We start from the raw sequence: 65,659 nt of genomic DNA on the forward strand, positions 1-65,659 counted from the left end.
TATGGTTGTAGAGTAGTGACCACGGCTCTGTTCTTTGTGGGTTAACATGGGGTATTTGACAAAGAGTTTAGATCGTCATTATTATGGTACCTAGAGAACCAAGCAGTCATTGTTGTGATATCTTATAGCTTAAAAGAGTGATTTGTGGGAACTTTCATGGTAGTGAAAATAGCGATGAATCATTATAGAGCACTTGTGAGAATTACATTGTAATCTTCATAATATTTATTATAGTAAAACCTACGGGGTAGTAGTTTCAAGTTTGGGGTGAATTTAGCACAAATCTCCAATGATTATTATCCTTATGTTTATGTTGAATTCTTCTAAGGATCGAAGGTCGGCCACATCTTCACTCAGACGAGCTAAGAAGGAGCGAGCAGACCTGTAAAAAATGAACAAACACTCTAAAGCTCAAGTCAGTTCAAGATCAAGCTGAGTAAGTTAATCTCAGACAGAATTGCGTAGTTGGGTGAGAGGAGTGGGTTCTCTTTTATAGACGACTAGAGGGTGACAACTTTGTTATAGCCGTCCCGACAAGTAGTTAGGCAGTTACGTAGCGTCGGCAATACCACAGCTCAAAAATGTATCTTTTGAAGATTTTCTATGTTCCTCCTAAACTTCATAGGTTGACCTATATTGCAAATCAGAATGTGTGTCTTGTTTAGATGAGTTGAGATAAATCTACTAATCTATCATTGTTGGTCATGTGCCAGGTTAGAGATTTTGTCCTCCAACATCTTATATTGCCTCTCTTTTTTTCGTTTAGTTTTAACTATGATAGGCTCTCGTGGAATGAGAATTTATTTAGATCCTTATTGTAAAACGCTATAAAAAAATTCTCAACAAAATTGAACATAAAATAAAAATTCCAACATTTGCCAAAGTCTGAGGTCAATTTGATGAAATTGAAAGTTTAAGATGAAAATTGGTATACCTTTCTTAGTTCATGAGTAAAAAAAAGATGTTCACATCTCCCATACAACTTAATAGTTTGAAATTTTTTTATTTTTACCTGAAAATTTGATAAGATGAATCAATTTTTACTCTAATTAAACTTTCAAGTTCATTGAATTGAACTTTTAAACTTAGATAAGCATTACAAATTTTACCTTAAATTTGAACAAATTTTGCAATTTATACTGCCTAATAGGTTTTCATTTGAATCGTCATTAAAAATTAGTCCTATGGTGAATCAAAAAACAAAGGCTTCGGGGGCTTTAGAGAAGAGACAAATTAAGATCTTTTTTCCTTTTAATTGTGAATTCTATGAGATTTCAAGGGTCGATCTTGTCCATGATTTGAATTTTGAGAGATTTTTATGTTATTTTTACTTCTAAAAAACAATGTTTGAAATTGAAGTAAAAATTACAACTTATTCGGTAATCATTTGATTAACTTTATCAAAATTAGGAGTAAAATTGAAATTTTCCTTCGTAGTTTTACTATAGAATTACTATGAATTTGATTAACTTTATCAAATACTAAAAGTTAGGGGTAAAATTGAAATTTTCATCCTTCATACTTTACTAAAGTAATACTATTTTGTTCGTGCTTTTTTCAGTACAACAACATCTGACGTAGATTCGAACTCACAACTATTTAGTTTCTAGAATATAAGCCTTAATTCACCATTTCTTTTCCTTTGAAATTAAAATTTTAAATTCTTTAAAAAATTTCTTAAAATATGTGATTTTTATTTTAAGTATTTATTTTCACGAGTCTTGCAAAGTCTTCAATCTTGCACGAAAAAAAAAGTTCATCGAGGTGGAATCCAAACTTAAATCTTAAAAGAATAGATATTATATCCGCTCGGCCATAATTAAATTGATTCCTGATGATAAATTAATCAATTGATTATCATAAAATAATCTCTTACTTTCATTTTTTTTAATTTCAATTGAATAACTCATTGAAATTCATGTATTAGCTCCAATCTCAATAATAAAAACATCTCCTTTTTCTCTTTCTCTAATTTTGTGGTATAAAAAACCCACATATTCACACCTCAATTTCATTTTTTAAAAGTGGAATATTTGTGAGAATACATTTAACAGAAACAACTTGAACTTATAAAAAATAAAAATAAAAATAAAAATAAAAACTTAAACTTTTAAGAATCATTTATAGACAATAGTAAGTAACACGTGAAATTTATCATTTTATTAAGTATTAGCTAGTAATTTTGCTATTTAAATACAAATTTTCCTTAGTCTCCACCCCTCTAAATTTCTTTAGTTGTCTCTCCCTTTTTATATCCTCACCCATCAAATATATAAAATGAAAGACTTAGGTTTTGTATAGGTTACAAAATAATTATTAAGAGCGAGCTTAGCTCAACACTTGCCTTTTACTAAGAGATCATGAGTTAAAATCTCCACCCCACTTATTATACTAAAAAAATAAAATAATTTTTAAAATGCATATTCTAATGTATATTACATTGGTTTGATCTCATCTATAAATAGATTTTCTTATTTAATCAACTAAATTTTTAATAAATAAAGGGATATTTTAAAAAATAATAAAATTAATGATAAGTGCTAATTAAATGTTTCAATCTTGGTAAGAGTGGATGATGAATCTTCAAAATACATATAATCTAAATAGATTTAAAATATATATATATTAGAGAGATCAATTTGGTGTTAAAATTAGAAAGATAGACCGTCGACTTGAATTAGTGACCCTAACGAGAGAGTAGAGCTTCTGAAGTCATATCTCCTTATCTCAATGCCAAATCGAACAGAAAATACTCCGACACAATCACGTGTTAATTTCATACATAACAATTATAATACAAACTACTGTCAGTGAAGGAGAAATTGACAATACACAGAAAACATCTTCAACAGAAAAGCATTATTAGAGAAAACCTGTAAAGTTAAGACTGAAAAATGTGAGGAAATAAAGTTCTATCGGAAATCACACCGTTTTATGGGATCAGGAAATACCATTCCCCACCTGGTTAAAATTGACTGAATCCCATGATGAGCAGACTTGTTCATAAAATCTATAACAAATCCTAAGTTCATTGATTAAAAAAAAGGCGTCCAATCTGCTCAAAGCCTCCATCTATGCTATGTATTATTGATATCCTAAATTTGAAATACAAATCTGATTATTTTTTCCTTCTTAATGATTCTCCAAACTTGATCTATATTTGCTTGAAATGGTGCCATAAATTCACATGTCAAGCAAAATTAAACTTTTAGAATGTTAAAGGAAGCTTCTAAATAGTATAGAAACTGGTCTTGTTAAGACTTTCTTACTGATGTCTAGGATAAATAAAAGTAAATTGTATAACTAAAAATTATACTTTCAAGAAAACTAATCTCTGACAATGAGTGAGGTAATGTTGGAAGTGAAATTCTAAAGGCAAACTCAAATCTTACCCGAATTGACATATTTCCAATAACCCGATAGTCAGATCTATCCTAACCTAACAACTCAGTTTTCAACAAATATTCTTTCCCTGATATACAATTCGATGATAATTACCTCTCCATTCACCGCCAACAAATCTCCTTTTGAAAACAAATAGGAAGTAGAAAGAAGGAAATTCAACAATGATTAATTCATTCAGTTTCTTCCTGGAATAAAAAAATGCTCGAATTTGAAGAGATCAACGCACAGAGAGCAAGAAGAATACCTCTCTATTCACCGCCAACAAATCTCCTTCTGAAAACAAATAGGAAGTAGAAAGAAGGAAATTCAATAATGATTAATTCATTCAGTTTCTTCCTTGAATAAAAACATGTTCGAATTCGAAGAGATCAACGCATCTGAGAGCAAGAAGAATACCTCTCTATTCACCGCCAACAAATCTCATTCTGAAAACAAATAGGAAGTAGAAAGAAGTAAATTCAACAATGATTAATTCATTCAGTTTCTTCCAGGAATAAAAACATGCTCGAATTCGAAGAGATCAACGCAACTGAGAGCAAGAAGAATAATAGAAGCAGAAAGGAGAGATGCCGCTTTCGCCATGATAATCCTGCCTGTTTTCTCCTACGATCAGACCTGAAATTGAAGGGAGAGTGAAATATCTATAATAACGTAGGATCTGTTAATCATTGAAAGCAGAGGTTGAAAGCAGAAGATGGAGGAGGATTTATAGCATGACGTCGGCTACAAATTCAAGTAAAAATGCGGAGATGTTACAGTATGAAATCCAAATCTTCTCGGTGGGAAAAAAGATGGGAAAGATTAAATTGAAATTGAAGTTTTCAATTGAAATTCAATCAGGAAATCGAAAGGGCGTTTCCCACTCAAAGGGCGCTCGCCATGATGGCGACTCTTTGCACATGAGCTATTAATAACATTTTCTTTATTAATACATAAATGTTAAAAAGAAAAGGTTGAAGGGCAAATTTACCCCTTAAATAACAATGAAATGGTTAAGTTAGAAAGGGCAAAACGGGGAGATAAAAGTTTCTCCTCTATTGCCCCTTTTATATATACTATAGATATAGATTTTTCTTCCATTTTTTTTTTGTTAGAAAAGACATAAACCCGTTGGAACATTATTTTTTATCACACCAATTCATCTGTCCGGTTTGGATATAAAATTTTCAACTTTTTACCATTGAAAACTCACCAAATTTCTTATATTTTTTACTCTACATTAGACCCTAATCAATCAACTAAAACACACCAATTCATTGTCTCATAAATAGAAAACAGTCCTAAGTTCTTATAACGACGAGGATGATTTGTGAGATTTAATCAAACTTTATGTGCACTAAATTGGAACTATACTCTAACTATAGAGACCAAAATTGTAACTATTTAACCTAATTCTTATCCATGTAATTAAAACAATTTACATACTCTATATTATTTAATTTCTAGAGGTAGAATTAAAAGAAAGAATAGTTGAATAGAAAAAACGTAATCCCAGTAAATATTATGTTAAATCATCGATCAATTCAAAAGTTTAAGACATTACAGGAGTTGGAAAATAAACCTGTTGTTCTATATGTTAAAATGAATTTAAACTCAGATACCTTAACATGTTCCTCGTGTTTTAATCAATAAATATCGAAATTAACTTTTTAATTAGACGACCATTTAACAAATATGAAATGGCAATCATATTATAGGAACGTTTTTCAATTATAACTTAGATAAAGTGATGAAAGCAATACAGAAAGGGACATTTAAAAAGTGGGTTAAAAATTCACGAGAATATTGCGGATTGGACACAAAAAACTCTTGACCAATGTATATAAATGCTAGAAAAAAGAAAGAAAGCAACCACCATAAATCCTAAATTTTCAATTCCTTAAGTCAACAATCCCCAGCATATTGCAACATATCCATGATCAATTTTACATAGTTAAATTTCGAGAGATAAATTATAAAAATAATTCAAATCCATATCAATGATTGTTAAAAGGCATGAATTTGAATCTACATCCTCCGATGGTTATAATTAGGGAGCAAAAATAGTATGGCAACCTCATTTTGTAAAATCTTTCGATTGACGAGGTCAAATCAAACGTAGTTCAACTAGTTTGTATGACTAGCCAAACCTGGCACTAGATTTGTGGCCAGTATAGCAAATATATACTTAGTTATGGGTCGTTGTGCTCTATGTTTGATGCATATCTCAAATTCTTAACGTGATAACCTACATGTATGTGGCTCCACATTTTAAGTCAACTATGATCTAATCAATTATTCAATATATATCAATATGAGTTTAGTTCAACGGTTAAAGTACTGTGTTCATTTTCTTGAAATCGGAGATTCAATCACTCATCTCCATATTTGTTGTACTAAAAAATCAAGAAAAAAAATATATATTCTTACAACAACTATCATTGTGACCAATGGCCACCCAACCAAACTAAAATGTCATAACAAATATTAATGTTGATGCCCTCTATCAGGCAACATATACAACTGGTAGTGGTAGTTATAATTATTGAATTTCTTGATTTTTATATAGTTGAGGTTCAACCAAAATAATCGTATCGGTTAAAAAGTCAAATTTCTTTATCAATGATTCAAATTTTTAATCAGGATTTGGTTCATCCATGAAGTTTCTCCATGAACCTTTGCTCGCAAGCCTCCTTTATCCCTCGAGACCAACATTTGTTGAGCCATTTATAACCCCTTTATTTTTGCCTTTATAGATTTAGAAATTCTCTATCAAACTCGAAGGAGAAAGAAAAAACCTACGGCTTCAGGCCATCTCAATATCATAGGGTTTTTTTCCTTAGCAAACACTCCTGATTCATAAGACATGCTCGTTGCGTTATCATTGAAACTTTGTCAAACTCGAGACTAAATGACTTGAAGCATCATATTTAGTAGCTAGGCAAGTGTCTGTCACCTTCTATTTACAAACATATCCTCCAATTATCCTTCAAATCTCATAAACCATTGCATTTTTAATGTGGGAAAGAAAGTGGAATTTGAAGATATTTAGAAACAATTAAGTATATGAATTTAGTATTCCAAAATTAAATTTGCAACTGTTAAGCATTTGAATAGTTTTTTAATATTTATTTTCTACACCTGACAAATTTAATCACATATACATCGGGAATGTTATTTTAGGTTTGTTTAGAGCTCGTTTGATAATCGTTTCGTTTTTATTTTTGGTTTTTGGTTTTCAATTTAATAACCAATTCAATTTTTTGTTTTTTTTTTAAATCATTTGGATTCTATGTAAATTTCAAAACAAAAAAAATAGTTTTCTAAAATATATTTCTATTTTTCTAAATTTGATTTTTTTTTCTAATACTCAACTTTATTTTTTTCTTTCTCATATTTATCTCTAAAATTTTTTTTTTCACTCTAAAATTTTTTTCTTTCTAAATTTTCTCTACAAAATTTATTTTTCTCTCTAAAATTTTCATATTTTGAATATTTATTATAATTTGTCCCAAATTTTTCTGTATTTTTATTTTTTATTTTTTTCTAACAAATCTTGTTCATTTCTCTCTCTAAAAATTTAATCTTTTTCCTAATTTTTTTCTCTCAAAAATTTTGTCTTTTATAACTTTTCTTTCTTTTCATAATCTATTTTTTACTCTGAAAATTATATCTTATTTTCTCGTTCAATTTTCTTTCACGGTAACTTTTATTTATCTATGTATTTATTTATTTTCTCTAAAAATTATATTTTGAATATTGTTTTTATCTCTAAATTTGTTTCCACTATAATTTTTCTCTTTCTTTCTGATTTCTTTTTTTTTTACCATATATTTTCCTCTCGACTTTACTTTTTCTTCCTCTAAAATTTTTCTCTTTTTGCCTTTAACTTTTATTTCACTAATTTTTTTCTAAATCTTTTTATTTATCTCTCAAAAATTTATCTTTCAAAAGTTTATTTACGTCTCTATAAACTTGTATTTTATCTCTGCATTAGAGATGACAAAAATTTTCGCAGGGTCGGACCCCAAAATAGGAAATGGCATGTCCCGACCTGTCCCCGATTCCATTTTTTTAAATAATTAATATATATTTATTACACTTTTTATACTTAAATTATAAAAATAATTTAAAAAGAATTATAAAACCGGTAACTTTTTCTCGAGATCATCTCTTAGACCGAAGAACGAGGTAGAGACGGGGATTAAAAATTTTCATGAGCACGAGAATGAGGGAGAGCATCCTTACTCGCGCACCCACACCATTGTCATCTCTACTTTACATATGATTTTCTCCGTCTAATATATATTTTCAATTTTCTAACTTTTTAAAAACAGAAAACTAAAAATGATTACCAAACATGTTTGGTTTTCTATTTTTTAAAACAAAAAACAAAAATGGTTATCAAACATATATGTTGTTTTTGTTTTTTAAAAACAAAAAAACCAAAAACTAAAAACAAGAAAAACCAAAAACAAAAATGGTTATCAAACGGGCCCTTATTAATTCTTTATTTATTTGTTTAGTGGTTTTTGTTCTTTATTTTGTTAAAGTTTGTTAGAGTATATATTAGTATATTTTATATTCATGTATTAATATTAATTTGTCATTTACCTTCTCCTTATAGGATTAGGTCAACCTTGTATATTTGTCTATATATATAGACTTTAATAATGAGAATACATAACATTGAATTCTCTCCAACCTTAGAGTTCTAGGTTTCTTCTAAATTTTTTTTGTGCCCATTAGGGTTTTGTGCACATTAGGGTTTTGTCCCTTAGGGTTTTGTTTATTGCTATCCAACACAACTCACTACGACCGCCGTCGGCCACCACCGCCACCGCCGTCAGCCACCACCGCCGCCGCCGCCGGTCGCTGCCGACCACCACCACCGCCACCGTTTGCTGATTCGCCAACGCTGCTGTTTTCCAATTGCTATTCGTGGGTTTCGTCTCGCCGTTCTTTGCACCTTTGTCGCTGTGCGCTTCCATCACCGCCAATCGCCTTCGCCCCTCTGGTTGTCGTGAGGAAGCACTTAGGGTTTCTGGTTTCAGAAAACACCTGATCCGGTTCCTTAGTCTCTACAAAGTTGAAGCTATATTTTAATTGAGGAGTTTTTTTTCCCCTTAAAGTTGAAGTTAATTCTTTCATATTTGTACAACTATATATAGTTGTTATTTTCTTCGTTTGAGATATGCAAGCATACCACAAATTGCGTTTTCTCCTCCTCTCACAAGAATTTATCTCTTCTTGTTGTTCTTATTTAAGTTGAAAGCAAGTGTCTAAAAGTATTGTCAGATCTAAATGGTTCGAGGTTGTTATTTTACCCGAGTTAGTCATTGTATCTAGCTGAGATGATCACTTTAGTCTGTTAGCAAATTATATAGAGCGAATAATTGTCTTCATGTCAACACAATTAAAGCGGTATCTCAACTATATTTCATTAAATTTTTGGTATTCATAAACTTTTCAAGATCTGTCCTTTTTTGTAATTAGTTACGTCGTAATCTGTTTGCAATGTTATGCAATTTACAACATACACAACATATATTTACCCAACACAAACTAGATGTAGCATTACAGTACTGCCTCTAACCACAATATAATATATGCAGTAGATCACCAGTCCAGCTAAATATCTAACCAAAATTGTATCAAACAACATATCTACAATTTTTTATTCTTCGTTCTTTTTGTTTTCAAAATTTATATACAAACAATTGTTGTAAATAATTTAGTTCTTAAATATCATAAACATAAATATAATGTTACTAAACAATAATTATTTAAAATTCATTTGCTAACTTTTTTGTTCCAGCTATATTTGTTATAGGTTCGGATTCAGGGTCTACCATGTGTACGGATCTCAACTCAATTGATATCACGTCAAAGATGAATTGGGATAGGCATAATCACCTGTCGCCAACCGAAAGACATCACAATTTGACCTTGACCTGGGAATAGGTATCTGGGACAAAAATTTTGTTTACCAAATACAGGCGCCAGAGTGGCAAGATTACAGTTCCCAAAATTCCTCTGCAAAAGATGGAGCCTTGTTGGAAAATAAAGGATAAAATTAGAACTAGAAGCTAAATTCGTTGTGTCGTGACGGAACCACTGCCTTGAAAGAAAAAATGGCATGACATTGGTGCTAATCGTTTTACTGCCTGTATGCTCCCCAACGTTAACACAACCTCTAATTCAAACGTGCACTCATAAGAATGGGAGTGGAATCAATCTCGTGCTCAATTTAAGATAGTGAAAAGAAGTGGAAAAATGGAGAACATTAGAATGAAGTGGAGTTGGAGAATATAAGAGAATTGTTGAATGATTAGATGAATAAATTTGATAGTGAGGTGGCACTTATTTATACGAGAGTGGCCCAAAATAGGATTTGATTTTTTTAAAAATAAAAAATCTAGAAGTATTGTGGCTACCCATGTGTCCTTTGACTAGCCATTTCTTTCGTCTCTATAGTTGCCACCCATCTCCTGATTTCCTCAGCCAACTTTCATTCATCCACATATCCACCAGTTCTTCTGAGTTTGCCACGTGGTTTTGACTGAATTGAAAAACCGTAAAAAATAATTTGTAGAAGAAATTTGTCCCAAAAAGTAACCAATTCCCGAGCCCGAGCCGGAAGAAAGCGTGAGTGTGGGCCTTGGTCTTGGCTTACCTCATTCCAAGTTTATAAGCCCAATACACAGTCAAAGCTTATAAACCAACTTCCCAAATTTTATGCTTTTCATGTGGGACAAAACAAGTTTTAATATTTGTCATTCCCAACAATCTTCACGAAGGACATATCTTTTGATTTGCATTCATGCATAGTGAAGTAGAGCAACAACCTAAGTAATGTAAATGAGTTACCTCTTAAACTTCCAGTATTTATAATTAAGACCCCCACAACACGTTTGAATCCAAGCCTCTGTCGGATGATAATGTGTCACGTAAAAAGGCTCAAAGGGGCTCAAATATGTCTCATCTTCCTTTTTCTATAGCATCAGTTTTATTAACAATAATGAGAGGCAAAATATAAAACATACTACTACAAATCACAAGTTCATACCTTATCTTCCTGATGCGAGAGAAATGATTTCGGTCCAACTCGATGATTAAATGGGAGTTTACTTCTACTTGCTTTGTTTTTCGTTGATTTTGCCTACAGAAACAAGATATATCATTAATTCTATACATGAATAATAATAATATTCAATTATTAGTTACCTTCCATGCAATAGTCTCTCGTTTATTATATAGCATGTTTCAATCCTTCTGTTGAATTCTTCTATATGGTCGTCGTCGAGCCATTGTTGGATCTTCAAATCCACGATACTATCTATGTAAAATGCACTGATAGTCTTTGAAGCGTGTCCCTATCTCATACTTGATACAATCCACATGATGAAAAATAGTGACGTCGACCTCAAATTTATTCTACACATGTAAACAAATAAAATTAAGGAAATATCACATCTATGTTAAACAACTATACGATAAATAGAATAATGTTATTATTACTATCTTACCAATGTTGAATAATGTCATTAATAACATTGTCTGGGATGTCCTTTTTCTTCTGTATTTCTAAAAGAACATTCCAACATGTTAAACGACCAATTTCACTGTTGAATAGACTAGCTAGATATCCAACAGGTTTGCCTGCTTCTGCAGTCCACGAAATTGGTATCGGATTACCTCCATTCGCAGCTATCAACTTATCTAATACCACTTCTCGAGATTCTCTACGAACTCCTAGTTCTCTATCAGCGTCTCTATCTGAGGACATTGTTCCTGTCAAATTTAAAACAAAAATTATCACATTCATACTACTTTATCACAATTATATTGCATAACATTGCAACAATCTTTCATATACCAATCAATCGCTTTCTTCATCATCGTCTTCTTCTGATGATGTTTTATCATCTTCCCATTCTTCCTTGTCTTCATCTTCTTCCTCCTCAAATATGTCTTCGTCTATTTCCTCATCAAAATCTAATACTATCTTGAGACTATCATTATTGTCAGAAATTACAATTGGTTCTATATCGTCTCTATGAAATGTATGTGTTTCGAGATCCACTTCTTCAACTTCACACTAATTTATAACTTTTTCTTGTAAGTCAACTTCTTCTACCTCAGCCACATCTCATAAATGTCTATGTTAAACTTTTTGAACTACTTTCCATCCACTACCTAACTTAAGATCTTCAACATAAAATACTTGTTGTGCTTGGGAGACAAGTATGAATGTTTGTCCTCATACCACAAATAACGTGTGTCTATGCTCGTAAAATTATGGTTCAGACAAATACGATTCTTCTTAGAATTCATATCATACCAATCACACCTGAATAATAGAACTTGTTTTCTATTAATGTAGCTCAATTCGATAACTTCTTTAATGACACCATAAAAATCAGGTAACCAGTGTTATGTCCACCTATAACACAGACTCCACTATTTTATGTTGTGCATCGATCATCCCGATCTATTGAATTAAATCAAACTCCATTCATAATACACCCATTATACGAACGAATTCGAATACCAGGACCACATGCTAGTGTATTCAACTCATGCACAACAAGATCCGAGTTTGAAGAAGGTTGGGATCTCATCTACAGACATATTTTACAAGAACAAAAGTCAAAGAAATAGTGAACCGTACTAAATAGTTCCTATAAAAAATTTTCATATAGTAAAACTCACTTTACTTTTGAACCATTCTGGAAATAGTACTTCATGCAACCTAGCTAAATTACCATTGTGTTCTCGTTGTAACTCTAATTCGTGTTCTCTGTGATATGATATCAATAATTAATCATCTTTGAAATAGATTTATCCAACCTGAGTACAAGAAAGTTCATACCGTCTATATGGATCAACTGCATCACAATTGGATAGAACATACCAATGCGCCATTCGCAGCTCAGTAGGCGATAATTCCTTCAGTTGTAAACTACCGATTGGACGTGTATTTTGTGAGAATACAGGAAGATGTGCCTTTGAGTCTCTTAGGTCCACCATGTCATCATTTCAAACGAGCCTATTGAATTTGGTTTTGATTCCATCGAGGTACATTGAGCAAAATGTCAATGTTTCATTCGCAATGATATCTTTTGTTATAGAACCGTCAGGCCGAGCTTTACTTTTCACATATTGTTTCAATGTCCTCAAACTTCTATGAACATATGTGATATTAATTAGTTATATCACTAAATATCATTTGTAACTAAATATATAAATAAAGATGTATACCTCTCAATCGGATACATCCAACTATAACCGACAGGTCCTACTAGTTTGGCTTCTTTAGGCAAGTGAACAGCTAGATGAACCATAACATCGAAAAATGCCGGAGGGAATATTCTCTCAAATTTGCATAGAATCAATACAATTGCATCTTGCAACTTATTCAGCGTCTCAACTTTCAATATCTTTGCTGTCAATTCTTTGAAGAAATTCGACAATTCAGCGATAGCCCCATTAACATCATTGGGCAAAAATGGACGAACCCCAACTGGTAAAAGCCTCCGTAGTAACACATGTGAGACGTGACTTTTCAGACCATATATTTTTTTGTCTTTACCGCTGACACATCTCGATATGTTCGATGCAAAACTATTAGGGAATTTGACGGTTTTCAAAAAGCTACAAAACTTCTTTCTTTCATCTGTTATTAAAGTGTAGCTACCATGCAGTTTCAACAATTTGTTCCCGACTTGTCGGAGATGTAATTCTTTATGTATGTTCAACTTCATTAAATCCTTACGTGCTTTATCGGTGTCATTTGTTTTCCCTTCAATATTTAATAATGTGCACATGACATTATCACTAATATTCTTCTCAATGTGCATGATATCCAGTTTTTGTCGAATTTGAGACTTGACCAATATGGTAACTCAAACAATATGCTTCTTTTCACCTAATTAATTTCATTATGAAGTCATTTTCGTTTCCACTATAAAACGTTGATAGTTTCCCAAGTGTCGAAAAACTAATGGAATCTAATGGTGGACGACATCCAATCTAGAAAAATGTCGTTGTGCAACTCTATTTTCTGTTTTTCCATTTTATCGTTTGCTTTTTTGCCAAGGATGACTCTATGGTAAGAATCCACGATGTCCCATGTAGTATATCTTATTATGCAATTTGTTTGATGTAATGTCCAAATTACATACTAAGCATGCCTTATACCTTTCGTACTCTATCCTGATAGATTTCCATAAGTCGGAAAGTCGTGAATCGTCCATACCAAAGCTGCATGGAGTCGAAAGTTTGTACCACTACATGCATCATACGTATCAACACCAATAGACCATAATTCTTTCAATTCTTCTATCAGTGGTTGCAAATAAACGTCTATCTCTTTTCTTCGACCTGGTATGAATAATTACATAAAAAAAGATGATTATTTCATACATTTCCAAGGGGTAAGTTATATGGAATCAATATTACTGGCCACGTACTATATGACAAATTCATGTTTCCAAATGGATAGAATCCATCAGTAGCCAAACCTAATCTTACATTCCTTGATTCTTCTATGAATCAAGAATGTTGTCTATGAAAATCTTTTCATGCCTCAGCATCTGCTGGATGTCTTAAAACCTCTTTTATCTACCCTTCTTTCCTTATGTCATCTCATTTCTTTTGCCGTATATTTAGACAGAAATAATCTTTGCAATCGAGGCTTCAATGAGAAATGCCTTAAAATTTTGTGTGGAATCTTTTTTCCTTTACCCTTGTATGTCTTGTAACGGGATACGTTGCATTGTGGACAGACATCAGCTTGCTCATTTTCTGTCCAGAATAAGATACAATCATTCTTGCAAGCATGAATTTTTTCATATCCTAAACCCAAATCTCGTAACATCTTTTTTGCACCATAATAAGACTCTGGAATACTACAATCAATTGGAAGAGCTTCTTTAAGTAATTGCAACAACATATCAAATGACTTATTACTCATAGATTAAAGACTTTGATATGCATTAACTTAACCATAAATGTTAGCACTGAAAATTTCGTACATCAGGGTATAATTCTTGATCAAGTTCATCAAATATTGATTGAAATTTGGTATTTTCAGCTTGCCTATTGTCACTTGATTCGCCCCTAATTGACTGATCTTCCCCCCTAAATTCAGTGTATCTCTCATTTATTAAATCATTTAACATCTCACTCATTCTATATTTCTGCTGTGTGTTTTGATCAATACTTGTACGTATCCTCTTAAAAGGCAACTCTCGAGTTTCCCCATGGAAAGTCCATATCCTATAATAAGGACACATTCCATACGAGTACAAATGACCTTCCACATCGCATGGTCATTTCCATACTAAGCTTTGGCATTTCCTACATGGGCAACGTGCAAACCCTCTCTTATCGACATGCTTCTTCAATAATTGAACGAATGATCTAATTCCTTCCGTATATTCTTTACTTAACCTATCTGGATTTTTTATCCAACTTTTATCCATAACTTTTTCTAATCAAAAGTATAATACAATTAATCACTAACATAATTAAACAAATGAAAGTAGAAAAATATATCACAACAAAATCATAAATCTAACAATACTAAACTTTTTTACTCCAACCCTATACAAATTCTAATATATTTAAGGTCATCGATCATTTTCTACCAAACAAAAGCAAATATATTAGAAGTATAATTTAAAGCAAATTCTAAACAACAAAACTAATTCTAAACATATTTTGAAGAAAATTTCATTACTCCAATTAAAAAACCTACAAAGAATAATTTTAAAAAGAACTCTATAAACAAACATATTTCATTAAGAATTTAACTTAAAAATAACTTGATAAGAATATTCTTAAAATTAATTTAAAGCAAATTCTAAATAAAAATTAAACTAAATTTCAAACTTAATACATAAATAAATTCAAACAATAGGCATACTTTTTCAATGCACATGAACGATCTTAAACTTAATTCCAATCAAAGTCTAAACAAAATCAAAAGTAAATTTCAAACATATATATTTAAGACAAATTTAATTATTGGACCCTAAACAAAACATGCATAACACAATAAATCAATTGAAACAATAAACCTACTTTAAATAAAATGAAAAGAGCAAAGTTTGTACCGATATGCTAAATCCTCCAATGCAAAACAAGGATCGATGAAAGAATTACGACGAAAAGAAGTCTGAAACCGTGAGGGCCGATTCTAAACACAAAATATGGCATATAAGGTATAAATCAACAAAAATAAAACTCAAAAACCAAATATACTTACCTCGGTATTGAAACGAACCAACGACCGATTATTTTGTTGAAGAAACCGGCGGCAAGGACAACCTTTGAGGCGGGCGTCAGCGTTGGAACACGAAAAGGGGAGAGAAATGAAAGAGGCAGAAACGTAACAAATGAGGAGAAAGGGGAGGGTTGGGTTGTTTGAGGGGCTGCGCGACGAAAACAGTTTCGTCGTTCACCAAAAACGCGGCAAAGCAGGCACCAAAATTCGTTTTGGCGCCCGCTTCAACTTTGCGACGAAAGTATTTTCGTCGCTAGTTTGCAACAATACATTAATTGAAAGTAATTTTGTCACTAATTAATGTCGTTGAAAACTTTTTTTATTGTGGTGCATACACGCTGTTTTTGGCAATCCCTATGGCAGTTTGTGAGTCATACTGTATGGATACATGTACCGATTTCCCCCACAGTGGCACGTCTCCAAGAAGACTTCTCAGCCATTTAGCCTCTTGACCTGCCATATCAAGTGCTATGAACTCATATTCCATGGTAGAACGAGCAATGCAGGTCTGTTTTTTTGCTGATTTCCATGAGATAACTTCACCGCCAAAAGTAAACACATACCCGTTAGTAGCGCTCACTTGATCTTTATCCGTAACCCAGTTTGCATCAAAATATCCTTGTAACATAGCAGGAAACTTGTTAAAATGCAAACAATAGTCTATTATACCCCTAAGATACCTTATCAACCGATGTAGAGTAGTCCAATGATTTTTACCAGGGTTATAAGTGTATCTACTCAGTCTACTTACCGCATATGCAATATCAGGTCTAGTGTAATTCATTAAAAAAAAATGACACTACCTATGATCTTTGCATATTCGAATTGAGATACACTATTGCCCTGATTCTTTTAAGACCCATGCTAGCATCATAAGGTGTTCTTACAAGTGATTTTATCAAAGTGATAAAAAATTTTCAGCATTCTCTCAATGTAATGTGATTGACTTAAGGAATACCCATTATCAATTTTCCTTATTTTTACACCAATCATTACATCAGCGTCTCCTAAATCTTTCATTTCAAAATGTGAAGGAAGAAGTAACTTGGTCTCATTAATGACATCTAAGTTTGAACAAAAAATAAGCATGTTATCAACATATTATCACACAATCAGCTCCAAACAACTTTGAGTAGACACATGTATCAAAGCAATTTACTTTATAACCATTGTTTACCCAAGTGACATTAAATTTTTCATACCATTGTTTAGGAGTTTGTTTTAGGTCATAGAGAGATTTTTTTAAGCTTGCATACTTTATTTTCTTGACCAATAGCTATAAAACCTTCAAGTTGTGTCATATAGATCTCCTCTTCTAAATCACCATTAAAGAAAGTTGTTTTTACATCCATCTGATGTATTACTAAAGCTCGAATATCAGCCAAATCTATCAAAGATCTAATTGTAGCAATCTTGGTTACAAGAGAGTACATATTGAAGCAATCAATGTCCTTTTGTGTGTAACCTACAACCACTAGTCTAGCTTTGTATTTTTCTATCGTGCGATTTGGTCACATTTTTCTTTTAAAGATCCATTTACACCTAATAGGTTTATTTCCAATAGGTAAATCTACCAATTCTCAGGATCTTCGTCTAACAAATATATGCAAGTGAAGTGATCATCTATCTTGTCAAAGTTTTCTACCAGATAAGAAGTTAGAAAGTCAGGTCTGAAGCTTTTACTAACCTTTTGTCTTTTACTTCTTATAGGTTTAGAATCTATTGCATCATTGGATCTAGGTTCATGGAGTGCAACAACATGCATGCAGTTTCTAAAATATCATTAGATTCACCACCAATTCTAATAATAGGGAAGATATTTTCAAAAAATACAGCATCACTATATTCATATATTGATTTATCATTCAAACTCACAAACCTATATGCAAAACTATTTTGAGCATAACCAATGAAAACACAATCAAAAGTTTTAGATCCAACCGTAACCTTTTTTAATACTGGATATGCCACCTTTTGTACGCACCCCCACACCTACAAGTAACTCAGGTTTGGCGAATACCCTCTCCAGAGCTTGTATGGTGTCTTATACAGCTTTTTGTGAGGGACCCTGTTAATAATAAAACAAGCAAAAAGTGCAACTTCCCCCTATATATCATCAGATAAAACCAGAACTTAATAGCATGACATTTATCATATCTTTTAAAGTTATATTTTTCGTTTAGTTATTTTGTTCTGTTTAGGTGAATATGAAGCAGTAAACCCATGTATAATTCCACTTGATTAAGAAAATCTCTAAGTGAATTATCACTATATTCATCACCCTTATCTAATCTTATCATTTTTATCTTTCTGTCTAATTGGTTTTCTACTTCAACTTTTAATTTAAAAAACATACTACTAACTTCATCTTTAGATTTTAGGATATATATTTTCGTATATCTAGAAAAATCATCAACAAAAGAAATATAGCAATTTTCTCCACCTCTACTGGTGGTGTTTTTGAAATTAGCTAAATCAGAATGAATTAATTCTAGGAGTTCAGTACACATTGAAGTGACAGGTTTAATATGTTTTTCAGAAAACTTTTTTTCTACCCAGACAGGGCATTTTGCAGTTTTAGGCAAATCAAAAGCATTGATTAAATTTAAAGTTCTAAGTCTTTTAATCGATACAATTTTCACATGCCACACATCAAGAGACTCAACGATGTAAGCAGAACTAGAATTAATTTTATTTGAAGAAGTAGTGTTGAGAACAAAAAAATCATCTGCTAAATAGCATTTACCAACAAAGTCACTATTTTTTGTGATGATAACCTTGTCGCCTCAAACACAATCCTAAGTCTGGCACAATTCAGCAGACCTCCTGACACCAAATTCCTACGTATGGAAGAAACATACAACACATTACTTGATGATAAAGTTTTGTCAGATGTGAGTTTCAAGAGAACGTTCTCTTTCCCAACACTCCAGTTGTGGTAGAGTTCCTCATAAAAACGCATTCGCCATTAGCGGAGTCCTGAAAGTTGTGGAAGAGGTCACGATTCGAGTAGAAATGTTTAGACGCTCCTATATCAAGAATCCATTTGGATTTGTTCTCTACCAGATTTGTTTCCACAACCACAGCGGCAATGATATCATCCGTCTTGGCAAGGTTGGCTTGTGGAGTAGCCCTTTGATCTTTCCTATCTTTCCTCTGAATGCACTGATAGGATTTGTACCCGGGTTTTCCATAGACATAGGATACCGGTTTGGATTTCTCGACTCTTCCATCAGTATTTTTGGGATTGAAACTTTTGTTCTTTTGAGCTCTATCCTTTAAAATTTGCTTCCCTTTATTTTTTAACCTGTCTTGGAAGCACTAGAAGATTCAACTAAGTTAACTTTAACTGAATTTAGGAATTGAGAAGAAAGCTTATCCTTTAGCATGTTAGCTCCTTGTGCACCTGACTGATTAGTTCTTTTAGATTCAGGTCCTTCATCTTGTGTTTCAGGTGGTTGTGATAATTATTCCAGGAAGGAGGAAACATCTCGAGCAACACATTGACCTGAAGAATCTCACACATCTTCATGCCTTCAAACAGCAGACTTGCCAAACCTGATCCATCACTGGTTTGTGGCCGACATTTGAAATTGTAACCATTTACAAACGACGTACTTCCTCCTACCTACATCGCCCCATCATATCTAGACTCCAACATGTCCCAAATGACCTTTCATCATATCTTTGCACTACAAAGAGATCAAAGAGATAGTTGTTCATATGGTTGAGAACATGCCCATGGATCGTTTTGTTGTCTTTCTCGAATTTGTTAGTTTCGACGACAGCGACAGTAGACGTCCCAGGATAAGCAGCGACAACTAAAACGGTGGTCGTGGCAACAACATGTAGATCAGTGACGACTGCAACGATGGAAGTGGCAATAGCGGCAGCAGTAGTAGCGACAGTAGTAGCAACGACGACGGACTGAGCAGCAGCGAGAATGTATTCGATCTCTAACTGCTCAAAGAAAATCAGTAACTTCTATGACCATCAATGGTAGTTGGACTTGTTGAGCGATTCTAAAGGACAATAAGGGAAAAAATTGGAACTGAGAGCTAAATTCGTTATGTCGTGGGCGAAACCACTACCTTGAAAGCAAAAACTGCTCGACCTAAGTGCTAAATTGTTTTACTGTCGGTAACACAACTTCCAACTTAGACGCGCACTCGTCGGAATGGAAGCCAGGCTCGAGCCGTACGACAGTGGCGTGCATGTGCGCCTTGGTTTTAGTTTACACCAATTTTATAAGTTCAATACACAGTCAAAGCTTACAAACCAACTTCCCAAATGTTATGCTTCCCATGTAGGATAAAACAAGTTTTAATATTTGTCACAACAAGTCCCACATTCTCTAAAGGTCCGAAGTCTCTAAACAATCTTATCTAAACTCGGCTTGACACTAACTCGAACTAAGTACTAACTTAAGCTTCAAAATATACTTGACCAAGCACCACATTAGTTACAAGGTTCTCTTTGTAATCGACTCGTTCACCTATGTTCACCCATGTGGTAGGTTTCTATTGTTTCATCTATAATAGAATATCAACTGACATACGTATCCATCCCTAACAAATTTTTTAAACCCTGATCTATTGTTTGTATCAAGTCACCATTGCCTCCTCGGTATATTATTCTTCATCAATTTCTTAATAGCCTTGTTAACATGATTTTTATATGCACAATATAACATAAGAAGTGATTTTATAATAAAAAATTGTCAGAAAAAAGTAAAAGTTAAAATACTATTTTAGTCACTCTAATTTCAACTTCGAATCATTTTGATATTTGTATTTTCCAAAAGTTCATTTGATCACAGTAGTTTCAAATTTAATTTATTTTAGTTCATGTACTTTTTTAAAAAGTAACTATTTAATTTATTGACATATTTACAAAATTTTAACACAAATTCTACACATAACAGAAATGATTTCCCTTGTTCATAAGGGTAAAAAGAAGTTAAATGTGTGTTGTTTTTTAACGTTTTAAACTCGGAAACCGTATTTTAAGCTTATTATATTATCCAAAACCTTTCATTTTAAGTTATCTTAGGTTATACATGCACATAGTACGTTATTACGTCATTTAGAGTTGATTTCTAACGGAAATTACACTTTTGTGCAGAAAAATTCCGAGCTAGGCACCTGGCGCCTTCCCCAATCCCGAGATTGCCCTTAATGTAAAACACACTGATTTGAAGCCTTCCCAAGCTCTGCCACGTGTCTTTCATGCATTGAAGGTTGCCAATTCAACAACTAACCAACCAAAAGGTGTTTGAAATGGATGGCTCTCCACAAAGCTCTCAATTTCCTAACCACCTTGAAGTCCCTATAAATTCAGCAACTCATCCTCTTCATTGATGAATCCCGGAGCGATCATTTTAGCTTTAGACACCTTCTCGGCTTATTTACGTTTTCTCTTTTAGTCTTTGAGTTGTTATTGTTTTAAACTTTGCTTATTTCTAGTTCACTCTTTATTTCTAGCTTGTTAGTCTTGAATTGTAAGCTTTAATCTTGTTTAATTAAAATTCCAGCAAGTTCTTTGTTACACATCTCTCTCTTCCTCATTACGAAGTTGTAATCACTCAACCTTGAGGAATCAACCGAGTACTGCTCCCCAATCTTGAAAGAGAACAGATTAGGGTCATTCGGGTTACAACTCCACCATTTCCAGCTTGTTTTAATTCTACTCATCTTTTTACTTCCCTTAACGTTCAATTTTTTTTCCTTTATTAGCATGAGCTAAATTTATTTTTCCCAAGCCCGGTTATGGATAGTTAGTTAAAGTTTTTAAAATCGAACAAGGCAAAAGGCGTTTTTTCTCCCATTTTATCACTTAAAGTTGTTTCCATAATTTGAAACTTGATTTGGCCAATTAATGTTTTAACCAAGCATCAATACGGAAAGGGTTGATACTTTTTCACAACTTTACTGATTTAACTTTAGAGAGAAATAATTTAGACATAAAGATTTCGCTCGGGTAGCCTAGACATAGGGCCTCGACCTAAGGTTACGGTTGATTTTTATTAAATTAAGATCTTTTTTCTAAAAGACATATTAGAAATGAACTTATACCTTCAAAATAACTTAGACATAAGAAGATGACGAAATAAAACCGAAGAAAATTTATGAGAGGCATCTGGCGCCTAGTTGGAAAAGGTTTGTGTATTTTTAGCTAATTTGAAGTAACTGGGCTAAGTTTATTGCATTGAGTTTTTAAATATCAAAACCAACATTATCCTTATTATTTGTCACCCCAAATTCGATTACAAAGTCACCGATCATTAACATTTCCTATAAAAAGACTTCATTTATCCCTGAGGATCGATACTCGAAATACTCGTTCTGTTTTACTACTTGTGATGGGTGTACACTTGCGCTCTCATTTATTTTGAATCCAAAATCCCAAACAACCTTTTAATATAAAGTCATGGTTATATAATTTAAAGAAATATGGTGAGCATAGTGTCGTGTTGAAATTGTGATAGATAAAGTGAGATTAAAAAAAATTAAAGAGACCAAAAAGGTCATGTTTTAAAAGTACAGAGACCAAAACGAACATATTAAAAGTACAGAATTTAAATGGACCAAAATCAAAAATATATGAACCAAAATAAACCAACACAAATCAAAATAGTATTTTGACAAAAAACAAATAATAAAATATATGACTATAATAATAATCAATGGAGTTTTGTTTAAATTTATTAACAAAAATTTACTATTTCATTCATTGTTTTACCTTTTTTTTTAAGTATAAATTGTTTTTACTTTCAATATCAATGGGGGCTTAGGTTTTGAAGTTCTTGTTCGCGAATTTTTTTTCCCTAAAATACTTTGTTATAAATTATAATTTTGAATTTGATTGTCATTGTGTTGGACTTTATTTTTTAGGATTCGTTTTCGGTAATTTTGCTTTTTAAAATCTGAAGAAGGGGACATGATTCGTGAGCTCATTAAATATTACCGAAATTATTGCTTATTTAGCGGGGAAAATCACTATTTTTTTTCTTAGACTTTCTTCTTCTTAATTTTTGTTAACGGGTAGTATAAAATCTTCAATTTTAGGTAAAAGCGAGCCCAATTGATAGGTTGTTAGTTTGATCCCTACCCCGCATGTTGTAATTAAAAAAATAAAAACTTCAATTTTATGAATAATAGATCTTTGAGTCTAACGAGACTCAAGTGTGGAACTTTCCTCTATGGACTATGACATATGGAGAATGATACTTAGGATGCAAAATTAACTCAACCAAAAAAAACGAGGACCAACGATGGTGTAGAATACACGTTTCAAGAGTTTTATGATTAATTAAAAGTTCATCATCTATTTAGCTGTTCATACAACACAATCCCCAATAAAATGGACTGAGCAAAATTTGTTGAAGCACATCTGCAAAGAATGTAAAGTGTCTAATAGATCTTTAACGAAGAATCCTTAATCTCAAGTGGGTTTGGTAGCTTAAAAAAAACTTGTTTTGCAACTTCTTTTTACTAAATAATCATCTCTTAATTAAATAATTAAACTAAAAGAGTGTTCTTCATTTTAAAATATTTTTTGATAATCATCTTCGAGGTATTTCTTAAAAATTAGATTTTCTCACGAGCAACACAATTTTTAAAATATTTTTTTATTGTAAATGTAACGCCCTCGCCCGATCACGCCACTGTTCTAGTCGGCACGCTTAACTTTGGAGTTCTTAGATTGAGTTACTAAAAAGGAAGGTGCCTTTCTTGACTACTTCCTCTCTAGTCGAGGGTCACAGTAAAACACCGTAGATTTTTAAAAAATTACTTATGCTCTGTTTGACCTTTAGAATTGGATAGAAATGATTTCAAAATTTTAGGATTTCAATGGAAATGATTTCAAATTCTTAATTGAGTTTGAAATTAAATTAATTTGAAATCATTGAAATTAAATTTTTATTGTTTCAATGTCCACGAGAAGAAAAGAAGGTATAACATTTTACTGGTATACCCTTATAATTTTGCATGATATTGTATAAATAAATAATAATGATATAATGTTTTGATATGAAATAGTAATGTCAATTGCATATAAAAATGAAAATCATTTTATCGAATTAACTTAATCCATTAAAACTTGCCAAGGTACTCAAAAATAAAAAATATTTAAAACTTGTCAATGAAATTCGAAAAAAAAAAGGAAAAAAAAGTGTTGAATTTCTCGCTTGAACCATATATTTTGTGAATTATTTTAAATCTAAACCAAAATAATCAATACGTTTATTATAACTAAACAAACTTAAACTAATTGATTTTCTTTTTTATTTCAATGTTCCAGTTTTTTTTCTTTCAAAATAATACTTCAACTAATAAAAGTGCTAAAAGTCCAAAATAGTTAAAGAAAAAAAATCAAAGAGAGATTTTAAACTTATCAAATTACCAATCTCTTTGCAAATTTATTTGGAATTCATTTTTTTTTGTCGAAATTAGTGTTATAAAAATTGAAATAACAAGAAGCAAAATTTATCGAAAAAATACCAAGCAAAACATAAAATCAACATGTACTTCGATTGAAAGGTGATCCAAAAATATGTATGCAGACGGGGACAGAGAAAATGATATATAATATGTAATTTGCCTAAAAAAATAAAAGTGGAGTGATTAAATTAAAAAAAAAAAAAAATTAAAGATCTATTTTTTCTCCTATAAATTTGGATTTTGTTACTTTTAATTCCAACGAAAGTTTTTTTAAACAAAACCTGATTTCAAATTCTATTATAATTTTAAATTCCTTTTCTTTGCTAACCAATCAGAAAAAATGATTTTAAAATTATTGTGATTTACCGATCCTTACAAATTAGAGGTTACACACGCAGGATCGAGAAACTATACTAAACACACTCTAAATTAGTAATTTTTTGTATAAATATGATCTTACAAAAAGTTGTTTTATTTATTAAAAAAATATAATTTTTTAAAAGCCATCCCAAAAATTATAAGAGGTTGTTTGTTTCGTGGGAAATCAAAAATTTTTTTTTAACGGACATTTGGATTCTCAAGTTTGTTTTGCGGGAATTTAAGATACCTAGGCATCTCAAGATGTCCGGGTATCCTAAGATGCTCATATGGGAGGTATCCGACATGTTTTTAATACCCTTTTCAAATACGGATTTCCAAGATTTTTGTGTTGAGAACATTCACGCTTTACAGTTTTGCCATTCATTATTTTTCTCTTCATATATTTTTCAATCAATTTTCTTTATTTTTTCCTTAAAAAATTATTTATTTTATTTTTAAATTTATAGTTTAAATAAATTAATGTACTCATCCTCTAATAAACAGCTTTAGACAATTAAGTATATTTGTACATTACGTTTACATATAAAATAAATTGCAATTAAATTATATATTACTGCTAGGTATGCGCGCTTTGGCAGTTTTTTTAAGAAACCTTTTAAATATTATTTTGGTCTCTATATTTTAGGCTTGAGTTCATTTTGTTCCTCGTAGTTTAAAAGCAATCATTTTGATCAACGAACTTTCAACTTTTGTTCATTCTAATCATTGAACTATCAAAACATTTATTTTAGTCACTATACTTTAAAAAAACAAACATTTTATTCCTACTAGTAAGAAACACGTGTGGTGCATGTAGAATCTTGTAGTTCTAAATTAAAGTAAAACAAATAGTGTTTTTGAAGTTTATAATATTATCATTTTAAAGAAAGAAAGTGATTATATATAAATATAAATTCAGGGTATGATATTGTTGTAATAAAAGAAGATGATGAAATGTTAGCATGGAAATTAAGTACAAATTTGAAGTGTAAGAAAGATGAAAAAGCATCAATGTGCAAGTCTTTTTTTTTAATGAATGAACGTTCTTAATTTACCTCTAATTTTCTTGATTATAAATTATTATATTACATTTTATTTTTGTTAAATTGTGTGACGTTAAATCATTGAGTTTGTTCATTCTAGAATGAAAAAGAAATGTAAGAGTGAGAGAAAGAGTAAATCCTAAAAGGTCCAACTTGATGATATTGAGAGGGATAAAAATTGTTTGTTTGCCCTAACTTTGTAAAAATAATTACAACATTTCACATATATAAGTCAAAAGCATCAGTTTAAAAAATAAATAAATAAAAATCAAACTCATAAGCATTCTTATTATCCAAATTATGAGAATAATCGAATTTTGCTTTATCTCGATTCCATTAACCACCATATCGACACATCGTACTCTAGAATTTCTTTCAATCTGAACAATGATAAATTTGGGGAAAGCGAACCGATGTCATCAACTCAGCTTTAATTTGGTTTCTCTTCACTATCAATTCTCTTCTCGATCACTCATATGTGCATTGTTGTTGTCGTTGCTAAAGCAAGAGAGTAATCTTCATACCTTCACACCACTTGGAAAATTTTCCACTTTGTTCCATCCACCACCTCTTGATTTTTGGTTGGCATGAGAAAGAGATGACACATATTTATATATCGATTGGAAGGGGATTAGGAAGATGAAAGGATTGGGAGAAGGTATGTGATAATTGGAAGGGGGTTAGGAAGATGAAAGGATTGAGAGAGGGCATGTGGTAGATGAAAGGAGTTAAAAAAAATCAATGAGAAAGATAAAGTTAATGAAAGAATAATTAAGAGAGAGAAGATTAGTAAGAGAAAATATGGGAATTTTGAGGAATGGGATCGTGATAGAGAGAAAGTTTGTATTTAAATGACACAATTGTCTTCAAAAGAAAAGAAAAGTGTAATTAGTTATAATGAGAGGACAAAAATAGTATATAAAAGTTTCTCTTTATCCCACCTTTTTAATATACTATAGATTTGTAAAAAATTGACACAATATTTATACACAATAGAAATTATTAAATACAAAACGATTACTACATTTCAAAAATTTAACGAGTGAAGTATTATATTAAAATTTTGATTAAAAAATAAAATAGAATTACAAATGAATAAATCAAAATAATCACTTTTTTAAAAATATAAAAGATTATGGTAAACAGCGGTGAGAGGTGAGAGGGGCCACCGACACGTGGATATGAAAAGAGGTACACGAATGTGTGGGAAGATGTGACAATGACATTGATTGACGTAGGAATAATAAGAAGTTAGGCGCTACTTTTTTCTTTAGTTTTATGGGAGAGTTGTGTTTGTTTCGTACAAGTTTTCTTTTACAATTACTTTCCTTTCTTTTGTTTCTGACATTCTTGTCCTCTCTGTTCTTTTTCCTATTCAAACTTGAACCAAAACCAATCATCAACTTTCACTTTCAAACATTTTATATGAACAATTTAATGCCATCTCTCTCCCCTTCCAATAAATGATTGATTTTGACCACTCTATATTGACAAAAAACCCAAAAAAAAAAAAAGAATTGTAGGGTCCATTACCCATTTGGCCCTTTCTTGGATTCTTGCGCTCAACTTTCACATCCAAGTCTTTGACCTTTTGGGTGGATGTGGATGTGCTCACTCATCAATACGTCTATGATTAGTATATTGGCCCATATTTAGTTTAGGGGTTGGTTCCACCCATGTTCCAAAATTTAAGTTAGTTCCATCCTTTTTTGTCTCCTTAAATTAGAGTTTGGTTACTGTAGTTCAATGAATAAGATATTTATTAATATTTATGTCATGATAATAGAGTTAAAATACGGTTTCAGAACTAGTGGACCCAATAAATAAATGTTGTGACTTGTCCATACACAGATGATGGTGCTATGGACACACTATTATGGTATTTTAAGGACAATAGATCTCCACGTATCTCTGTAATAGAATGATAGTGTGTACTTCAGACATAACCTTCATGACTTTGCTTTTGGAGATAATTATATTACTCTCACCTTTATAACACGGATCGTCATTCCCTAGCTAATGCAGACTTTATGTTGCACTTCTTGCACCCTAGTATAGTTGGCGTTATGATGATAAAACTATATAAACTTTGTTTTGTTCTAGGTTTTTCAAAAGCATAAAGGAGGAAGTAGCAGCAGTGGTTTTCGAGAGAGAAAAGGAGAATGATGTAGAGCTTTGTTGGCACCACGTTCTCGTGAGATTAGCAAGGATACTTTCATGTGAATCTTAATTAACCATTGTTGTGGTAGCCTTGTGTGAGAGAGACTCATCGTAATCCTCACATCACAAGTAGAACCTACTATTGCAGAAGACTGAACATAGTCTTGAATTTTAGGTGAACCAATATATAAACTACAGTGTTGAAGTACTTGTTTTAACCCTATCTTATATTTCCTTTTGTTAGTTACGTTCTGATTGGATTGCCCTATTTAAGAAGAGTACTTTCAAACAACCACAAATGTTGACACTTGAGAGTCCAATATCCCACTCCTGAACTAAAAAAAAGAATGTTGTGGAAGTTTGAATTTAGTTCCTATAATTTGGGTTTAGTTTTTATTCTGTTTCAATCATTTGGTTAAATTTAAACCTAAAAAATAAAGCCCTAAACCTCAATATGGTCATCCAAATAGATAAATATTAGTACATTGTCATGTCAATAGAAGATGTGTCATATATACACTATGATAACAATTTATAATGGTAAGGATGACTTGTGAAGTTCAACCAAAACACAAACATCGAATTGAAACTTTCAAAATCATAAAGATCAAATTGAAATTGGACTCAAACCATAAAAATAATTTGATGGCCATGAGGATCAAATTCAAAATAACGAGTTGTTTTAACTCGACTAGGATAGAAACTATATAAATTAGAGAGATAAAAGGGGAGTATGGAGTTTGACATTCTTTCAACAATGTTCCTTGATTTTGACTAAAGGATTGTGGAATCATTGTCTTGGAATAAATAGAAAAAAAAATGATATTGGTGTGATCTTTTGACTCATTGTTAATTGAACCTAACAAATCTATCTATTCTTAGAATTCACTGGATTGAGATAGTAAAAGAAGATAGGGGAGGAGGGTATTTATGGGAAAAAATCTCTAGCTTCTAGACCCAGGGAGAAGTAGAAAATAACTTAGAAGTCAAAGAAAATAATTAGAAAACTCCAAGTTAGAGAAAAAACTACTGTCCAAAAAAAAAAAAAATTATGTGAAAATTATTACAATCTTACAAGATTTCTTCTCCGACTCAAATTACACAAAACATTCTCTTACTTAATCAGAGTTAGCATACATGGGCACTTGTACAACACCTTGGAGGAATTTGGATTCACGAGAGAGATACGAATTTCTAATAATAGTTGAAAAAATAAACAAATGGAGCTTTCCTTTACTCGTGTACTTCTTTTGTTTTTTCTTTTTTTTTTTTTTTGTTTTGTTTTGTTTTGACTCTTGATAAAACTACGAGACAATCAATTTTCAATTAACTTTGTTTACATCTCCCCAACTCTAAGGTTTGATTAGGTGGTCGAATGAAACAAATTGATATAAGTTTCAGAAGAATAAAGACAAATATTTTAGGGAAGAAAACAAGAACATTGGGAAGAAGTATTGGTTTAAATATTATTTGTTCAGTTTGTCCTGTCCATTCAAAACATCTCTATTTTGGTCTTTATACTTTTAACTTATATTTATCTGAGTGAATGTACTTTCAAAATGACTGTTTTGGTTAATGTAATTTTAAAAAGTAACCATTTTAATCATTCATTTGTAAAATTTTGCCACAAAATCTATCAAGGTTTTAAATGTCAATATTGATAGAAATGTTGAGGTTTCAATTTCATGAAAATATCAATAAAATATCGACGTCGACGGATATTTCTGTATAAGTTAGAAAAATTAAAAAATCGTAAAAAATATTTAAATTAACAAATACACATTTTTCTATTTATAAACTAGTTGAAAATAATTAATATTAACATATATATATATTAGTTCAATTTTGTTGATATTTTTCATATTTTGTTGATTTTCTCGTACTATGATGGAAATGTTGATTAACCCCTCACGTCAATGTCCTATTTAGAACCATAAAATTTATATACAACCAAACCATTTAATACAAATTTACTAAATTTCAAAAAATTTATTGAACTGTCATGCAAAAGAATTATGATTAAAAATATGAGATAAAAAAAATAAAGAGACCAAAATTGTTACTTTATTATAAAAGCATAGAAACCAAAAGAACATGTTGAAAATACAAAGACTAAAATAAAAAAAAGGTTGAAAATCTAGGGACCAAAAATAAATGTTTCTAAAAGTATAGAACCAAAATAATATTTAAATCATAAATTTATATTATTTAAAAAAAAACCAATTACATAATTTAATTTATAAATCTTAATTTATTATTTTTCAAAATCACAAACAATAAAAAATTTAATTAATATGAAGTAACTTATCAAACAATATATTATTAATAAATCTAAAGCATAAATTATATTTTGTTCCTTATATTTTTAGGTTTATCTCATTTCATCTTTAAATTTTATATATATATATATATATATAGGCATCTTAGACAATGTATTTTTTTTATTCAAAAACCATTATAATTCTTACCATCATTTATTCATCAATTTGTTACATATGGATGACACACCTTTAAACAATGTATAATACATTAATAATGAGAGGGTATATATATATATATTAGTACGAATGTGAGGTGAGAGATCGAACTCACAACCTCTTAATTGGAAATATATGTTAATTATCGTAGTTATGCTCGCTTTAGCCAGAGGGTATATATTGAAGTTATATAAATTAGTGAAAGTGAGCATCGAGTTTTAGATACAACTTAATTATGTGCCAAAACGAGCATAGCTCAATGGTAATTGACATTTATCTCCAATTATGAATTCGATCCCTCACCCCCACATGTTGTACTAAAAAAAATACAACTTAATTATGTAACTCAATAACAAAGATTGATTTTACCAACCTAAATATAATTTAGTGGTTAATGTATTTATATTTTGTTTGAAATGAAGCTCAATAACTCCAACCGAAAGGTTGTAAGTTCAATCCCCACCCCACATCTTGTACTAAATTCAAAAAAGTGAACGGTTCGCGTTGATGCACATACTCAAAGCTACATTATCCCTCCTCTCAAACGATTGATAACAAGATAATAATAAAGACTAAAATATTTTAAAAGTTTATTGGAATAAAAAAATTCAAACCTAAATTTGACTTAAATTTATTGAATGAGTAGAAATATAAAAATGTTGAATTATAAATTTCACGAGCTAAATTTTTTAAGTTGGGTTTACTTAATTAATTTTATACCTAATCAAGTCCTATTATTAACTTTATCAATTAACACTTACATATTACTAATTAGGGATTATATGATATAACATGACAACTAAATATGAAGCTATATATCATTTCGTGGGTTCACTTAGCATGCTTTATTTGACACATCAACATCGCCACATAATCTCAAATAATACACACATTATGCAAGCGTTGAACACAAAATTAATATTAATAATACAAATTTAACCGTATAAAATTATAACTAAAGTATTAAATAATGGGTCGTATGATTTGAGGTTTGTTTGGATGCTCATTGGTGACAGATGTTTGAGAAAAATATTATTGGCATTAAAAAATTTAGTGTGTTTGCTTTTTCAGGGAGATGACATGGTAATAAATCATACTTGTATTTTATTTTGAGAAATACAATTATAAAACATTACTTAATTAATCTAAGATAATAGTTATTTTATATTAATATTCTAAATAGGTTATTTTATATTAATTCATTCCTCTTGGTCTACTTACCTCTAAATAATTATAAATTTGAAAATTTAGAGACTAAATTTATAATTTTATTTTATAAAAATATAATTTTTTTATTAAGAATTTGAACCTCCCATGTAAAAAAAAATAGATATTATTTATCATTGAACTTGCATATTGAAGTGCAACTTCGAAGCTTAACCAGTTGAACTATATTCAGATTTCCTATCGTTAAACTACGTTGGTGATAGCAATATAGAAATATAATTATGAAATACATGGTAAACTAAAAGGACAAAAAAATATGTCAATTTAAACTTATCTAAATGATAATTGCTACTCTTTTTAACGAAGAGGTCATAAGTTCGAATCTCCGCACCCCACCTCTAGTAAAAATGCAAAAAAAAAAAAACTAAAAATAGGAAGGGGAGGGTAAATGAGGAATTTACTCCTTTACCTTCCATCAAAAGTTTTAACTTTAGACACATTCTTAATTATGGTCTCTCTCCTCAGTACTCATCACTCTGCAACAAGTTTAGTTAACCGATCGTTCGTGACAGCATCGCGCCTTCCCCAATTTTCTGACTGCTCCTCTGCACAATTTCTCGTTCATTGCCGCTTCCTCCATTGTTTCAGAGTATGCATTCTTCTTCATTGGCTCTATTGTTGTCTCTACTGGATGCTAGGGTTCTATCATCGACGTGTTTCTGAGTGCTCTGGTTCGTTTCTTCGTATACTGGTTTTTGATGATTAACCTGTTTGTTTGTGGTATTTGAATGGTGGGGTGTGATTCCTTGAAGATGGAGGGAGATAAGGATGCCTACTACGTTGTGCAGAAGGGGGGTGTTGTTGGATTTTACAAAAGTTTGAAGGAGTACGAAGCTCAACCTGGATGCTCTGTAAACATTTCCACTATACTTTTCCTTTTGGTTGTATTTATGGACGTGCCGTATATTTGTATGATCTGGGTTTTGTTTTCTCAAACTTCGTTGAACTAACGGGAGCATCCCTTTTTGGGGTTTCTTCTCTCGGAGAAAGTATTCAGTTCGTTACTTTGACATTATTGGTTTCAACGGGTTAAGTGAACTTTTAGAGTGTTTGCTCTATTTTTCCTGCTGGTGGTTTTTTGTTTTTTTTAGATAAATCCCTGAGTGGTTAGACCAGTTTGCAGTACTCCATGGGACCTACCATATTTGGTTTGCAAGAAAATTTTGTAGGATTTTAATAGGTAGGCGGCGAACCATGAAATTTAAACTCATTTCCTCTAAGTTCCTTTACTTTTTCACTAACTCCAATGACCACAAAACCATCATGGTTTGATCTAGTGGTCAATAAGGGTCAATGTAGATAGTAAAAGGACTTAGAGGGGACGAGTTCAGACCATGGTGACCACTTAGGATTTAATATCTTATGAGTTACCTTGGCAACTAAATATAGTAGGTTTAGACGGTTGTCCTGTGAGATTAGTCGTGTTGCGTGCAAGCTGGCCTGAACACTTATGGATATCAAAACATTGTCTAAATGCTATGTAATGTTAGTTGAGAAGACCCACATTTTCAGATTTTTGTATGGTATATTTGTGAAGTTAGTGAGATTGTTAGTCTAATAGCAAATAAAGGAGTGCCACTCATAGTTGTATTACATCGGTCTTTCTTAGGCCTAAGGATAAAGTTCTCGAGTTTATTATGGCAACATAACATGTCTAGAGATCTCAAATGTCAAATCTCAAGCCCCGCGTTTGTCTCTGGACTATTTACCATGTCCCCAGCCCCATTTTTTCTTCCAACATCATGTTATAAGTGGGGGTCGAGTTGGTAATGGTAGAAACTTGCACTTTCTTCATCTTCTTCTTAACACATAGAATATACAATTATCTTAAAATTACACCTTTGCTTTTGAATATGAGGTTGATGTTGCCTTTACTCCCATCTTACTAGATATTTGATCCCAATGCAACGATCTACAAAGGGTATCACTTATCTAAAGAAGCAGAGCAGTACCTTGCGTCACATGGACTTCAGAGTGCGACTTACTCTATAAGTGCTGCCAATGTGACAGAGGATTTATTTGGCAAACTACTTGCTTGCACTTATGAGGTTGGAGATAACACATTTTATGTTAAAGAACATCTAATTATTTTCATTATTTTGTACTGGACTTTTACTTAAATTCTGATCAGTTGCTTGTAGATCATGTTGACCTTTTATCTAAAGGCATAAAATGAGTTTGTTTGATCAAAGAATCTTGCCTGCTTTCTTTTTCCTTTCTAATTTTTGTTTTTATGAAACTTGCAGAATTATTAAGCTTGAATGGTGCAACTTCATTTTTGATTTATCATATTCTTGAATGAATTGGATATTGAACCAACATAGTGGTCAGAGTTAAAAATTCTGCTACTGATTGAAACATATTTGTATTTTCCTCAGCAACCATCTTCTTATAGAGGACAAACTACTGAAGAGCGCTCAGCTAATAGACCACACCAAGTTCATGGGGCTAATGAATATGTAAGTCAGTCTACCTTTTTCTTTTTTATTTTAAGAAACATTTTCATGGATGATATGAAATAATAAAAATTATTTTACTTCCATAGAGCATTATGATTATCGAAAGAATGGCACGTCCAGGATTCACGTGGCTGTTGTTGACTTAGGATTTGTTTTACTTCCTTTACTCAAGTGGGCAGATTTTGTTGGTTTCTATTTTCCTGTCTGCTTAAACTAGTTAATTGAAGTTTAAATCATTTGATTTTGTATGGTTTCTTTTTGTTTCTTTTCATTCCCCCCAAGTTGTTTTTCTCAATGATGAATGGTGTCTGTTTTTTTCCTCTCATTTCTCCCAAGGAAAATTGTTTTCTTTTTGATAAAATATGTTGTGGTATTATTAATTATTTATTTCCATCAAGCCATCTCAAGAGTTACTTTTTTCGGAGGAGGGTTGGGAGGAGAGAAAAGAAAAAATATACGCAATCTATTGGCCATTTTGATTGGTTTGATTTAGTCCAGCAGTCTTTTACTACACTCATTTTGTGTTCTTCAGGGGTTTGTAGGTGCAAACTGGGTCTCAACAGATTCTCCAAAGCAAGAAATTATTTGGGATCATGGTTTTGAAGCCGTACCTGCTTCTTCGAGCTGTGTAAGTTGCCATCTTGAGTCCTTTACTATTCAGCTGTTGCATGGAAGGACCAAAATATCAATTATCTGCCTCTTCATTTAAAATTCATTTTTTTCCTTGCATTGCATCACATGGACTTCAGAGTGTTACTTACTCTGTAAGTTCGTCCAGCATGACCAATTATTTATTCAGCGAACTATTTGCATGCCTTATGAGGTTTGAGATAACACATTTTGTGTTCAAAATTTCAAATTATCGTAATTATTGTTCTCAAGTTCTTGGTTACAAAAAATCTAATTTGTTTCTGTGGATCAATTTGACCTGTAATGTTGAGCCTAAATGCATTAACTTTTTGATAAATGAGTTGTATCCGAGAAATTTTACCACTTTATTCATGAAATTGATAGGACTATTGAACTTGAATGGTGCTGTTTCAGGATCTTTCATATGCCTGAACGTATTCAATATTTAATCAAAATAGATGCGGAGGAATTGGAACTTCCTCTGCAATGATATTTTTACTTAAAAAATATTGATATTTTCCTCAGAAACTATCTGCTTCTAGAGGAAAAATGGCTGAAGGTTACTCTGGAGCTAAGAGACCGCATCAACATGAGACTGTTGAATGTGTAAGTTTTTTTGATTGGGACGAACTTAGTAAGTTTGTCCAGCATGACCAATTATTTATTCAGCGAACTATTTGCATGCCTTAGGAGGTTTGAGATAACACATTTTGTGTTCAAAATTTCAAATTATCGTAATTATTGTTCTCAAGTTCTTGGTTACAAAAAATCTAATTCGTTTCTGTGGATCAATTTGACCTGTAATGTTGAGCCTAAATGCATTAACTTTTTGATAAATGAGTTGTATCCGAGAAATTTTACCACTTTATTCATGAAATTGATAGGACTATTGAACTTGAATGGTGCTGTTTCAGGATCTTTCATATGCCTGAACTTATTCAATATTTAATCAAAATAGATGCGGAGGAATTGGAACTTCCTCTGCAATGATATTTTTACTTAAAAAATATTGATATTTTCCTCAGAAACTATCTGCTTCTAGAGGAAAAATGGCTGAAGGTTACTCTGGAGCTAAGAGACCGCATCAACATGAGACTGTTGAATGTGTAAGTTTTTTTGATTGGGAAAAGAGGTACCTGTTTGCATTTCCCAGGGTACAAAATTTGTAGTTTTTACTTTTCGATCTGGTCAACCTTGTGGTTTGAGCATGGATTTCAAGCTTGATGCAAATAAATAAGTTTTCGTTCTACGTCTCCGAGCTATATATCCATTTCTTTGTTTTTGATTATCTTTCAACTGTATTCGTTTTTATCTTCTTCAGGACTTTATAGGTGGCAGTTATTGGACCTCAACACCTCTACCAGATATTGGTTTTATAGCCTCAGCTCCTTCGTCTAACTGCGTAAGTTGCTATGTTTAGTCATTTACCATTTTGTAGTTTCCTGGAAGAAATAACAATATCAATATACGGATATCTGCTGTGTTCAATCTTCATTCTTTATGCAAATCTTCTAGTCTGTAAACCACTCATGGTATACATTTATGGATATTTACTTTCTTTCGTTATTTATGAAACTCTCTCTCTATCTCTCTCTCTCTCTTTGAGATGTTAGAATTTCTTTAAATTGAATCAACCAGAGATAGCTTGTCTCCTGTGTTGTTACATAGGGAAGTGTCTGCCTTTAATTTGGTAATGAACTGCCAGTTCATAAATTTTGGGCAGAAAGTTGTCCAAGTTGAGTAGAGTTGATGCTTCCTCAAAATATCAAGGTAGGATAAACACACTGGACTTTATACGGTGGGTGCTATTTCCTAGAAGAGTAAGGTAGGTGATAAAAGCTCATCCTAAATGTGGTGTGATACTGTTTCCCGGGTTAGGGTGTAAGACTACCAATTGTAAATGTTTATACTAGTAGGGGCAGGGATGGAAATTCTACTATTAGTTAGTTACAGGTGGGGCCCAGTGGTGAGTGTGGAAGTCTGTACGGGGTAGTAGTATAAGGCAGGGAAAACCTGGGATGGAAGGTAGGGTTTATTTTCATTGAGTGTCGTAGCTAGGCTATTGGGACAGATTACCAGCTCTCTCAAATTGGCTGGGTAGCATTGTTCTTCGTTTGTTTGTTGAATTCCAAGAACTTGTAAGGGAGAGATACCTTACAGATAGGGTCATTTGTCTTCTATCACAATAGTACTTCAACCAAATTCTTGGATGATCCACCTTTAATAAAGGTGACAGATCGAACATCAATAGCAATGATTCGATAAACGGCTCATTGGGATAGATGTAAATTAACAATACACACCCCCCCCCCCCCCCCCCCCCCCCCCCCCATCCCGACCGTATAAGAAGTTTTTCCTCGTACAACTTGAGGAAATTCAAAGTTATGTATAGAATTCTCAAATATATCCATAGATTATTAAATCAATTAGACTATGATTTAAATACTTTTTTCTTATTCTTTTGTTTATTTTTTATTCTTTTTTGAAAAAAAACTCATTCTTTATCCCCATAACTCAAGTTGTATAACTCTCCTGACGACCCTCTAGAAATTTCTCACCCTTAACTAATCAAGGATGACATCAGTCTCTGAATACCGAGTCTTTTCTTTAGCTGGACATTCCAGTGATAATAATTATTGCTCCACTTCTACAAGTACAAAGTGTTAGTTGTTGTGGCATTTTGGAAGCGGAAAATGTTTTGAATGTTCTACACTTGTACCAAGGTTTGTAAGTGTGGAGCATTGGAGATGGTCGATACATGATGAAGCAGCTGGGTATGACTTAAATATTCAGTATAGACTATAGGCTATGGACTAAAGAGATTATGTGGAAGCACTTCATTCGAGCTTTTCTTTGGATTTTTTGGAATGAAAGGAACCATCGACTATTCCTAGACAAAGATCTTGCCTTTCATCACTCTTTTTGATAATATTACTTTTCATGCTGTCTTGGTGTAAATCATCCCTCTATTTTCATTCTTATAGGATGACTCTTTATTAACTAATTGGAGAAGTTTTCTATAACTCCTTTGGTTTTTTGGTGGGTTCGCCCCTCTTTGTAATTTCATCCATCAATGAAATTGTTTCTTATAAAAAAAAAGTTCTATATTGTAACTTTTTCCTTTAACCTTAATAATATCCTGTGAATTGCTCTAAGTTTTATCTCAACTTGCAATGTGTTTAAAAATTTAAATAATAAATTAAACAGGTTAACTCCCAGACCTATTTTCTTGAGTTTGATGGTGCCTCAAAGGGGAATCCTGGGCTAGCAGGTGCTGGAGCTGTTTTACGTGCTAAAGATGGATCTACAGTATGTAAATTCAGTTATTCTATGTACATTCTTAATTTAATTTAATTAAATATTTTTTTTTCTGTTGTTTAAGTCAGTTATATTTGATAGGTCTGTAGGTTGCAAGAAGGGGTTGGGATCGCTACAAATAATGTTGCGGAATATCGTGCTGTAATTTTAGGACTTAAACATGCTCTTAAGAATGGCTTTAAACACATTCGTGTCCAAGGAGATTCCAAGCTCGTTTGTATGCAGGTTTGCTGTGCACAACAATATGCATTCAAAATTATCATAAATTTGAGGTGTTCAAGTGACACAAATTAGTTGTGTCTAAGAAAGATAGATAAAATATTTAAATTATTGTATATGTATATATATATATATATATGTAGATATTCAAATTTGACACCGAAGAAATTATCAATTTTTTTTTTACATAGAAGGGGAAGAGATGTGCATACTCCTATAGAATATTCTAAGTGAACATTTAGACTGAAAAAAATTGATGTAATATAAATTTTTAAGTGAAACATTAAGACTTGTATTCATAACTTCGGAAGCTTTCTTCGTACTATCATGCCAACTTAGGTGGTTTGACAGATTAGATATATCTCTTTACTAATAAATATTGGATCTCGCCTCCACTCACTAAAATACTCTAATGGGTTATCATCCAAGTGATAATTGGGACTCTACATAAGACCGATGGTGTGTCCTCTCCTTTCTATATTTGTGGAGGTGCTGGTCTTCAATAGATTTATGTGGAGAGGGGCAAATGAGAAGGATGGAAACTTTCAGACTTAAAGGAAGTAAATAAATATGTTATTTGATTTTGAAATATGTTAGTAATTATATTTAGTTGAATAGGAGTATCAATTGATCTATGTGGTGTAGATGCTACTATTGGTTGGTTCATAAGATTGAATAATTTGCCACAGAAATTGGAACAAGGCTTTATAGTTCTGAAAATGGCATTAAATTGTTTTGATTTACTATCTTTCATGTAGTTGAATACAGTGAAGTCATAATTTATGTTGTTTAGTCGATGTTATTGTTTATTCTCGAGAACTTGTTGTTTAACTATGTTCCCAACTGTTGCAACCGTTTGATATTACAGTTGTAGGTCCTTCCAGAAAGAAAAAGGAAAAGAAGATTTAGATGTCGATAGGCTTTCAAGATGTTGCTACTTTCTTTAATAGAATATAGTGACAGATTACGTTAGAGATTGATGACTTATATCGACCTTTTTTCTCCGATTATAACCTTTTTTATGTTTGAATTGGATGTACAATCAAACGCTGGTTTTGTATGACAGGTTCAGGGTCTGTGGAAGATCAAAAACCCAAATATGGGTCAGTTGTGTAAAGTGGCAAAGGAGCTCAAGGATAAGTTTGCATCATTTGAGATCAGTCATATCCCTAGGGTACATCCATCAGCCTAAAATTATGTTCCATTTTTTTTTGTTCTTTATGAAGATTTGCAAGTATTTGCTCTTTTAATTCTTAGTGTTCAGTTCTTTCATAAGTTTCTCAATGGTCCAATCCATCTCTGTAAAGTTGACTAAATTTTTCCTTGTTGGTGAGATTAGCAATTTAGTTTATATGGTCATATCTATATATATTTTGATAATCGTGGCTCTCCTATGCCCAAGAGCACCCGTGCCCTCCCCAAGGCCTGGAACTGAGAGGCATCAATGATTTTTGGTATTAAGCTCACCAGAAAATTCGAACTTGAGACCTCTAAATTGGTATGACCAAGAGACCCAAGTACTTGCCAACAGGGCTGTTCCTTGGGGGTTTAGATGGTCATATCTATTTTATCTCTTAAATTTAAAAATTTTCAATTGCATCTCTGAACTTTTAATTATATGATCCTTTGTATTATTTGTCGTAAGCACTTTAACTAAATGGTTACGTAACATGTTTGTTAGATAAATTTTAGCTAATTGAAGGGATAGAATTGAGAATATTATTAGAGTATTAAGGGTATATTAGCAATTAGGTTAAAAATTTGTTAGAGGGATTGGTTATAAATAGAGTGATTGGGAAATGGTTGAGGTAGTCAATTGTTTAGCGTGGTTTAGGCTTGAGTAAGAATAATTAAGAGAGGGGGGTCTAAGTACCTCGAATTACTTCGTAGTTATGGTAGTTTTTCTATCTTTTATATTTCAATCTATTTCTAGTTGTTTAGTTTATATCATTGATTATTCAATATTGATCATGGATCTACAAACCACCTCTTATTCTCTTCCTCATTTTGCACTTCACTTTTTACTGATATATAACTCTTGACCGCTCCTGTTATTGGTTCTGCAATTTCAAGGAACAAAATTCCGATGCCGATGCTCTAGCAAACCGTGCTATACATCTCCGAGGTGAGTGAGGCCTTTCTCGATGCTAAATTACATCGTCCTCTGTCGGGTTGTATCTGTATGGCTTGGTTCATGTTTAGTTTGATTGAATTTTGCAGATGGAGTTGTAGTAGAAGACTGCAAGCATAAATGAACTCAAACATTTGGAGGAGGAATCTCTCTCTAAATTTCAGATGGTATTTATGGAAATTCTCTGCATTTTGTACCATTTGAATTTTAAGAATGTGGTATCAGCTCAATGATGTGTTTAGTTGATGAACATCCCAAATTTTGGTTAACTTATGAACAGGGATGCAACTTTCAGCTCTGTATATATTCAATTCAAAGATTGAATATTAGTAAGTTGAGAGTAATGCAGAGATGTGGTTAAATTATGATTTATTATCATTGCAAAACATGAATTGTGTTCTATTATATTTATTTTTTATTGCAATTTTTTTATTAGTCATTAATGAAATTTAGTCCCTTTTTACACATTTGGTTTAAGGAAAAAAGAAGAAAAAAAAATAGGTGTAGCTTTTCCATTCCGCCATATCTACTGGATACCTTTTCTAAGGAAAAATTCATATATCCAATCAAATATTAAAGCTATTATTTATATTTAAAAACTATTTAAATTTTGAACCGGGAAATGATCTAATTTTGAGCCAATAAATTTACTAGAGAAATTTAACCCAACAAATATTTAGACTCAGCTACAGAGATTCAATTTCAGCCATAAAATAAATCTAAAAAAGGGTTCCTCCTAGCCAAAATCAAAATGCTAAAAGTTAACCAATATACACTTGGAAGCTTGAAAATCAATTAATTTGTTGCAAGGAGAAAAAACATAGGATTTTTTTTTAACAATGAAAAAGATTTTTTTTTAAAACATAAATATGTGGTATTGAAAAGTAAGTAAATTTGAATTAAAAATATATAGTGATAGATAAAAAAAATGAAGGTGAAGCATTGCAGAAGAGAGAAAAATGGAAGACATGAAATGTAATAGGGAGAGAGAGAAAAAGAAGAAAGAAAGAATAGGAGATATTTATGAAGTATTGGAAGCTGAGGTAAAATACATTTTTTATCCTGATTTTGAGGATAAGTATCTATTTGGTCTTTAAATTTCATAAAATACATTTTTTATCCTGAGTCTGAGGATAAGTATCTATTTGGTCTTTAAATTTTGTTGGATTACTTGGTAGGTTACATTTTAAATCCCTTAAATTTTTCCCTCCAAAAATAAAAAATACCAAATTCCCAAAATCTTCAATTATTGAAAAAATTCGAAAACCTCCTTCCTCCGACTTTTCTTCTTCCTCTGTCGTTATGTTTCCGTTCATTCCTTCTTCTTCGACCGTTCATCCATTGTTTTCGTATGTTTATCCCAAGGTTTATTTTTTGTCGCCGGTCGTCCGTCGACCATTCGAGCTCTCCGTTTATCCCTACCATTGTCTAGTCACCGACCGGAAGGTTTGTAGGTTATTTGCTTTGTTTATTAATTGTAGAGGGATATAGTCATATATACTTTATAGCCAGATATATGTTATATCTCAATATAAGTGTATGTTATAATGGCTATAATTTATATCATAGTGTATGTTGCTTAAGTTTATAGTCGGATATAGTCTATATTTCCATATAAATGAAAAAGGTAGCTGAATATAGTTTATATATATATATATATATATATAAATAAGTGTATGCTATAATAACTATAGTATTGAAATTTGGCCAAAAATTGTAATGAAATGAAAAATTACTCTGTAATAAATTTCATTATTTAGTAGAATATATTAAGCAGTAAATTTGGGGATTACGAGAATAATTGAATATTTTGTAATAAATTTAATTCTTTAGTAAAATATATTAAAGAGTAAATTGGGTGATTATAAGAATGATTGATTTAGGTCTCACAATCCTTAATGTTTACAAAATCAAATTTGGAATATTAATCTTTTGCAGTTAAATAAAAGAGTACTTATAATAAATATAAATGCCATGAATAAGGGCAAATTTAGTATTTGGAAAAAAAATTTAAATAGAGAAATTTGAGACTGTAAAATTTGTAAACATGGAACATTTGTGAAAATAAGTTTTCAAAATAGCTCATCCAAAACATTATCTCTAATTCTAAATGGTCCCTAAGGTTATTTGACACTAACGGAAAAATGATGTGGCATAAATGAGTTGGTAAATTTTAAATAGGGTGACAATATTAAATAATTTTATATTATTTTTATCTATTTGTTTCCTTTTCTATATTATTTTCCTCTCTTCCTCCCGGCTTCTTCTTCAAGTTTAGCCGTTCCTCCCCTTCTTCTTCCCGGCGAGGAAACTGGAGAAGAAGAATGGGAGGAACAACAAAACTTGGAGAAGAAGACGGGAGGAAGAGAGAGGAAGTGAAGGGATGAGAGAGAGGGGAAGAGAAAAAAAGGAATTGCATAAAAATAATATAAAATTATTTAATATTGCCAACTCATTTATGTCACAACCAACTAAGAATACGTTACTATTTAGAATTGTTTTCTAAAGATCGAGACCAAACCGTCACTTTTTAAACTTAAGAATCAAATAGATCCTCAAATTCAGGAACCAAAAATGTATTTTACCCCTAAAAAAACAACAATTATTTATATGTTTGGGCCACATAGGTATTCAGGAGTACAATTCTATGAATCTGGCGAAGTTTTTTCCTTTAAATTATTAGTCATATTTTGAAAACAAAACAAGTTTTAGAAAATTTATTTTTTCCAAAATTCGGTCCACATTTTAAAAATGTTTTTAAAAACTATATAACAAAACAAATCAAGATAGAGACTCACATTCTAAGTTTTTTTTTTTTAAAGAACGAAATGAATTTTAGTTCCAAACCTAAAAATAAATGTTAAATTACAAATTCCATCCATTTTTTTATCTTGAAACACATCCATGTTGTTTTAAGTATCGTGGATACTTTATTTTTAAACTTAAAAAGTTTTAACCATGTATACCAATGTGAATTTATCACCTCAACTAACTTATAAGCTCCAACAATATGGTAATACATATACTTCAAATAAGCAAAATAAATGGTATGAGAACCAAAATTATTACTCATTTATTTTTTCAGTTCAAGATTAAAATAGATATTCAAGTCAAGATAAGACACCTTCTTAATAAATAAAATCCGTAGGCAGAGATTTAAATCATAAATTTCAACTTCGTTTGATAATTATTTTATTTATAGTCTTATATTTTTCAAAATTAATCTTGTAAATAGAACTTTCATCCATGTATTACATTATTTTTCTATCTACCTTTTAAAAACATTTTTAAAACTTAAGCCAAAGTTGTGAAAACTTGAAAAAAAGTTTTCAAAAACTTGTTTTTGCTTTTGACATTGGCTAAAAATTCAAACGGTTTTAAAAAATGTGAAAATATACCAAAAGAAATTGTCAACAATAAAAAGAAGTTTATAGAGGGTCACTCCCATGACTCATGACTCCCCTTGTCTTCCCACTGGTCGACGCCTCCTGAATCCTTATTAACTAATGGTGCGACCACGACTCACTTGACTTAAAATATCGATCTAAATCAATGTAGGTTTAAATTTTCAAAAGTAAAAAAAAAAAAACGAAATGATTACTAAACGAGTTTTAATAATTCAATCAAAATGGAGAAAATTGAAATAAGAAAAAAACAGAGTTCAACAATAATTTACATATATTTGTAAGAGGCCGCTTAACAAAAATTGAAATAAGAAAAATAAGAAAAAGAAAAAATGGGTGTGAAAGTGATGTATGAAATCCAAAAAGGGGAAGTTTGAAAATTTCCAGTGGATAAGCAGATAGCAGCAACGGAATCCATCACAGAAACCGTAGACAAAAAATGGCTTCAATCTCCACCTTCTCCGCTCTCCACTCTATTTCTCGCCCTCGGCCTGCAAATCCAGCCCTAATTTCCACACCTTCCATCTCGCTTCCCACCTCTAACCTCTCCTTCGCCGCCGCTTCTTTCAGGAACTCGCCGGTTCAGGGCGAGAGGCGGCGGCGCCGGTTGAAACGAGCGACGGCGGTCGAAGAGGATGCTGCACTTCCGGAGCAAGAAGTTGAAGGCGAAGCGCCTTTGCCGTCTGAGCAGCCCGCGGTCACCGTGCCCGTTTCGCCCTCTGATATTCTCACCATGTTCTTTCAGGTAGCTGTCTGTTTTGCGAACAAAAAATTAAAATACCCATTAGTTAAAGTTTCTTCTTCTCTTCATGATTCGTAACTAGCTAGGAGGATTTTTATGATTGAATAAGACTATTTTTGTTGGTATTGGTTCTTCCAATGATTTCAGTCAATTGGATTTAGGCATTTTGTTGCTTAAGGTTGAGCATATTTGAGCACATTTTGGGCATTCTGGTTGATTGTGTGTCTAGGTTTTAAGTACTTTTGTGATCTGAGTTTTGACATTTTAATGACACGATATCGAAAGTTTTGTTAGTTGAATTTTGTATGATTGAGCAATTTTATAGTTTAACATAAAGGAGGTATTAATTGCCACTCTTATTTAAGCTCAAGGTTTCAATCGATGAAATCGAACTCTGTGATCTAGTTTTGGGGGTAAAAATTGAACATTCGGCTAGAAAATGGGATTCCGAATTTTGGTGAGAGATAGGCTTAGGCAACTATTCGAGAGCCGGGCCATTCTAGTGGCATCAGCGAAGCGCTTCCCGTTCTCTCTTTTTCATTCATATCATTATTTTGCCTGTTGTTGTTGGAAACATAGGAGGAGGGAGCTTGTCTTTTATTTCGGAAAAAGAGCGAAAGTGAGGAAGATGGATTGTTATCCATCGGAAATCGATAGGAATTCCCCAGAATGCATGGTGGTGGCATTCTGTTTGAGGCACATTTGATCTGGGAATGAGAACTGCTGCATATGCATTAGAGTTTTAGCTGCTTAATTCTTGACATTTTGAACCATGCTATTTTAGGATTTGGGGAATTGTATCTTAGAATTGTTTGAGGCATCTCTAATGGTTAAACTTTTTTTTTTTCTTTTCTGAAGGCAGAGGGGACACTAAATGAAACAGCTATTCCTTCTGTAACTGAGGCATTGGAGGTACATTGTTCCATCATCCTTACACCTTTCATTGTCTTGTTTCTTCTTATTTGTTTGTCAAATAAATGTCATGAGGAAGTACTGTTTCTGATAATGGATAAACTGAGTTCTGTTAGGAGAACTCCAACTTTGATAAGACCTGAATTTTCAACCCACAAGATAAGGGATACCTATAACTGGCCCAAGTGGGAAATCCTACTGAAGATTTTGAATAGGACCTGAATTTTCACCATTTTGAATTGAATAGATTACTTCAAACCTCTCGTAGCCTGATCACAACCGTTGAAGTCAGTTTAGTACTCTGGTGGTGGAACATTTAAGTGCAAATCAACTGGAGATCATTTAAGCACTTTTTACCATTTTCAAAGTCATACCAAACTCACTGGAAATGAATTTTTGAACGTTTAGTAGCCTGATCACAACCCTTGAAGGCCAGTTTAGTACTCTGGTGGGGTAACTGCAAATTGACTGGAGATCATTTAGGAATGCCGTTGCCTTTGACACGACTCGGCTAATGCGATGCTATGTGTGTATAAGTATATCTGTGTATGTTCACTTCTACAGTTAGATCATAGATGTCTAAAACGCTGAAATTTAGTAGAATGTGCTGAAGTAAAAGGAAATGTTGAGTTACAGTTAACAACTAATTTCTAGTTCTCTTCATGCTCTCTCCCCCATCGTTTCTCGACTCGGGGTTTAGCTACTGTTTGCAGTAAAATCGAAGTCTAAAATTGCTTAATTCAAATATGCTCTTATGCAGCAAACGGAGGGTATCACTGATTTGAAGGTTAAAGTTGTTGAGGGCATTGCATCTGTTGAGGTTTGTATGTAGTAGTAGTTATTACTCTTTAGTTAGCACATGCCATTCAGCCAACGACTTCTGTGTGTTCTATCGAATTGCCTAAACGCTCTTTTTGTCTTTTTTGTTCTAGCTTACGAAACAGACAACCATACAATCGACAGGAGTGGCGTCGAGCTTGATCGAGGCCATTCAGGGTGCAGGTTTCAAGTTACAAACGTTAAATCTGAGTTTCAAGGACAAGGAAGAAGTTTTTGCTTAAATGTCGATCAGGTCTGATGAGATTATATTTTTGCCATAGCTTGATTTTTTGTGTATGAATGGTGGGGTGAGTTTCATCTTTATGTCACAAGGATGGAGAAATGGCATGCTATTAATCCAAATGAACCATATTCTTTGAAACTATTTGTTTTCTCACATAGTATTCACACGTGCGGAGGGACGATGTAAAGAGGGGATGATCCACTCTTAGTTTGTCGTTGGCACGTAAAATTTTGTCCGTCCCTAAGATATGGCTCCACTCCCTGAGTATTAGAAGTTTTGACTAAAACTTGAACTGATAAGATTTCCTTATTTGCATAATTCAAGCCTTGCAGAATGTAAAACTTCACCTAAAATGTTGCATTTATTTTGTGGGAATCTCGGATGGAATAAGAATTAAAAATTTCAGGGTGCGTTTGAAACAAGGGATTCAATGAAAAGAGTTGTATTTTTGGTTTTCAGTGTTTTCAGATATGTTTTTGGTAGCAGATTTGGTAATTGAATTTCAATTTAAAAAATTGTCCAATACGTATTTAGTAATATATTTGTAAATTAGAAGTAGCTTCAAATTAAATTCTAGTTTAATGTAAACTTATATTAATTATGAATTTTGTATAATTATTATTTTACAAGGTTATATAATTTAAAATACATTATATTTTACCTGTTTTAATTTTAACAAACATAAAATGAGTTTATAATATGAAGTAATATATTTATCAAAGTTTTTATCATTTTTAATGTAATTCTGGATCTTAAAAATTTTAAATTTTAAATTTGAAAATATTGAAAACATAAAAAAGTCGTTTTCAGAATTTCACTGTTTGGATCACTAAATCCGAAAACAATTTTAAAACGAATCTCCAAATTCTTGCAAACCGCATGTTCGCTGAATCACAGTATATGCACAATAGCAAGTCTTGTGTCTGCGTATTCTTCCAAATTCTTGAGTCTTTAGTTTCTACGAGACTAAAACCCTAATGTGTGTGATGTACTTTGAAAGTCCATAGCCCTCTATTTGGGTGATCTATATAGACTTGATGGATAATATACTTGTGAAAATCCATAGTCCTTTATTTAGGTGGTTTGTATAGACTTGATGGATCACTTATGTTGTGATGTACTATGAGAATCCATAGCCATTTATCTGGGTGGTCGACTTAATAGATGAGATATGAAGTCTTCATAGATCAAATTTTTGAGTGGTTTATCTGTGATAGACTTGATGAAGGAATAACGCGATTGTGAAGGTGGGCTGCATTCTATAAAATAGTTAAAAGGTATCTTTCTACAGCTTTCACGATGAACCAAAGTTTTATGTGCAGGGCCATTAATTGCACTTGATTTATATCGCGAATCGAAAAACAATGAATAAAATGTGTTGTGGGGGTCTCAACCAACTTTCATTATTTAGGTTGTTGCCTTACTTCACTATGCATTAATTCAAATCGTAAGATATTAATGCTTAAGTTTATTTTCTTTCATTGCTCAGAAAATGTATTTTTTTAAGAATTAGAGGATTGTTGGGAATGACTAATATGTCCTTACAAAACTTAGTCTTCTAGCTATTTTTAAAGTCAATAAATTTAGAATATACTATTTTTAACTTTACTATTTTTAAAACCACAAAAAATGACATATTGTTTCTATATAAATAAATACTCGTTTTTGTTTTATAACATAGTGAGAAAATTCTTCTGAGCATGTTTATCGATTCCATTCAACCCCGACGAGTGTACGCTTGGGTTCGAAGTTGTGTTAACCTTGGGGAGTGATCGACCAACATACGATGTAGCACCATGGTCGTGCTGTAATTGCTTTTAGGGCAGTGGCTTCGTCCACGGCACAACAAAACAATTGTTTTTCATCTAAATTCTTCTTTATTTCCAACACTTGTTAGACCTTTGGTAAGAGGATTTGCCAGGTTTCTCTCGACCTCACATACTCCAAAGAGATAACTTAACCTTTCAACAACTGCTTCACAACTCTAGTGTATATGCTGTCTCTTGCCATTGTACATGGCAATTCGTATGACAACTTGTTAATCACAATGCAAAGTATGGTAGAATAACTCTTATAGTAGTTTTCTAATATTTCATGAAATATTGTTTCTCACTTAAATAAAACACATATTGAGTATGAGAAATTTTCTCATACTATTATTTGGGAACACATATAGACATGTTCATAATAAATTATTTATAACTATTAATTTTATATCTTCAATATAAACTATATATTCAACTATAGTCCATTAAGATCTTAAATCACTAATAGAAAAATCTTAATCCATCATCCATTTTTATGAGCTTTCACTCATATTTGAAAGTTTCATATTTTCTATTTTCAACAAGGATGAGGAAATTATATATCAATAAAATAATTTTCATTCTAATGAAAATTCATAGTCAATTAAAAATCTCAATAACTACGATGATTTAAGATACAAAATCAAACTTAAATTATTTAAATTGAGATACTCTATTACCTCATTTTTACCTCGTTTTTACTTGTTCACAATTTTAAGCTAATCAGCTTAAATAAACATTTGCAATTGTTTTAATTAAACCATAAATAATTGCAAATTTTACAAGGAATAAAATCGAGAAACTTGCTTTAGCTCAGGCATAAAACACATATACACAATAAATATCAATAAATATTAGGTTCAAAGTGTGACAATGATATAAATTTAAAAATGTTAAGATAAAATATTTAGAACTTTTCACTCATAATATAGGAAAAATCAGCCTATATAAAATTTAACTGCGTAGCGAATAACAATCCAAATATTTTCAACTTAATTTTGACATAACCAAAAAACACATTTATGCCAAATCACATTTATGCATGAGAATTATATTATCGCATAAGTCTCAATAATATGGAACACAAAATTATTTATGCATGAGAATTATATTATCGCATAAGTCTCAATAATATGGAATACGAAATTGACATGTTTAGTTTCCCTTCTTCTTTTCTTCATCTTTCAAATTATTTTCGGTGATCTCCTCCACAATTGTGGTCTTTGCGTATAATCCATCTCCCACAAATAATGCCAATGAAAATTTTGGAAACATACAAAACAAAGATTATTAACCACAAAAGAAAAATCTAACTCAATTAAACCATAAAATATATACATTAAAGGATATGGTTGGATTCACGGTTTAATTCATGGTCCGGTCCATGAATGACTCGAATGTTAAAGGATTTTCTCTCTCCTCATCATTTCTTTTTATTTTTATTTTTCCTTTTCCTTTCTTTCTTTCTTTTCAGCCAGGAGAAAACTTCGCTCCTCACGGTTCAGAGCATTGTGCTCCTTATGCTCACATGTTTTTACAGTAAAATGACAAGTGTTAGTAATTTCTTTATTTTAATTATTTTATCAAAACCCACAATCTCATCAAAATATCTCCAAAATCTCTTTTAGTCTTTTTAAAAAGTGGGTAATGATTCATTACCCCATTTTTTCTCTCTTCTTCGCTTTTTTTAGCTTAAGTTTACAGTATAAAAAAATTCATATCCACAATTTAGAGTTACAAAACACACACATATGTATATATTGATTTTTAATTTTCATAGTTTTAAATGATTCTCGAAAAGTCGCTTAACATTATATCATTTTTTTTCTCTATTCTATTATTTTGTTTTGCATCTCATGGTCTTCTAATTTATGGGGCTTTTGCAGTTTTTTGTTCGTACCCAGTTTTGCAGAAGTTTTGAAACATTGGATTAAAGTTGCAAAATTTTTTTCTTCTTTCCCTTTAGCTTCAAATGACCACCATCACAAATTAACGGATCAATTATTGTAAGTCTAAGATATCAAGAAAATTTACGCAAGAGGTAATAAATTAGATATCAAGACACAAATTAATATGGTTCAGCCAATTTGGCCTACATCTACTGATTGAAATGAAGTTTTCTTATTAGTCAATAATAAAAAATGAGTAGATTCAGAAAAATTGATACAATATGAATGCCCAAAATTATGGAAAAACTAATACCCCTATCTCAACAACAACGCAACTATTACTTACATGTCACATGATATTCACACGGTTTAATAGCATAAAAAAGATAAAGTTAAACTTCTTTTAACTTTTTATTTTCTTTTTCTTTTATCTTTTTTCCTCGCCCTTTATAAATTATCTCTTACTAATTAATTAACAAAAGATAAATCAAATTGAATTATAGAAAACACTCAATGTTTATAATTTCATACAACATTCAACAAAAATATATTATATCACTAAAGATAATTCTATCTATTCCTTTCACTCAAAATATTTCAAAATAAGTTTGAACACTCTAATTTTCAACCTCCTTGGTCGGAGTTTTGTTGTCCTATAGTAAAGTTGCCTACAAAACAATAATATAATTTGAAATATTAACAAGTATTCATTAAACAAAGAAACTAAACTAATTTGAATACACAATTTACCTCAAGTAATTGAGTGAATGACATATTATTTTGTCAATCAATGCACGTGCCAACATTTTTATCTACGGATGTTGCTTGTTTGGCTTAAAATCAGCAACAAATTTTCTGCACACACATCGGTCTCCTAATAAGAAAAATTTTAAGATGCATCAATGTAGGTGACAAGACATTTTGATTTATAGATGTTTCTTTTTTTTTTTTTACCTTTAAAGATGTATCAAGATTTTTACTAATGTTTATGATCTCCATTTGTGTATCTTTCTCCACAGTAGTTTGATTGTTTTCCTAAACGAAAAAAAAATAGAAGAATTAAATATATTTAAGGATCTAGTGTTTGATATTCGACTTGTGTAAGTGTTAATTGATTTGATGAAGACACTTTGTTCGACTTCACTTTTTTTTGCATCTTCTCTTTTCAAGTGGATCTTTCAACCGGTTATGAGGACGACCAACTGTAGGCTTTCTCCTCACTGCACATACTTGCACAAACAATTATTGGTATATCTGGTACTCGTTTCTCCCACATTTGGACTATTCCCAATCAAAACTAAATCTTGTTCATTGCTAAGCTGATTATCTTCCATAAAAATATTTTTCTTCATTTCCTCCAAATCTTTGAGCAATTGAGTAAAATTTGCAGAAGCATACCCAAACAACTTTTCATGTTCTGCTGCTAGTGAAGTAATTTGGCAAAAATTACGACAAAAGTGGTTGTAACGTTTTCCATTTGACTCTTTAAAATTTCCATTAAACTCATACATTGGATTACCAAAACCGCTTGAAGCTCTTGCATCTTTTGTCCATCTTTTCAAAATATATGGAGTAGGAATTCTTTTCACATTCTTCTTATCGAGCACCTTAAGCGCATGACTACATAAAATTTCATGTAACTACAAGTGAAAGTGAATTTCATGTAACTACAAGTGGCTGTCTCAATTGAAGCATCACATTTGACCAAGCAATGAATAGATCTTCCAGGAAATAATACTTTATACTCTTTTTGGAACAATTTAAACATTTCTGGCGTATAAATTTCTTTCCCATGCTGTAACATTTCTACATTTGTCAACAAGACAAATGATGTTTGATGCATATTGAAATCTGCAATCAATTCCTCATATCTTTGATCTGTTAAAACCTTTTCATAATGTTCAAGGAAATGCAAAATGTCATGACTAGGCTTCAAATATTTCTTCAATACATTATTCATACTTTCACTTTGTTGTGTGCTTTTTATGTCAGCCGTAAAAGTATGTCGCCTATAAACCATTGCCCATTTTTCCCGCAACTCAAACAAATCTTTCAACCACTTATTGTCTATAAGATTAAACTTTTTTAGCATTTGTTGCCATGCTAACGACCAATCATCTTATCTTCATAATCATATACACAACAATTGTTAAAGTCATGAATAAACTGTTTTGATCTATGGAACACATGACTTAAACTCTTAGCAGCGTTCTGGAAAATATGCCAAACACATAGTCGATGTTGAGCTTTAGGAAAGACATCACATATTGCTTTAGCCATTGCTGTAGATTGATCCATAAGAATTGTCTTTGGTTGCTTTCTGGACATTGCACCAAAAAAAGTTTCAAACAACCATTTAAAAGACTCTGCAGTTTCATCATAAAGTAATGCTGCACAAATACCACTGATTGTTTCTGATGATTTACCCCAATAAATGGTGTAAATGGTCGTCCAAGTTCATTTGTTCGATAAGTAGTGTCAAAACAAATAACCTCTCCAAAAAAATCATAATCACAAATAGATCGTGCATCAGCTGAAAACATATTAGTGATCATGTCATCTTTGTCAAGTTGTAATGCATAAAAGAAAGAAGAACTCCCCATTTGTCTTTCTTGAAAATATTGCAATAATGCTCTAACTTCTCCCTTTTCCATTCTTGCTTTCGCTCTTTGTGTATATAATTTCTATAATCTTTATTCAAGAATCCCAAATGTTCTCTACCATCAACTTCCCTACTCATTAGTTCCATGGTCGCTTTAATTGAAATTTCTGATCTATCTGCATCATAAGCTAAAGCCTTTTGAGCATTAAAAATTCTCCTGTTGACTTTTAAAATATGCTTCATTGGTGTTCTAACAAGGTCATGATTATGATTTCTATTAAAAGAGACAACTTTATATTGATCATTCTTTCCAAGTAAGCATGTTATTTACACTTTGCATCCAATCCTAGAAATTGGTTGAACATATGAAGTATTTCCTCTTCACTTGTCTACACGGCGAAACCCTTCCTTCGTGCAACAAAAAGTTGTCCTTGAAATTTATCCTTTTTTTTTTCCATTTTGCAATGTTGTTTCCTTACATTAAACCCAACGTTTCCTCCATAATTGACATAAAACTTATATGCGTCATCCATAGAATTAAACTCCATTCCAATAATTGGCTCTACAACTTCTAGTTGAGTATTGATACTAGGCTCTACATTCTCTTCCAAATGAACTTCAGAATTTTTAAATAGTTGCCCATGTAAATTTGTATCTTCTATGTTCTTCATGACTTCAACTAATGATATTAAAATTCATGCATATAAAATATAATTAATAATTAGAAAAACACTATACATTAACATATAAATGACTTTATTGATGAAACAAAAAGTAATAACAACGAACCACAATAATAATACTGAATAGAGTTAATATTATGAGAAAATAGCTAGCTTGAACATAAAATTGAAAACTATAATAACCTTTACTATTCATCACACTGTATAAAAAAATATTTAAAAATATAACAGATCAATGACTTTATTAAAGAAATGAAGAAAAAAAACAAGAAATCCATTTATTATTTAAATTAACATTAAAAATTATTCGATGAAATTAAAAATTAAGGTACATTAACCACTTAAGAATATGAAAAACCAACAATGAGAAATATATATATACATTATATATATATATAGATAACTTAACAAAACTAAAAAAGTAACTCACTTGTTCCAAATTAACCAAAAGTAGAGAAATATGTGGTGTGTTGAATCCAATGTCCCAAAGTTTCTTTAGTCACATTCCTTTGCAAAAATGGCTACGAACAAGTAACTGTAGAAAAGGAAAAAAAAACGATATTTGTTAAGCGACTTCTCGACAATCATTTAAAACTATGAAAATTGAAAAGCAAAAAAAAAAAAAAGATTGTATATATACCTTTAACTTGTTGAGATATAAAGACTGGAAACTTAAGCTGCATTAGGTTGAAAAAAAGAGACGAACAAGAGAGGAATGAAGTAAGTTACAGTGGTGCATAAGTGAAAAAAATGGATACCAATAAGTGAGAAAAAGAGGGAGGTGAGATGGTGTAGGGAGAGAGAAAAATGGGAGAATGAATCGTCAGACACTTTTTAAAAAGACTAAAAGAGACTTCGATGAGATTTTCATGAAATTATTGATTTAGATAAAATAATTAAAATAAAGAAATAACTAACACTTGTCATTTTACTATAGGGACACGTGAGGATAAGGAGCACAATACTCCTGAACGGTGAGAAGCGAAGTTTTCTCCTTTCACCCATATGCCACTACGTTTTTTTTTCCTTTTGCCATCTCTTTCTCTTTCCTCCAGCCGCACACAACCCCTTTTTTTTCTTCTCTTTCTGTCTCTCTTCCAGCCGCACCAAACCTTTTTTTCCCCCTTTCTTTCTACCCACGGTAATAGCAGACATATGTCTGGCAGAAGTGACCCAACCAAGTAGACCCGAAGCTTTCTTTCTTCTACAACTTAGATTCATCCAACGTCGATCTGCATGAACAACAAACACCCAAACAAATCTACGGCAGGAGGGTGTGGAGGCTGGTGGTGCTGTTGACCTCGACGGAATTCGACACAGAGGTGATCCAGATCTGTAGCAATCCGAAGTCCAACAGCGCACAACCGCTCTCCACGACCATGAAAGATTTGCAGCAACCTATTGTAGATCTTTGTTGTACTGTATTTCATCTAGAATCCTACGTGGGCATTGATCTACACCCGAACGTCTCAATGCCTGCGACAACTAGCAAATCGGCATTCTGGACCCACGAGCGGCAGCGTACTGCAGCTGACGGCGACCCGCGTGCATATCCGAGTGGCAAACGACGACCTACATCCAGATCTGAGCAGCAGCTGTGAACCACATTCAGATCCGACCAACTGACTGCATTTCGATGAACACCCATACAAATTTGCAGTAATCCAGTAATGCGTATTCCAACCAGGGGTTGAGAGATTCTCGAACAGTGGCTCCACAGCAGCTCCGAACCACGAACAATACCGATCTTCTTCTTTGGGTAAAAATTTTTTTTTCCATCAAATGCTCCTAAATTGCTTTCAAATTGTTGGAACTAGAAAAGGAGATATGAAAACTATTGTTGTGTCGTGGTTGAACAACTGCCTTGAAAGCAATTTCGGCATGACCACAGTGTTAAATCCTATGTATGTCAGTTGCTCCCAAAGTTAACACAACTTCAAACTCAGGCGTGCACTCGTCGGAACCGAATGGAATTGAAGAACGTGCTCAGAATTTTTACAAAAGTTGTTCATTTCTCCCTCAACAACCACAATCGATTTAGTTTAAAAATAAAGTAAATAAAAATGTTACAATTGAATTAATTAATTAAAACATTACACAATATAATGAATTAATTAAAACGTTAAATAATTAGTTCAATAACGTATAAATAATTAATTAAAACATAAATAAAATTTCTATTAAAACTTTAAAAAATATAAGCAATAATAAAAATTACTACTTAGTTTTTTTTATGAAATACACAATATTCATTTTTCCATTGTCATCCCAACAGAAAAAAAGAAAGAAAGATGAGGGAAAAGGCGAGGGAGGTAGAGTGGCAACGACGCAACAGGAACTTGAAGAATAACATATAGCTGAAGGAAGGTGACAGGCAACCAAGAACAAAAGAAAAAAGGATCGAAAAATGAAAAACAGTCTTAACAAAAAAGGAAAAGAAAGAAATAGAAAGGATTAAGGCCCCGTTTACTTACTCTCAATCATAATGAAAATCAATCGGAATGAGAATGTTATTCTATCGATATTGTTTACTTGAACATATTTGAAATCGGAATCAGAAACCAATTCATGGTGTTTATTTCCATCTGGAATCGTAATCAGACATATGCTGATTACCAAAATACCCTTATATATTTATAACTAATATAAAATTACATTAATTAAAAAAAAATTTATGAGATTTTTTATATGGGCAACTTGAGATATGGTAAAAAAGGTTAGGAAAATAAGCAAAATAGCAACAAGATTTGAGTTTTTCAAATATAGCAGTTTTTTTGGCAAAAAAAACGGAGGCCCACTATGTAAATTCCAAATATACCCTGCAGCCGAAAAAACCATAAACACAAGCCCGTTGGTGGAAGCCCAAAAAAATCCTAGGTTTCTATTTACCTATGATTTCTTACTGATAGCTAATTCATCTTCTTCCCTTCGATTTCTCCTTCACAGTAATTTCGAAAATCACCATTAACGTTCACCTTCACGTTTCCTTCAAGTTTTCTTTCTCATTTTCAGTAAGTATCAAATTTCTTTCTCGTTTTCCATGCATGTCAATACTTACTGATTTCTAATTGATTACTCATTCGTCTCCTTCCCCTTTCCTTCGATTTCTCCTTCACAGTAAGTTACTCCTTTCTTTCTCATTTTCTATACATGTCATTTCATGGTAACTTCCCTTTCAACCATTTCAACCCGTTTGAAATTCTATTTCCCTCCGATTTGCATTGATATATACTTGATATACTTTTAATTTACCACTTATATACAACTAATATACTATTGAGATAACTATGATATCTACTGATATAACTTATTATATGATTCTATGATTTACCACTGATATAACACTGATATATTTGTGATATATACTTCATATGTATCTGATTTACCATTGGTATAACTCTAATATAATCATGATATCTACTGATATAACTTCTTATATGATTATATGATTTACTATTGTTTGATTTACCACTGATATAACCCTGATATATGTCTAATATATATTTGAAATACATCTAATATATAGTTGATTTACTTTTGATATAACTTATTATGTGATTATATGATTTACCATTGATTGATCTACTGATAAATTTCTGATATAGTACTGATATAATACTGATATATGATTTATCATTGATTTACCACTTATATATATTTGATATGTACTTGATATACTTCCAATTTATCAGTGATATACTTATGATATAACTATGATATATGTGTATTGATATATAAACTTCCGATATGATTATATGATGTTCAACAAAAAAAGTTGTCTTTGAGATCGAAGTTTTGGTTCAAAATGAACAACTGATGTGATTACATGTTTTTGATATATATAAAATGTGACTCCATGCTGAAATTGTTGGTATATACAACTGATATACCACTTATATAACTTCTTATATGATTATATGATTTATCATTTATTGATTTATCACTGATACAGTCATGATATATGTCATATATAACACTGACGTACCTATAATATATTTTGTATTTAGTATATCAATATGATATACTCATATGATATGCTTCCTATTATAATAGAATGAAGAACATAAACACTTCATTAATTTAAAATAAAAAAAATAACGAGATGAACAAAAAACATATTAAATATGATAAGAAATTTTTGGAATTCTAAAAAATTGAACCCTAAATTGCGAAGAAGAATCCCAATGATGAACAAAAAACCTATTAAATATGGTATATGTCTGATATACTATTGATATGATATTCTAATATACCTGATGTGAGTTTCTATGTAATATATGTCCAATATACTATTGATATGATATTCCGGTATACCTGGATATATATGTGATATACTACTGATATGAGTGCATTTGATATAATTGAAATATAAATGTATGATATACATTTGATATACTAATGATATGAATGTCTAATATACTTGCCATAGGTATGTCTAATACACATCTGATTTAGTACTAATATGAGCATCTGATATACATCTGATATGCTGGCTGCTGATTTATCTTTTATCTACTTTGTTGATATACCTATGACGACATATTTTGATATATAATATTTTACTTTAATAGGATAATCAAATATGGTATTCTAGGATTAAAGTACAACAATACTCTAAATTAGAAACAATTAACAACATCTTGAAAATACTTTCACCAATCAACAAATAACATAGAATAAATACCAGTGATAAAATATATCAATTAATATACGCAACGGATATACCCTGTATTGAGTATATCAATTATAGATATACCTAATATAAAATATATCATTGTGATATACCTCACTGATGTACTTCATTCAATATATCAACAATTAATATCACTGATGTAGAAGAAGTGAATATTTCAACACTGAATATATTGATATGAGTATATGAGTTAACTGATAGCAAAATTCATGTTGATCATGTTAAAGAAGAAAAACTAATTATAACTTTGGACAAAAGAAATACAATCGACTACATTACAAAACTGACGAGTACTGCTATGTACAAAACACACTACTACTGAACCAAAGGAAGCAATAGAATCTTAGAGATGATAACAATCCTCATCTTGATCAAAAAAACCAAAAAAGTTTGATTACAATCTTTCTAGATGACCTTTTAACGTCCACATAATCTCAGAGATGATTAACAATCTTCATCTCAATTAGAACACAGAACATTTTAACTACAATATTTCTAGAAACAACCTCCAGCATCTCCCATAGAATGTTAGAGATGATAACTGCCTTCATCTCAATCAAAATAATCAACATTTCACCATTACCAATTTTTCCATCCAAGGCCTTGAATGCGCTTATGGTGTCTTTATCAATGTGAAATTGATGTTGTCCTCCCTATCCTTCCAGAGAGAAAAGAGATCCTCCAACAAAGTGATTTAGGGGATTTGCATGGGGTGATGAATCATCAAGCATTCCCCTTCCAAACAGACACGACTTTTTCAGATACTCATTAGCAATTCCTCTATTAAATCTCTATCAATTCCTTTGTTAGATCTCTATCAATTTCATCACATACAAAATCTGGTAAAAAACTCCAACAGAAATTGGTTCAAATTCGAACATGTAGAAAATCGAAGAAGAAGAAGTAAACAAACTCTAAAACTGAAGCTAAATTCGAATGAATATGAAGCTAAAATTGAATGAATTTGAAGCTAAAATCAGATAAAGAAGAAAGAAGTAATTACCTGAAGACCTAAAAGAGATTAACGAATGAACAAGGAGACCAATGAAAAATTGATAAAGTTGTGAAAGAAAATCTGCGAACAAAAAAAAAACAAAAGAAGCAGGAAGGAATTTGGGCGTGAGATATGGGAGGGCAATTTAGGAAGATTGAAAAATTCAAAATCAGAAATCTAAAAAATCTGCTATATTTAAAAATGTAAAAAACAGGTGCTATATTGTTAAATATATAAAATTTATTTGCTACCCAATTCAATTACCCTTTTTTTATATTGAAAAAAAATAATTACTTATAATAATTTTTAGATCTACTTATATTATTTTACTTAATAGTAATAAATTATATATTTTGTATTTAAGTCTAAATTTTTTTTACACTTTATTTGATATTATTATTACATTATTTATTATAATAAACTTTCTTTTACAAATTCAATCTAAAATTAAATAATTTTATAATACAAACAGGAAAATGAGAAGAGGAAAAGCGACAATGGAGCAGTTGAAAAAATAACCTTAAAAGAAAGCAAAAATCGTGAGTCTACATGAGAGAGAAAAGGGCATTGGTTGTCAAATTACCAAAAAATGTATTGTGGGTCCCACAGATTAAGGAATTGGAATAGGATTACACGTGTAATGGGATTGCACATTGTTTGGGGAGTGATTCCAAAATTTGTAGTGGATCCCACGTTTTATTCTCATTCAGTTATTTTGGTAAACATAGTCAAAGGTAATGAAAATTTTGATTACGATTCCTTGATTACGATTGCAAGCAAGTAAACAGGCCTAAGAGATTTGTGTTTTCAGAAGAAAATAAAGAAAAAGAGAAGATGAAGAGATTTGTATTTACAGAAAAAAAGAAGAAAAAAAGTGAGGAGAGGGTAAGTTTGACATTAGAGTAGGTTAGGTAATCATTACCATAATTAAAAAAAAATAAAAAAATAAAAAAATAGAAACAGCTGTTGGTTTCATGGAAAGTTTCCATACTTTATTTTTTTTGTTTTTTTTTAAAGTTCTATCGGTTGGAAAATTGATTTTCCGGCCACTCTGATCGACCGATTTCAGTTTTGGATGTGCAAAATCGATTCCAAACGAGTTAGCTAGCAGTTAAATTGACCGACCTACATCGGTTTGGTCTGTTTTTGTCAGCCATATCGACTTTTCTGCTCTACTTGATCACCCCTAGGCAATACAGGAACAATAAATGCTTCCAATTATGGGAATGTACCAACTATTGTGCCTCCTGTAGCTACAGTGACCATTACACCAGTAGTGGCTCCTGTATCTACGGTTATTAATACGTAAATAGCACCTTTTCTAAACCTTTAAACTCGACTCTCTCTGTAAAGCTTGATTGTCTTGTGGAAAACTATGGTCATGGTTATACTAAAAATAATATCTAGATGGCTATATACTTGGGACCAAGGCCAGTTCTCCTGAGTTTCTAGTCAGGACTTGGACCAAATAGCAGTGCTGATTTACAAATCAACAAAGAATTTGAAGAGTGGGTTACAATAGACCAAACTCTTCTTAGATGGTTGTATGGATCCATCACTCCAATAATGGCTTGTGAAGTTATTAATATAAAGTCTTCAAGAGAGGTTTGGAAAGCCCTTGAAGATCTCTATGGCTCGACAAATAAACCAAGAGTCAGCCATTTTAAAAGAATACTACAAACTACAAGAAAGAAAAACCTAAAGATGGTAGAATATCTTAGTACAATGGAATAAATAATAGATAATTTATCTTTAGCTGGAGAAGCTGTCACCGTAAGTTATCTCATTTCTTGCATTATAATTGGCTTGGATATCTAGAATACCTTCCCATAATTTGTAAAATTAATGTAAAGAATGATATGTCATGGCAAGAATTCCATGCTACACTCTTTACATTTGAAAATACACTTCCCTACTTGAGCTCAATGCAAAATAGTAGTGGGTAGATGATCAATATGGCAACAAATTATATTAAAAAAGAAGCAAGGATACAGTGGTCCAAATAGCTTCAACCATAAATTAGAAAATAGAGAACAACACTTCAGGTATGTGGAAAATAGAGTCATTCTGCCCTCGTTTGTAATTACAGGTTTGAAAGATCATATGGCTCAAACAGTGAATGAAATGGATATGGTAATGAAGCAAATGCAACCCATTTAGCTATATATGAAATGGTAAATGATAATTCATGGTATGCTGATAGTAGAGCCACTGTGCATACACCAGACACCAACAATCTTAATAAAAAAAATGGAGAATGGTGGAGACATCTTTCTGATATTGGTCTGAACTATCACTATAGCATGTTGGACAAGTTGCAATCCCTTGCTTTGATTCTACATCTCCCTTTATCTAAAAAATGTTATTCATGTACCTAAAATTACTAAGAAATTAATGAGTATATTCTAACTCATTGCCGATAACCACGTTTTTGTTGAATTTACTTGAATTTTTGTGTGGTGAAGGATAAGCTGACTAGGAAAAGCCTATTGCAAGGGAAGTTTGAAAATAGACTATACCCTGTGAAGGACAATTTTAAAACTTCAAATTTAGTTGGGTCTCATTCAAATTTTTCCTACTACCTTTGTTTCAATTTGTGAGTTTATTCAAAATAAGTGGCACAAGATACTTGGTCATCCATTAAAAAGAGTCTTGAGTCAGATTTCTAATTTCTGTGATTCATGTTATTGGGAGTAGAAAATAAATGAAAGTCTGATAATTTCTCATTGACAAAACAAAAAAAAAAACGTTTCTTCTTTTAAATACGTAGTAAATCATAAAACTGTTATAAGAGTAAAACAAAATCAAAACAGAATGAAACAGAAAAATAACTATAATCTCTAATATCCCCCTAAGATGGACGGTGAATATCAAGCAACCCCATCTTAGGCAATAAAAAATTCAGAACGGGACGGGAGAGAGATTTAGTGAAAGCATCGCCCAGGTGTAAGTTTGAAGGGAAATGGAGAAGACGAATAAAACCATCTTAAACACGATGTCGAACAAAATGGCAGTCAAGTTCAACGTGTTTAGTCCGCTCATGAAACACAGAGTTGGAGGCCAAATAAATAGCAACATGATTATCACAAAACAACAACGCTGGTGAAGGAGGTGCAACCTGTAAATCAGCGAATAAGTGAGAAATCCAGATGAGTTCACAAGTAACTGTAGCCAATGCTTAATATACAGCCTCAGCTGAAGAGCGTGATAATAGTTGTTTGTTTATTGGACTTCCAAGATACCAAAGCATCACTAAAAAAGACACAAAAATCAATACTGAAACGTCGAGTATTTGGACACGAACCCCAATCAACATCCGGAAAAGCTCAAAGCTGAAAAGATTGATAAACTAGAAGAAACACACCTTGTCCAAGAAAAGCTTTGAGGTACTGAAGCAAATAAATTGACTTAACTTGTGAATGGCAAAAGTGATATCCGGTTGAGAAATAGTGAGATACAATAATTTCCTAAGACGGGGATACATAGTAGGATCTTTAAGTTGCTCACTTCCAGAAGCGCTAAGCCGAATGATAGGATCCATTGGCACATGTGAAGGACTACAACCAAGTAATTTGGCCTCCTCAAGAAGAGTTAAAGTATAATGTCATTGAAACAGACACGTGTCGGCAGACTTTTGAGCAATCTCAAGACCAAGAAAATATTTTAGAGCACCAAGTTCTTTTAGACGGAAGCAATCATTAAGTATAGTCTGTAAGAACTTTATCAGAGAAAGATTAGCCCTAGTGGTTATGATATCGTCAACGTGGACAAGTAAAGCAAGAAAATAATCTCTATAACCTCAAAGAAATAAAGAATAGTTAGACTTAGACTGTTGAAACTCAAATGTAATAAGGCAGCAAAAAATTTTGAGAACCACTGTTGTGAAGCTTATTTGAGTCTATAAATTGATTTATTTACACGACAAGCCAAACAAGCCCTTGACCCTTGTAACCAATAGAAGGCTTATAACCAAGTGGAAAATGCAGGTAAACTTCTTCAGCAAGATCATCATGGAGGTAAGCATTATTGACATCTAATTGCACTAAATGCCAAGACTTAGAAACAACAAGAGTAATAAGTACCTTGACAGTAACCATCTTGGTTACTGAAGAAAAAGTCTCAATCAAGTCAAGACGACCCTCCTACTGTGTGTATCCCTTCACAACTAACCGAGCTTTGTATCGTTCAATAGAGCTATCCGAGTTATGTTTGAATTTGTAGATCCAACGACAACCAACAGTGTGTCGATTAGGAGGCAAGGGAACAACAGTAAAGTATTATTTGTCATCATAGCATGAATTTCAGCATCCATAGCGGCTTTCCAATGTGGATAAACAACCGCTTGATAATAAAACTGTGGCTCATAACAAAAAGAGACATTTAAGAAAAATGTACAATGTGTTGGAGAAACCTTCTTAGGGGCCGTTTGTTTCGTGGGAATCCATGATTCTCGTGAGAGGGGCATCTGAATTGCCACATTTGTTTTGCCGTAATGTAAGATACTCGGGTATCTTGAGATGTTCGGGTATCCTAAGATGCCCATGGAGGCATTTTACAAGTTTTGAATGCCCTTTTGAAACACGGATTTCCAAGATTCCCGTGTTGAGGGCATCCATTTTTTACATTTTTGCCCTCCATTTTTTTCTCCATATATTTTCTTTAATCAATTTTTTTTAATTTTTCTTCAAAATTTTTTTATTTTTAAATTTATAATTAAAATAAATTAATATACTCATTGTCTAATAATTAACTTTATGCTATTAAGTATATTTGTACATTAGATTTACATGTAAAATAAACTACAATTAAATTATATAATATCTCCATTTATTTTTAATATTTTGAAGGAATTACATTATTAATAATATTTTATTATCATAAATATATAATTGTAAAGCGACATTTTTTTTACAGCCAACATACTCGTGATATTTTTCTTCATAAAAAAAATCTAATGTGATGATAGGATAAATAAATTTCAGCCAAGATAACATAAATTATATAATTGTCCTATAGGAAAACTATTAAAGTTGAAAATGAAACTTATATTAAATTAATAATGAATTAATTTGTGAGGGCATTTTCGAAACATTCTAAGAATAAATCCTGCAAAATAAGCATGACTATCCAAATATTCCCGGATATCCTTAAAAAACGTGGTTATCTGAAGATGCCAGACATCTAAAATTTCTAGCATCTGAAATTCTGGACATCTCTAAATGCCGGTTATCTACATTTTCAAAAAACAAACAGCACGTTATATGAAACATAATGACCCAAAGGGTATTTAGTAAACATTGGAGATGGCAAAGAATGAGTCAGTAGACTACAACGATAGTCACGCAAGTAAGAAGGAACTTTGGTGGATTTGGTAGATTACCGAAAATGAGAAGAATCTGTTGGAATAAATGTAGCATGGGGCAGAGTAGTAGCATTAGAACGAATAGGCATATCAACTACAGATGAATGAAGAGCACTATCAATTGTATGAGAACCGTCAAAGACAAATGTATCTACAGTAGGACGTTCTATATCAGTAGTACTCTCAGACGTACTTTGTACATGAGGATCATTAGGTGCAGCAACAGAATTTCCAATAACAGGATCAAGAGGAGTCATACTGGAATTAGAAGCATTAGGCAAATCATCTACCTGAAAATCTATAGCTCAAGGTAAAACAAGATCCAGAAAGTATCAGGAATATTACTAATGGTAGGAGAAGTAAGAAAAGAAAACGCCCCTTCATGAAAAACGATATCTCGAGACCAAAAAAGGACTTTGACTGAATATCATATAACCGATAACCTTCATCCTGGGAGGATAGCCCAAAAAACCTGCAGGACGTGCTCGTGGAATAAATGAGCATACGGAGATGTCCATTGTAAAATAGAAAACAGAGTACAAACTACCCTTGTCAATCATCTTCGAAATAAACTTGTTCTGAAGGCGACAAGAGCTATTAAAAAGTTCCACTGAGAGGTGAGGCATATCTTTCAACAACATACTGATAGAGATGATAATGAATTAAAATTGTGGAATATATAGGACACCGTCAAGATAAGAATCATCAGAAAATCGTATGGAGTCAGAAAATTCTAATTCAAATTGAGACTTATCAGGCAACCTCACAATAACAGGCAAAATGGTGACAAGAGTTTCAAAGAGAGATCTCGTACAATAGATATGCATAGAAGTGTCGGAGTCAAGGATCCAAAATGGAGTAATCATACCTGCAGCGTGAGCAACATACCGTGTTTTCACCAACAGCGGAATGCATCTGAGTTTGCAAAAGCTTAAGGAGGAGTTGACATTGATGAACAACATCAGGATTTTAATAAACGGATGCTGCTGCAAAAGAATCAGAATTCTTCGACATAACGGGTGGAGTAACCTAAGGAGAAACATATGTAATTGATTTAGGCTGAGAATTGGGAGAAGAATTACGCTGACCTTGTGTTTTATAACCCGGTCGATAGCGTGAAGTTTATAGCAATGATCAATAGTGTTGCCAGTGAGTACACACCAAATGATTCGGTCGTAGTTTAATAGAGGAAGAGTTACTCTTCAAAGAAGATTTTGTTACAAAACTTGTAGCATGTTGAACAACCATTGCAACCGAGGGAGTAGGAGTAGAAATGGACGAAGAACCAACGGAATATTGTTGTTCTTCTTGACAAACCAGGGAGAACGCCTTATTGACTGAGGGGAGGTGGTTCCATCTCAGAAGG

General features: G+C 31.9%; 2 protein-coding genes and 1 pseudogene across 3 annotated transcripts; 2 read left to right on the forward strand and 1 right to left on the reverse strand.

Annotated features, from left to right (window-relative positions):
* Positions 1 to 31,819: 31,819 nt before the first annotated feature.
* LOC111018384 (uncharacterized) lies at positions 31,820 to 40,516 on the forward strand. Of its 2 annotated transcripts, none has more exons than XM_022294438.2 (13): positions 31,820 to 31,976; positions 32,140 to 32,238; positions 33,277 to 33,435; positions 33,766 to 33,846; positions 34,379 to 34,474; positions 35,002 to 35,082; positions 35,502 to 35,582; positions 35,798 to 35,878; positions 37,684 to 37,785; positions 37,876 to 38,019; positions 39,080 to 39,187; positions 40,087 to 40,138; positions 40,234 to 40,516. In XM_022294438.2, the coding sequence occupies exons 1-13, from the start codon at positions 31,836 to 31,838 to the stop codon at positions 40,266 to 40,268; spliced, it is 1,260 nt and encodes a 419-aa protein (XP_022150130.2). In that variant the 5' UTR covers positions 31,820 to 31,835; the 3' UTR covers positions 40,269 to 40,516. The 2 variants fall into 2 exon arrangements, with proteins under 2 accessions (XP_022150130.2, XP_087984328.1); XM_088128202.1 differs by having other exon boundaries at positions 31,900 to 32,058.
* Positions 40,517 to 43,933: 3,417 nt separating this feature from the next.
* On the forward strand, positions 43,934 to 46,403 carry LOC111018338 (Heavy metal transport/detoxification superfamily protein). The gene is made up of 4 exons (XM_022294380.2): positions 43,934 to 44,293; positions 45,149 to 45,202; positions 45,963 to 46,022; positions 46,135 to 46,403. The coding sequence occupies exons 1-4, from the start codon at positions 43,988 to 43,990 to the stop codon at positions 46,261 to 46,263; spliced, it is 549 nt and encodes a 182-aa protein (XP_022150072.1). The 5' UTR covers positions 43,934 to 43,987; the 3' UTR covers positions 46,264 to 46,403.
* A 4,773-nt stretch (positions 46,404 to 51,176) lies between these two features.
* Positions 51,177 to 53,232, reverse strand: LOC148209534 (protein FAR1-RELATED SEQUENCE 5-like; annotated as a pseudogene).
* Positions 53,233 to 65,659: the final 12,427 nt, after the last annotated feature.

Source organism: Momordica charantia (genome assembly GCF_013281855.1).
Source record: "Momordica charantia cultivar OHB3-1 chromosome 8 unlocalized genomic scaffold, Mcharantia_2.0 BLBB01000008.1, whole genome shotgun sequence".
NCBI classification, from domain to species: Eukaryota; Viridiplantae; Streptophyta; class Magnoliopsida; order Cucurbitales; family Cucurbitaceae; genus Momordica; species Momordica charantia.

What these genes read in the sequence shown, in the direction of transcription:
- LOC111018338 (XM_022294380.2), top strand. Translation starts at nt 43,988, where the DNA reads ATGGCTTCAATCTCCACCTTCTCCGCTCTCCACTCTATTTCTCGCCCT. An exon ending in TTCTCACCATGTTCTTTCAG is followed by an intron (nt 44,294 to 45,148) that starts GTAGCTGTCTGT and finishes TCTTTTCTGAAG; the next exon opens with GCAGAGGGGACACTAAATGA. An exon ending in AGGGCATTGCATCTGTTGAG is followed by an intron (nt 46,023 to 46,134) that starts GTTTGTATGTAG and finishes TTTTTGTTCTAG; the next exon opens with CTTACGAAACAGACAACCAT.
- LOC111018384 (XM_022294438.2), top strand. Translation starts at nt 31,836, where the DNA reads ATGGTCTCTCTCCTCAGTACTCATCACTCTGCAACAAGTTTAGTTAAC. An exon ending in AAGCTCAACCTGGATGCTCT is followed by an intron (nt 32,239 to 33,276) that starts GTAAACATTTCC and finishes CCATCTTACTAG; the next exon opens with ATATTTGATCCCAATGCAAC. An exon ending in AACATGAGACTGTTGAATGT is followed by an intron (nt 35,583 to 35,797) that starts GTAAGTTTTTTT and finishes TATCTTCTTCAG; the next exon opens with GACTTTATAGGTGGCAGTTA.